Source organism: Solanum dulcamara, chromosome 2 (genome assembly GCF_947179165.1).
Source record: "Solanum dulcamara chromosome 2, daSolDulc1.2, whole genome shotgun sequence".
Lineage (NCBI taxonomy): Eukaryota > Viridiplantae > Streptophyta > Magnoliopsida > Solanales > Solanaceae > Solanum > Solanum dulcamara.
Genome location: NC_077238.1, coordinates 69,211,091 through 69,283,179, shown reverse-complemented (window position 1 = coordinate 69,283,179; position 72,089 = coordinate 69,211,091). Strand labels below are relative to the sequence as shown.

The following is a 72,089-nucleotide window of genomic DNA, read 5'->3' as shown; positions in this document are numbered from 1 at the left end:
CCCCAGTTAATTTGACACATTTTAAAAGAAAATTTTAATTAGAAATATATTTTATTTAATTACTCTTATTAATGTTGCTATATAATTTCTTATCATTATCATTTCTTCTTTGGTGAAATGGCCTCATCGAAATAGTAACTAATTTGCAACAAATGAAATGAAAATATGACGTGGTCATCATTCTAAAAACTTTAAAGATCGAACCTACTCAAATAATAACTTATATTCTGAATTCACCTCCACTACTGATATTTTGCAGGGATTGATGAAATTACAATGAATATGAAAGGTAAGACGTTAACCATTATAGGAACAGTTGATCCGGTGACCGTAGTGAGAAAATTGCGCAAATTTTGGGCAGCAGAGATAATGTTAGTAGGACCAAAAGAGGAACTAAAGAAAGAGGAGCCTAAAAAGGAAGGAGAAGAAAAGAAAGAAGAAACAAAAAAGGAAGAAGAGAAGAAGCCAATGTTACCAATAGGCATGGTAATGCCATATAGGCCTTATTATCCTCCTCCTCCTATGCACACATATTACCAAGTTCATCATAGCATTGAAGAAAATCCTAATGCATGTGTCATTCTCTAAAAAGAAAAAATTATTACGAATCAAATCTTTATTGAAGGTCACTTTGTCACTTAGCATATTTTAATGTGCTATGGTGTTAAATTGGTTGGGACAACTCTTTGGAATCATGTATGTATACAAATATCTAATTGGTCTTGGTTTATCCTATTACTAATATATATATGAACCCAAGACTAAATTTTCAAGACTATATATAATGTAGAGGAGCTTTTGTGAATAGACATTATGATCCCTTATTTGTACCTTCAAAGTCAAGTATATTATTGTGTATAGAGAGAATTCAATAAGAATTTTTCTGCACTTTTTTTTTCTTTTTTTTACTACATGTGATTTGGAAAAAGAGCTTGTGCTTGTCATGAACCTCTTTTCTTGATGTATATATACTATGGTAATTTATTGGAATTAATCATACTTTCTTAAGATTATTAATCACTATATATATGTCTCTAGGTTGAATTGTTGAGGAGTGAAAAAGTAAAATATATCAATCATTATTGTGCTGAGATGAATAGAAATTTACTAACTAAATATGACAGGGAGAAAATGGTGTTTAATTTAGCAACTTCATACTAATGGATTATCGTATTTCCAAACAAACGATTGGTAAATATGAGAGAAAAAAGTGGAGTATAGCTTATTAACAAAAGAATTTTGTAGCTATATATTTTTACCAACTAAGTATTTACCAAGAATTCAAAACTAATTTGAGGAATCAACATAAAATTTTGGGTAGTATTTTTTCACCACATAAACAATTCCTGTTGTATATTTTATATATTATAACTAGTTCCGTGACCAAATAATACCTTGATGTGTTTTTGATGCAACAGATCACTTTGGGTGGTCTACCTTTGGAAGCTAACCTAGCCACATGCCACACAAATAATCTTCCTTTAACTTATTTGTTTGTATGTTTCTGAAATAACATATAATATTATTTTAACGAGAAATAGATCGAGGATAAAAAAAATAGAAATGCATATATGCAAATTGGATTTTGTTTATTGTTTTATTATGTTAGTCTTTGTTTTTAATAATATAAAGCATTTATGTGAAATAATAAATTTGATTTGTGAAAAATCAATGTTTGTTTGGAAAACTATAACAATTGCTTATAGTTCTTGAAATGAAAAAATCTGTGGCCAACAACTAAAACAATTGCTTCAACAACTCTATGGAGAACTAAAACAATTTTTCTAGAACAGTAACAATTATTTGAAGATAAATTTTCAAAATCTATTAAAATTTATGGTCAAACGTAAGCTATTTTTTGGCTCAAAAACTACATTTTCTTAAATTTTGGGATTTTGAGTTTTTTTGCCATTTTTTTTTTTCTTAACTTAACAAATTTTGTCAAAAGATTTAGTGCTTGCAATATCTATGGTCAAACAAGTAACAAGTAAGGATATGTCTATTTAATGCAAGTTGTTGCATGCAATGCAATTCCCCTTTTCTAATTAATTCTCCTTTTGGTTTGCAAGAAATATTTCATTTTACATTTATATGGTGAGCATTGCTTGTTAAGTTAGTGGATTTTTAATGATTTTATTAAAAAAAAAATTATCGGGCTATCGATTTGATTTTAGTTTTTTAATATTGGTTATTGGATAAATGAATAACCCATTAAGACTGTAGTAATTTACTATTTCACCTCTACATAAATATTAAATATTAATATCAGTACCTTACTATTACTATCTTTGTCTTTTAGTTTTAATTCACATTATTGTCCTAGTTCTTTTATTTATTTGTATAGTTCTTATATATATACTTACTTTCTGCATCACTCAGCATCAACACAAAATATTGGGCGGCATTTGGCGACAAAGAAAATGGATCAATCACCTTTCGAGTTCCTTATAACATCACAAAATTGTGCAAAAGAGTATAATCATCTCTTATATGTTGGAGGAAAATGGTTTCTTGTTTGTGACACAATTTTTTATTGAAATGCTAATTGTGATTTAAAAAATTAAAGAAATTTGATACTTGGATAATGGGACCTAAAAACAATTCTTTGGAGTAATGATTAGGTAGGGGAAGAGGGAAAGATAATGGGAATTTAACTCACGCTTATTATCCGAAAGACTTTCAAGGAATTTTACCCTACATAGGATTCATATCATGTTTTCAATTTAATTAGTACCTGTATTATTTGTCCATTAAACGGGCAGACTTATATAATTATTTAGGAAAATTTACTTAATTACACAAATATTTCTATCATATTTATTAATTCTTCTTATAGTTTGAAATAATTATATATTGTCTCACTAATTAATAATTCATACTAGATTTTAAGTCAGATACACCTAGATATATGTATATTTTCTATCAGATACACTATAAAATATAGATACATAAGGAAAGAGACAAGCGAGAGAGTGAGAGAGGCGAACGAGAGGAGAGAAGCGAGCGAGATTGGAGGGAGGCAAGCTAGTAAGTCAGTGTATCCCAGATACATGTGAATCACAATAGATACAAGTATCTGGAATATCAGATGCATTATGAAATACAAATACATATGGAGAGAGGCGAGCGAGAGAAACAACATATTTCAGATATACGAATCTACTCGGATACATTGTATCTGAAATAAATTACAGCTAATTTTGGCACATGTATTCAAAATACATATATTTGAGAACCAAAATCTAACACAAATAATAATTTTGAAAACTTACGTACCGCTACAGGGAATTTAATTGTGTAAACCGAAAACTGAACATTGCTATCACAAGAATTGCAAAACCTTCCCTATCCGGAAACTAATCCAATGAAAGCGCAGAAAAGCCCAGAGACTGTACTGAGCCATTCGCCGGTTTTTATTTTGACGGTTGGCTTTTATGTGTATTTGTCTTTGTTTTGAATCTGAACCACGTCTCAGTATCACCTAGGAAGAGTCCATTGATTGGAATAGAAAATTTAGGAAGAATTAGGTTCGAATAAATTTTCTGGGATCCTCTTCCTTTCGAGTCTGAATTTGTAGGACTTTCTTTGTGATGGTTCATATAGGCTTGGGTCTTTCATTCGGGCCCTATTGGGTGGGCCAATGCGTAAATGCGTATGTACGTAATTAGGCCGTACAATAATGAAATTTATGTTATTTACCCAATTATTCATTCGATCAACAAAATTAGCTTTGTTATTTGTTAAATGACATTAGTATATCCTTTTTCTAAATCAATTGGGTAGATGAGGTCATCATGGTGCTGCATGTTGTCATTGTGGATTGTTATTATTTAGATATTATTCTTTATTTAAATAATTGGTCAAAATTATACTCCAAGGTCCACATCTTAGACTATATATAGTTTCTTTTCTTTTTTTGTGTGTGTGGTTTCGATAAACCACGAAAAATATTTAGTATTCTAAAAATATAGAATAACGTAGCATGGGGTCTTTATCTTTATATTTCTTTTCTTTGTCGATCGATCTTTTCAAACTATTGCTATTCTATCAGAAAATACTTGAAAATTCACTAAATATATTATCAACAAGTAAATTGGTTGTCCACTTTATAATGGTGGATAGTCCATTTACTTTTTAAGTGGGTAAATTATCTATTAATATTTTCCTCCACTTGTATATATGGCTATAAATATAACCTTACTCATCAATGTAAATATACACAAAAGAAGAAAATTTCTACGACTCTCTCTATATTAACACTTTCTTTATATTCTCTTGCTCTTCTTTCTTTATAAAATTGTCAAGTTAGTTAGTTTATAATACGTTATCAGCACGAAGCTCTAATTTTTCAGAAAATTAACTTTTATATCAGGTATATCTACTAAAGAAATTTAATTTTTAAGTTGTCTTTGTTACTTTCAAATTAATTTTCATCATGCCAAACTTGTCAAAATTGGAATTTGTGGCACTTGATATTTCTGGCAAAAATTATTTGTCACGGGTACTTGATGCTGAAATTCACTGTCACGACCCAACCCTGTAGGTCGTGACTCGTGCCCAAATTAGGCACCCAAACGTACCCTTATCCCAAATTAGCATATTAACCCAGTAAACATAGGTAGTAATTAGAAGAGATTGTTAAATAGATCACAAAAATAGATATAGGCACGAGAGCCGTTAGGCCGTCACAAAACATACAAAACCCAAAACATATATACAAAATCTACAGTATAACTCTGTCTACAGACCTCTACAGATGATAGCATAGTCATATGACGGAACAGGGCCCCATCGTACCCCTGACCAACGTATACAAATATACAGAGAAAAAGTCAGTACCAAAAGATAAGCTCCGGACAAGGGAGCAATGTCAACGACACAGCAGATGTCCTAAGCAGGCGGGTTAGCAAAACAAACGTTTGTACCTACGGGCATGTAACGCAGCCCACGAAGAAAGGGGGTTAGTGCGAAAAATGTACCGAATATATAAAGCATGAACTGTAATAAATAAAATCGTAATCTGAATAATATGTGTAGAAAACGAACTAAATGTCTAGAATATCAAAATACTTATCATAATCCTAAATCACACATGCAAAGTCATATGCCATATCCGGCCCTATTTTGTGGGACTCGGTGAATAAAACGTGGTCGCCACCCCGTCACTGACGCCACAGCACAACATAACTCCAGAGTAGAAAATATCTCTGTAACAGATCATATCATATCAGATGGTCATATGATATCATATCATGTCATCAGACATCAGCAAATGTGTACATGGCACAACATAACTCTACAAATCCATGTACATGGTGTACCTTCCCCCTCACGTCGAGACACAGCGAACAATGCAAAGAAGTACGCTTGATAATATATCCTGGCCTAGGCTCAGTGAAAGAGTAGTTACAGTATGCACGAGTAGAGTAGTGAGAAACTAAATGCAATTTAAAATATAAAATATTTATACATACTCGATATCATAGTTTCGATAACAAATCATATATAAAAGTACTTGAATAATAATAGTAGTGCAAGTCTTTCAATGTCACGATAGTCTATGTCAAAATAGTTTTCTAAAATTGTCTCCATATTCCAAAATATATTATGGGACTTAACGGAATAATTAGTCGTATAATATTCGGAAGAATAGCAAAGAGTTTCTCTCAAATTCTACCTAACATAAGCCAAACAGAATAATAAAGAAAAATTCGAAATAGTGGGGCCCACCTCGGTCAAATGAGGTGGCATATCTAATTATGCGCGTTAAATTTTATAACGTTATTTATAAGAGTTTCAAGGTAGTCGGGTCCTATTTGTGCAAATTCTAGAAGTTTAGATAATTTTTCAAAAATATTCATAAATACTTAATTCAATTCTACTGAATAGAAAAGGGTCAATTTTAGGTGTCGATTCCAAAGGGTAAAGTCATCTCCGAGGCTCGTATCCAAACCTATTACACCTAAGACATGCCAAGAGAAAAAAAGGTAAAGCTTTACATTCCTTATTGGCCTTTTACGGTTGTCCAAATTCAATTCCCGTTTCCTCCAAAATCTACAATTGATTACATTTACCAATTACTATTCATCAAAATTTAAGAATTCCATTCTAACCAATACTTGTCTACAAAAATTTCGACAGCATCTCCCCTATATATATAACAACCCCGAGATTTCAACTCGACCACAATATCAACAACCATGCCAACAACAATACCAATACCATCAATAACCAATTTTAAATGCATCACCACATAAACTAATTTCTTTTTCAAATAGTGCAATAATTTCCAATCTAATTTTGCACTTTCAAATAAATATGAATATTTTATGTTCATAAATTACTTTAAACTCATTCAAACATAGGTGAAGAATTTTCCAAGCAAGCTACCCAATATTCATAAATTCCCTATTTCACCCAAAAGCTCCATAAATACAACAAAGCTATTATAATTCATTTTCTTCTTTCAACTTCATAATCAACAACAACAATCCACACTTTAACAACTTTATTTCCATAATATTATGAAATCATACTATAAGAACATAATTTCCTACAATCCATTTCAATACCAACTTAAATCATTCAAGCTTCATTTATATTCCAAGAATCACAACAACAATTAACAAACTATACAAACTTAATTTTTTTCCATTTCATCACCTAATCCATATTTCCAACTTCAAATAAATTCATTCAACTTTCAATTCCCACATAAAAATTTTACCATAACTACTACTAAAATACTACACAAAAATTTAATTTATCTTGACTCCACAATCTTTATATACATGAATTTATACATATATGTTAGTGTGATCATTTTAACATTTTATTAAATTGCAATTTTAGCAATTGTCCATTGATGACATTTAATGTCATCTTTATTATTCTTTCTTTAGTGTATAAAAATGTCTTTCATTATCATCTTTATTTAGTGCAAGACTAAATCATTTCATTATGTATTTTTAATCTAATTATCACTAATAAGTGGTGCACTAAATTATATTATTATGTATTTTTAATCTAATTATCACTAATAAGTGGTGCACTAAATCATAATGGTGCACTAAATCATAATGGTACACTAAATGATGATAATGATGGCATTCTATTATTTTTCATCTTTGTATGATTTTCTCTCCTATAAATAGAGAGGTCTTCTTTGTTTTGAAAGAAAGATAAGAGAAGAAAAAATTGAGACAGTTAAGTTTATATAAAAAAAGAGTTCTTATTAGTTGAAGGGAGGTGTTCTTTGTGTAGAGCTTTAAACTCAACTCTTGTCCAGAGTTTGTTGAGTTACATTTTTGTGATAAGGCTGTTGTATCCTGGAGGGGACAAGTCAAGAGGACTACTGCTGGACCAGTGAAACGATTTACTGCAGTGGGCTTGAATCTTCTTAAAGAGAGCGAGATATCCGCGCCTCAGCCAAGAAGTGAAGTTAATTTCTTCATTTTATTTTTTAATTATAATTTGTAATCTTATAATTTCAACAACAATTTTAAGGAGATTCAATATGGCTATAATTGAAAAATCCACGGATATCAAGATGGGAGATCTAAACAAGCCATTTCGGTTCAATGGTAATCATTTCAAGAGATGAAACGGTAAAGTACTTTTCTACTTAAGTCTTCTCAATGTTTCATATGTGTTAACTCAAAAAAATCTTAATAAAGTTGACATCCTCTCCATAGATAATGATGAACTTATTTCTCATCAAGAGAAAGTGGAAAAGTACAATAATGATTCCTACAAGTGTCGGTATTATATTCTTAATTGTCTATCTGATAATTTTTATGATTATTATGATAGAACTTACTCTAGTGCAAATAAAATATGAAAAGCATTGCAAAGTAAATATGATACCGAAGAAGCTGGAGCGAAAAAATATGCTGCTAGTCGATTTTTTCGTTTCCAAATGATGAATGACAAATCAGTGATAGACCAAGCTCAAGATTTTATAATGATCGTTGGAGAGCTCAGGTCCGAGGAAGTCAAAATTGGAGACAACCTTATTGTTTGTGGCATAATAGACAAACTTCCACCTTCATGGAAGGAGTTTCAAAAAACTATGCGCCACAAACAAAAGGAAACCTCTTTTAAGACTTTGATCATGAAAATACGCATGGAAGAGGAGGCAAGGGGCCAAGATGTACTTTTACAAAATGAAGAGAGCAACATCACAACGAAGGTAAATTTAGTTACTTCAAAATATGCTACTCCTGAATCTAACAAAAATACCTCTTTGAAGCCTAAGAAGAAAAAGTTTAAGAAAAATAATGGTAGACTTCCCAAGAAAAATAATGGTAAAAATAGCCAAAAACAAAATCAACAAGTTTATGATAAAGGACCGTGCTTTGTCTGTGGAAAGAGTGGGCATATTGCTCGATTTTGCAGATACCGGAAACGGGGTCCTATACCTCAGGCAAACGTTACCGAAGAACCTTTTGTGGCAATGATTACAGACATAAACATGGTTGAGAATGTTGATGGATGGTGGGCTGATTCTGGTGTAAACCGTCATGTCTGTTATGACAAAGATTGGTTTAAAAAATATACTCCTTTTGGAGAGCCCAAAACCATCATGCTCGGTGATTCTCATACTACTCAAGTGCTTGGAACGGGAGATGTCGAATTGTGTTTTACCTCTGGAAGGATATTAACTTTGAAAGATGTACTTTATACTCCTTCCATGAGAAATAACTTGATGCCTAGTTTTCTTCTTAATAAAGCAGGCTTTAAACAAATTATTGAATCTGATCAATATGTAATTGTGAAAAAAGGTATTTTTGTGGAAAGGGGTATGCTTGTGATGGGATGTTTAAACTGAATGTTGAAATGAATAAAATTTCTACTTCTGTTTACATGCTTCCTTCTACTAATTTTTGACACGCTCGTTTGTGTCATATTAATGATCGTTATGTTGGAATCATGAGTAATTTAGGATTAATCCCAGTGATTAAAAAGAATTTTGAAAAGTGTGAAGCTTGTAGTAAAGCAAAAATCACTAAAAGGCCTCATTTTAAAGTTGAAAGAAAAACTGATTTATTAGAATTAGTTCACACTGATATTTGTGAACTTGGAGGAATTTTAACTCGTGGAGGAAATAGATATTTTATCACTTTCATTGATGATTTTTCTAAGTTTACATATGTTTACTTAATGAAAAATAAAAGTGATGCTTTTGAAAATTTTAAATTTTTTCTCCATGAGGTTGAAAATCAGTTTGGAAAGAAAATAAAAAGAATTAGAAGTGATAGAGGCCGTGAATATGAGCCAAATGAGTTTAATTCTTTTGTTAGATCATTGGGAATAATTCATGAAACTACTCCTCCTTATTCTCCTTCATCTAATGGTGTAGCGAAAAGGAAAAATAGAACTTTGGTTGAATTGACTAATGCCATGCTTATTGAGTCAAATGCACCTTTGAATTTTTGGGGTGAAGCTATTTTGACTGCGTGTTATGTGTTAAATCGAGTGACTCATAAAAAGACTAAACTAACACCTTTTGAGTTGTGGAAAGGTAGGTCACAAGCCAAATTTGGGATATCTAAGAATTTGGGGTTGTCTAGCCTTTGTGAGGCTAATTGATCCCAAAGTTACAAAATTGGGTAAGAAAGTTACTACTTGTGCTTTTCTTGGTTATGCTTCAAATAGTACAGCCTATAGATTTTTTAATCTTGAAGATAATATTGTAATAGAATTAGGTGATGCTATTTTTCATGAAAATAAATTTCCTTTTGATTCTAAAAATAGTGGGGGTCAAAGAATTAAACAAAATATTTTATTACTACCTAGTTCTTCTTCTTCCATTTTAAAAAATAAAAAAATTGATGATTTTGAGTTAAGAAGAAGTAAAAGAGGTAGAGTAGAAAAAGATTTTGGGCCTGATTTTTATGTTTTTAATGTTGGAGATGACCCTTTCACTTTACAAGAACCTTTATCTTCGCATGATTCTATTTTTTGGAAAGAGGCTGTAAATGATGAAATGGAATCACTAATTTCTAATAAAACTTGGAAATTAGTTGATTTACCACCAGGTTGTAAAACAATTGGTTGCAAATGCGTCTTACGAAAAAAGTTAAAGCCAGATGGATCAATCGATAAATATAAGGTTAGACTAGTTGGTAAAGAATTTAAGCAACTAGAAGGCCTAGAGTTTTTTTATACTTTTTCTCCGGTTACAAGAATTACATCCATTAGACTTTTAATTGCTATGGCTGCAATTTTTGATTTGCATATTCATCAAATGGATGTAAAAACTATTTTTTTTAAATAGAGAACTTAATGAAGAAATTTATATGGAACAACCTGAAGGTTTTGTTGAAGCAGGCCAAGAAAGCAAAGTATGTAAACTTACTAAATTCCTATATGGCTTGAAACAGGCACCAAAGCAATGGCATGAAAAGTATGATTCTTGCATGATTGAAAATGATTTTAAAACAAATAAGTGTGATAAGTGTATATATCATAAGTCTTGGAATAATACACATGTTATTATTTGTCTATATGTTGATGATTTATTGATCTTTGGCTCGAATATGAATGTTATTAATGATACTAAGAACATTCTTAGAAGCCATTTTGATATGAAAGATCTTGGTGAGGCAAATTTTATTCTGGAATAAAAATTACTAGAACATGTGATGGAATTTTCCTTGACCAGTCACATTATGTTGAGAAAATTTTAAAAAATATAATTTTCTTGATTGCAAGCATGTTTTAACTCCTTTTGATTCAAGTGTACACTTATTTTCTGTTCAAAGTAAAAATGATGTGATAAATCAAAAGGAATATGCTAGCGTAATTGGAAGTTTGAGATATGTGACTGATTGCACTAGTCCTGATATTGCATATGCAGTAGGAGTACTTAGCAGGTTTACTAGCAAGCCAGGTAATGAACATTGGCATGCTATAACAAGAGTTATGAGATATTTAATTGGAACAAAAACTTGTGGTTTGTTCTATAAAAAATATTCTGCTGTACTTGAAGGCTTTTCTGATGCAGATTGGAACACTCTAGCAGGTGATTCTTGTTCTACCACTGGTTACATTTTTACATTAGGTGGTGGTGCTGTTTGTTGGAAATCAAAAAAAAATAAACTATAATTGCTAACTCTACCATGGAGGCTGAACTAATTGCTTTAGCTTCAGCTAGTGAGGAAGCAAATTGGTTAAGAGATTTATTATTTCAAATACCTTATTTTAAAAAACCAATTCCTCCAATTTTAATTCATTGTGATAGCACTACAGCAATTGGTAGAGTTCAAAATCGTTATTACAACGGTAAATCCAGACCTATAAGGAGGAAACACAGTAATGTAAGATCGTATTTGACAAGTGGTACCATTAATGTTGATTATGTCAAATCTTGTGAAAATCTTGCAGATCCTCTTAGTAAGGCCTTAACAAGAGAAAAGGTCTGGAGCACATCGAGGGGGATGGGATTGAAGCCTATAAATCCATGAGTCATATATGAGGAAACCCAACCTGAAGACTAGAGATCCTATAACCAGGTTCAATGGAAAAAACGAAACATATGATGACTTGTTGTGAAAAAAATGCACTATTTTTTATTCCCTCTCTATGATGTGAGTGCATTGTTTTGTGTAGTGAATTGTGGAGGTTGAGTTTAAAAAACTCTTAATGAAAATCTGTAGCCCGTATGGGTGGATTGTTAAATTTACAAGAGCACTCTCGACAGATTTCACATATGTGAGTATGGAAGTAGGCCGCTTCCTATGAGAATTAGGTTTATTCTTAAAAGCACTCATAAAACCGGGATAGCACAAGGCCGTAATGTGCTGGCCTATAAAGCTCGTGACAATACCTTGATTACTATGTGTGAGCAGTAATATTTTGTCCCTTAAGCAGTCATAGTTCAAGTCTGAGACCACTACGATTCTGGAGTAAAAGTTATTATTTCACTAAGTGGAGGTTCAATGCAGAGCACACCTTCATTATGTATAGTAATCTTCCTTCAGCTGATAAACTCTCTTATACAATATTAAAATGAGTGGGGGATTGTTAGTGTGATCATTTTAACATTTTATTAAATTACAATTTTAGCAATTGTCCATTAATGACATTTAATGTCGTCTTTATTAGTCTTTCTTTAGTGTATAAAAATGTCTTTCATTATCATCTTTATTTAGTGCAAGACTAAATCATTCCATTATGTATTTTTAATCTAATTATCACTAATAAGTGGTACACTAAATCATATTATTATGTATTTTTAATCTAATTATCACTAATAAGTGGTTCACTAAATCATAATGGTGCACTAAATCATAATGGTACACTAAATGATGATAATGATGGCATTCTATTATTTTTCATCTTTGTATGATTTTCTCTCCTATAAATAGAGAGGTCTTCTTTGTTTTGAAAGAAAGATAAGAGAAGAAAAAATTGAGACAGTTAAGTTTATATAAAAAAGAGAGTTCTTATTAGTTGAAGGGAGGTGTTCTTTGTGTAGAGCTTTAAACTCAACTCTTGTCCAGAGTTTGTTGAGTTACATTTTTGTGATAAGGCTGTTGTATCCTGAAGGGGACAAGTCAAGAGAACTACTGTTGGACCAGTGAAACGATTTACTGCAGTGGGCTTGAATCTTCTTAAAGAGAGCGAGATATCCGCGCTTCAGCCAAGAAGTGAAGTTAATTTCTTCATTTTATTTTTCAATTGTAATTTGTAATCTTATAATTTCACCAACAATATATAAAACCCACTATGCAAACTTCCACATTTCCATAAATTCTACACATCTCTACATACTACAACATAAACAACCTTCATAACATAATAAAAAGAAATTAATTCTTACTTTTTTTTTCTAACTTCTTTACTCCCAAATCAATGAAACAAGCCTCCAATCTTCCAAAATAACTCCACCATGTTATAGAGGATCCTTGAATTAGTGAAAATACTAGAAGAAAATATTTTTTTGGGATGAAATTTCAAGGGGGTAAGTTTGTTCTTCTTGGCCGAAATACTCTCCTTGTCTTCCTTAGAGTTTTTCCTCTTCTATCTTCTTCCAATTCTCTTGAATCTTCTAGAAATTGGATGATATAAAGACCCCCCATGTGAAATTACAATTTTGCCCCTCACCTTTTCTAATATTTCCAAGTTGAAATCTCAATTTTGTCCTTAACCTTTTATAGTATTTCCATATGAGAAATTTCAATTTTACCCTTAACCTTTTCTAGTATTTCCACTTTGAAATTCCAATTTTACCCTTCAACTTTTTCAATATTTCCACATCCCAATTTAGTCGTAAGAATTTTGTATCCAACAAGATCAAACATAGTCTTGCCCTTCACTTGTTACCATTATCCCCCAAATATCCTAATGTGAAAAAATAAGGGTTATAATATTCACCTTACCGCTAAGGGTCTTGGTGATGCTATAATTAAAGGAAATATAGCATCAAGTCAGGATAAAGTAAATGTTATAATTTTCCTTCGTCATCATCTAGATGAAAGCCTGAAAATGGAATACTTGACAGTGAAAGATCCACTTGAATTGTGAAAAGACTTAAAAGGGAGGTATGACCACCTCAGGGCAACGGTATTGCCAAGGGCTCGTTATGAGTGGATGCACTTACGGTTTCAAGATTTTAAAACTGTAATTGAGTATAATTCTGTTGTATTTAGAATAACTTTCCAATTAAAATTATGTGGGAAAACTATAAATGATGAGGACATATTAGAAAAAACACTAACTACTTTTCATGCCTCTAATGTAATATTACAGCAGCAATACCGTGAAAAGAGTTTTAAAAAATACTCTGAATTGATCTCATGCCTTCTGGTGGCTAAGCAACATAATGCCCTTTTAATGAAAAATTATGAAGGTTGTCCCACTGAAACTGCTCCATTATCGAGGGCAAATATGGTAAAAGCACATGGCCAGTCTGAAAGAAGATAAAATAAAAATCATGGCCACAATAATATGCGTGAACGTGGCAATGACAGAAGACGATATAATAATCATCGTGGTGGTGGTCAACATAATAGGGAGAACAATATCAGTTCTCAAAATGGCCCTTCAAGAAGTAACTGTTATCGTTGTGGCATGAAAGACCACTGGAAAAATGAATGTCGAACGTGTGAGCATTTTGTAAGACTTTTTCAAAATTCTTTCAAAAGAAAGGCAAATAGAGGTGGTGCCTCTTCTTCTAATGCTCAGATAGAGTCACACTTGGCATTCGAAAATAATGTTGAGGCAAGGCATTTGCATAATGATAATATTGAAGCAAATCTGGCTTTGAGGATTGATGATTTTAATGACCTCAATGATATTACTCATTTAAAGGTTAAAGATTTTTTAAGGATCTTAATTGATGTTTAATTTCATATTTTTCAATATATTGTCATTTTTATGTACTTTGAATTATCGTGTTTTTATGTTTATGTATTTAAAAATAATAATAATAATAATAATAATTAAAAAAAATAGGGCCACATTTTTATGATAATTGTATATTGTTTATTACATTATGCTATTTTACAATGTTGTAATTAGTTACTATTGGTGTGCTATTATTTAATCTTAATATCATATTGTTACTAAAATAATAATATTCGCTTTATTTAATGTCATTATACTAATTGTTTATTCTTGTTAATGTTTTAGACATTAATATTATATAATGATTGTATTATTTTTGCCAATAAACAAATTATCTATACATGATGAATAATATTATATTAATATTTTATAATTTTATTTATTTTATATTTGTTTTTAATACTTATGTATAATATTTATTTAAGGTTAATAAGTATATCTTACCATAAACATTTTGAATTCTAAGTTCATTAAACTAATTCACTAGTAAATTATTAATATAAAATTATGTTTATTATTAACGTGTCACACCTCAATTTGTTAATTCTTATTCTAATAATTTGGTATGTTAGGTTCATATTATCAATCATTTTTCTGTGTTACAAATTCATTACAATATAATTTCATAAACTAAATTATTGTAACATTCATCATAATTGAATCATATAATTTTTTAAATTCTAAATTACCATAATTTAACTTTTAAGAAAAAAAGGAGACTTATGTTTTTCTAGCAATATTATTACTTATTTTGTTTCTTATAATGCATTTTTATTTTATGAAGATAAATAAATTTCTCAGTCTTCAATTGAATTCAAAATGAATAATGGAGATATGTGCATTTTGGATAGTGTCACAACTCATACGATATTAAAAGAAAAGAAATATTTCTGTCATTTGATTATGAAAAAGGCCTATGTCAATATAATATCTGGTAGTACAAAATTGATTGAAGGCTCTGAAAAAACATCCTTATTACTATCTGGAGGAACGATATTGATAATTGATAATGCATTGTATTGTAGTAAATCTCAAAGAAACTTGTTAAGTTTCAAGGTTATTCGTCAAAATGACTATCATATTGAGACGACAAATGAAGGAAAGGTTGAATACCTTTATATTACTACAATAAATATGGAGAAGAAAATTGTGCACGAAAAATTACCTGCACTTTCTTCTGGGTTGTACCATACAAATATTGGTACTGTTGAATCACATGCCATTGTAAACAAAAAGTTTACTGATTCTAATGATTTTATCATTTGGCATGACCGGTTGGGCCATCCCGGTTATAATATGATACGCAAAATTATTGAAAATTCACATGGACACACTTTGAAGAATCAGAAAATTCTTCAATCTAAGGAATTCTCTTGTGTTGCTTGTTCCCAAAGAAAACTAATTATCAAACCATCAGCAACTAAGGTTGGGATTGAATCCCCTGCGTTTCTGGAACGTATACAGGGTGATATATGTGGGTCAATTCATCCTTCATGTGGACCATTTAAATATTATATGGTCTTGATAGATGCATCTACAAGATGGTCGCATGTGTGCTTATTATCAACTCGCAACATGGCTTTTGCGATATTGTTAGCTCAAATTATAAGGTTAAGAGCACAATTTTCATATTTATGCAATAAAGACAATTCGTCTTGATAATGCTGGTGAATTCACATCTCAATCATTTAATGATTATTGTATGTCGGTTGAAATAAAAGTTGAGCATCCGGTCGGTCATGTCCATACTCAAAATGATCTAGTAGAATCATTGATTAAACGCCTCCAATTGATAGCTAGACCATTGTTAATGAGGACAAAACTTCATATTTCAGTATGGGGGCATGTTATTTTGCATGCGGCAGCACTTGTGAGCATAAGGCCAATAAATTATCATGAATTTTCTCCATTACAGTTGGCGTTTGAAAGGAAGCCAAATATATCCCATCTTAGAATATTTGGGTGTGCGGTATATATCCCAATTGCTCCACCGCATCGCACAAAGATGGGTCCCCAAAGAAGGTTGGGAATATATGTTGGGTATGAATCTCCTTCTATTATAAAATATTTGGAACCTATGACTGAAGATTTATTTACGGCAAGATTCGCTGATTTTCATTTTGATAAATCAGTATACCCAACATTAGGGGGAGAACATAAGCAGTTGAAAAATGAGATAGATTGGAATTCATTGTCATTATCTCATTTAGATCCTTGAACAAATCAATGTGAGCAAGAAGTTCAAAAATGATTTATTTGCAGAATATTGCAAATCAACTGCCGGATGCATTTACTAACCTTCCATGGGTTACTAAATCGCATATCCCAGCTGCTAATGCTCAAGTTCGAGTTGATGTCCCGTTAGGACAACTTGTTCAGGCAAATGAGTCTAGGCCACGCTTAAAACGTGGAAGACCAATTGGTTCCAAAGACAAAAAACCTCGAAAAAGAAAAGGAATAAATGATCAAGATGATTATAATTTGGAGGAAAATGCTCAAGAAGAGCCCAAAGACACAACAAATGGTGATACCACCAAGGAGGTCCAAGTATCTAAAAATAATAAGAATGAAGAAATTTCAATAAGTTATGTCTCAATAGGAAAACGGTGGAACCGAAATGATATTGTGGTCGATAATATTTTTGCTTATAATGTTGCCATTGAAATAATGCAACAAGATAAGGATCTTGAACCAAAATTTGTCGATGAATGCAGACAGAGAAATGATTGGCCAAGATGGAAGAATGCAATTCAAGCAGAGTTAACTTCACTTGTGCGTAAATGAAATGAAAAGGGTGAAGTAGTAAGATATAAATCACGACTTGTAGCCCAAGGTTTTTCGCAAAGACCTGGCATTGACTATATGGAAAAATATTCCCCTGTGGTGGATACAATTACCTTCAGATATCTAATGAATTTGGCAGTTCATGAAAAGCTTGAAATGCACTTAATGGACGTGGTCACTGCCTATTTATATGGCTTATTGGACCACGATATTTTTATAAAAATTCCCGAAGGGTTCAAAGTGTCTGAAGCATACAAGGATTCTCGAGACAATTGCTCAATAAAGCTTTAGAAATTCTTATACAGGCTGAAACAATGAGGGCGAATGTGGTACAACAGTCTTAGCGAATATTTGCTAAAAGAATGATATAAAAATGATCAAATTTGCCCTTATGTCTTTATGAGAAGGTCTGGATCTGAATTTGTCATAACAGCAGTATATGTTGATGATTTGAATATTATTGGAACTCCGGAAGAACTTTCAAAGGCAGTAAAATATCTGAAAAAAGAGTTTGAAATGATAAACCTTGGAAAGACAAAATTTTGTCTTGGTCTACAAATTAAATATTTTACAAATGGATATTTGTCCATCAATCAACATATACTGAAAATATTTTAAACAGGTTTTATATGGATAAAGCACATCCATTGAGTATCCCAATGGTTGTGAGATCTCTTGATATTAATAAAGATCCATTTCGACCTCATGAAAATGATGAAGAGCTTGTTAGGGCTGAAATACCATACTTTAGTGCAATTGGTGCATTAATGTATCTTGCCAACAATTCTAGATCAGATATAGCTTTCTAAGTAAACTTGTTAGCAAGATTTAGTTCTTCTCCAACACGAAGACACTGGAATGGAATTAAGCATATATTCAGATACCTTTGAGGTACCGTTGATATGGATTGTTTTACTCAAATGATTCCACATCACAATTGATCAGTTACGCAGATGCAGGATATTTATATGATCCCCATAAAGGTCGATCGCAGACAGGCTATCTATTTACATGTGGTGGTACAGCTATATCATGACGTTCAACAAAGCAAACTATGATTGCCACTTCCTCAAATCATGCAGAAATAATAGTCATTCATGAAGTAAGTCGAGAATGTGTTTGGTTAAGATTAACAACTCAAGACATTCAAGAAACATGTGGCCTTTCTTTGACAAAAAAAATGCTCCAACAATATTATATGAAGACAATGCTGCATGTATAGCTCAGCTGAATGGAGGATACATCAAATGAGACAAAACAAAACATATTTCACCAAAATTCTTTTTCACTCATGATCTTCAAAAGAAGGGTGAAATAGATGTCCAACAAATTCGTTCAAATAACAATTTAGCAGATATGTTTACCAAGGCATTGCCAACTTCAACCTTTGAGAAAATGAGATACAAAATTGGAATGCATCGTCTTCGAGATGTTAAGTGATGTTTTCATCAGGAGGAGCAAAATTCGCGTTGTACTCTTTTTTCCTTAGCCAAGGTTTTATCCCACCGAATTTTCCTGGTAAGGTTTTTAATGAGGCAGCACTCAAGGCGTATTACAAGATGTGTGTACTCTTTTTCCTTCACTAGGCTCTTTCCCATTGGGTTTTTTCTAGTAAGGTTTTAACAATGCACAACATCTATGAATGTTCAGAATAACAATGTATATTATTTTTTGTAAAGTTTTAATGAAACACATTTCACGTAGACATCCAAGGGTGAGTGTTATCAACCAAGTAAATTGGCTGTCCACTTCACAATTGTGGATAGTCCATTTACTTTTTAAGTGGGTAAATTGCTCACTAATATTTTCCTGCACTTGTATATATGGCTATAAATATAGCCTTACACTTCAATGTAAATATACACAAAAAAAAGAAAATTTCTACTACTCTCTCTATATTAATACTTTCTTTATATTCTCTTGTTCTTCTTCATTTATAAAATTGTCAAGTTAATTAGTTTATAATAAAATAATGATTGTAAAAGATTTAAAGAAAGTTTGACATGGTTTATTAGAAGCAAGCATGCATGTACAAGCATACCGTTTTGGCGTTTCTTTTATACCAATTTTGGACAAGGAGGAGTTGCTCAGATAGTAAGCACCCCTCGACCCTCACTTCCAATCTTAAGGTTGCGAAATCAAGTCACCATTTTTTCCTGGAGTACTATTTATATGCTTAAAACATTCATAAGTTTCTACAGCTACCTGTATTTGACGACCAGTTGTTTCAAAATTGACTAAACTACCATACCAATGCATGCAATTATCAGTTAGGCAAAATATACATCCAATTACAAGTGAGGTGAAATAAATCATCAGCCTCAGAACTCCAAAAAGATTAGGAATAAATTCAATAGCTCGATGTACATTCCTGTTGAGCCTAGGGTCTTTCAGAAGCAACCTCTCTATCTCCACAAAGGTAGATAGGGTTAAAGTCTACATACATCCTTCCCTCCTCAGACCCTACTTGTAGGATTACACTTGATATGTTGTTGTTGATATAACTCCATATATATACAATACAAAGACATCAAACAAAAAGCAATTTCCATAACCGTGTAAATGGATCACTTCCAGAATGCAAAAATAGGTCTATTAAACCCAGGTTTGCGACCCGATGCACTAGATGTTATATCCTCTACCATTCTAAATCCAATCTGCATTCAGATTAAAGATTGATGTATCAGTCATACCTACCCGCATCATAAAATATTTATCTTCCAAGTTTCATAAACTTAAAGATTCTCTACGACGTACCTTGTCCAAAAGTACATCTTGAAAATCTTCTGGACGGATCCTAATCTCTTGATAATTAATTCTTGTTGTCTGCATCGCGAGGAAAACATTAACATGCTTCAAAGGAAAATTTTCACCACTTTTCGAGTACTAAGGAAACGATACCAAAATAAGGTACTGGCTGTACAAATTATTATCAAAAAGGACATATCTTAAGCTAGCGACAATATGAAAGGGAATAAATACCTCAGATACAAGACGATTACTGTAGTATGAATTCCAAGGCTGAGGCTCCAAAATAAAGACACCACCCTATTACCAAAAAACACAGTCAAAAAATGTTATTCAGTAAATTATTTCCAGAACCCATTTTCATATTTATTTTTTTCTGTTTACAAGAAGATGCTTCCCCTCTAATACGTAAAACATTTACCGGTGAAAGAAGCCTCCAGACTTTCGAAAATAAAGTTATTAGTCCCTCATCACCCCAGTTTAACTGCACCCACTTTGACACGCTTAAACTGCATCAGACGAAATTCAATTGATCATGCACACATTCATGGAATTAAAACAAAATATTCTAGCACCTAATACTACAGAAACTCACAATAGTAAAGGCGAACATACTTTATATTAATTTATTACTTCAGATTATATGACCTGTGAGATAAAGAAAAGCAGAAAACCGGGTCTAATCTTCTCTGTAAGTAACCGCCGGGGGTTAATTCAAGCACTCAGTCTTTGGAAAAGCCAAAGATTGAGGGCCCTGCACCTTTCTAGTATCATCTGTTCTACTCATATGACTTTCCTATACCACTAAAAGGGGTGAACCTTTACATTATTTTGGGTGATTTTGGAAGGGAATCACAATTTCCAAGCATATCATATCTTCGCTATCATTTCAGAAAAGGATAGCAATGAAAAAGAAGGATTTCTTCATAATCTGGAACCATACAAATAAGATAACTCAAGGAAAAGAGAACTTACCAAATAATTGTATCATAAGATGTATTTCCCCCTGGATACCAATTCTGAACAAAATTTCCCTTCTTAAAAGAGACTATGTCAAACAAATTTGCCTCTTGCACATGATGAGATTCTGTACAATCAGTGCTTGCGGGCTTCTTAGGTGACTCCGCCTCACGGTTTTCAATACCAGTTACATTCTTTGATTCAGTCGATTTGGCAACCACTGCCGGCACACCTTTAGTACTCCTCACTGTTTTCCTGAGAGTCCAATTTGCATCCTGGATTCTTGCTGGAAGAGGTGAACAAAGATAATCAAAGTCAAAAACTACATTCTAGCATCTCAAATGCTAGATCCATCACATCATGTATTACTTAAGATGACTACTTGGATAACAAAATATGAAATTATCGGCAACTATGGAAATAAGTCGAAAAAGAGATCAAGACACCAAGTTTATGCAATAAGTGACAGTATGACATAGTAATCCAACCACACATTATTAAGATGGACAAAACAATCGTTTGTGCAGATTACATGTTGCAATAAGTGACAGTAATTTATGCAGATTACATGTTGCATGAAAAATTATAGCATCATAATCAGTTCCTCATTTCTCCATGCCAGAATCAACTAATGTCAACACATATATAGACAAATGAAAAGTTCATATACTTACCGTCATCAATATCGACTCCAAGGATACTTCGGCAGTTAAACTTTTGCGCTGTAATAAAAAAAGTAACTGATAGTCTGATATTAAAAAAAGATAAAGAAAAGGGAAATGCATAATATGTATTGGTAGACAATGTTTCAGGGATTATCAACCTAAAGTCCCATAAGAGAGTAAAAGTAAGGTGAAATCCTAACTCAGAACCCCATTTAAAAACAGATATCCAAATTAATCAGCTATGCAATTAAAAATAAAAATTTGTACCGATAGCAATTGTGATCACTCCACTGTTACAACCAATGTCAAGACAATCTTTGCCTTCAAACCACTCCTTCTTCATAGCTTTTAATCTTGGATCTTCCTCCAAATCCTGACCTATCTGTGCACAAGAGATACCAAAGAGTGAGAGTCCAACTAAAAGGGAAACAAAACAAAAAGAAATTCTGTGCTGCTCCTGCTCCCACGAGTGTTCCTACATGGGAGCAGTAAGATTTTCTCGAAAACACGGGAGGCAATAGAAACCTAAATTTTGCTGGAGATAACATCCTTTCAAATAATACATCCATACAAGTCTTACAGATGTTATACCATATAATAATATGAAGGAAGTGAGCAAAAAATAGATAAGATCTTCAGTCACCCACAACCAAAAAATTTACTGTGTGAGGAAAACTTGATTCATTATGCAACAAAATTCAAAAATACTATTAATGGGATTGATAGAATACTTAAAAAGGAGATTTTGGAGTCTAAAAATCAGCTAAATCTTAGAGAACAGTACAACCCACAAAGCAAAGCATTGCAAACTTCTCGTAAGGGTTCTAATCCCCATAGATAACATCCCATTCGCTCTGCTCCTACATACATTTTTTCGGATGCCGGTGACCGCTTATCAGATACAGGGTACCTCTACCGACCACCTAATACACATTCATTTCCTTATATTAGATGAAAAAATGATCCATTAGCACCTAAAATTAATGAGAAAAGCATACTCTATAGCCATAATAGTTTCTGTAGTTTCCAAAAACAGCAACTTCTTTCCGTTTTTTCTTCTGGGTTGTCATGCCCTCTTGTTGATTCCGTTTGTTCTGCTGATGGTGCTCCATTGAAAAAGATGAAAGGTATTGGTTGGGTTTAGGATTTTATTTTTAGGGAATTTTCTGTTTCTTTTTCAAGTTTTCACAGGGTTGATTGTGCTTGCTCCATCACCAATGGCAGACCAAAGGTTTTATGCACTCCATTTGGTTTGGGTTTAGGGTTTTTTTTGTCACAAAAAGGTATCTTATGTTGAGAATAGATTCACAATAGTCCATTGAATATGCATTTTACTACACAAAATGATCAAAATGGTCATTAATGTATGGATGATATTTTATTTTGGTCCATAATATATTGGCAGAATCTATCGATGGCTCTAAAGTTGGCACCAATTTTCACTTAGACGCCTCAACTAAGCTTTGTTCATTTTAGACATCTCAAGTAAGGTTATGATGTGTCATTTTGATATTTTGTGCTGACTTGGCACATTACGTGTGCTGCATCCATTTTAAGCGCGTGAAGATCACTTTTTTTTAAAAAATATATTCTTTTTTTATTCTTTTTTCTTGTTCTTCTTCTTCTCCATTTTTTAGATGTTTTCCTCCATTACTTTGGACCTTGATTTTGTAATCTCATTGTCATTGTCTAGATCTAGTTCTTATTTTCTTTCTATTGTTAATTAGTAATTGATTTTTTAAAAGTAAAGTAGAAAAAATTATATCTTTATAAAATAAATTTTTCAAAATAGTTTCTGTTGATAGTGTTTCTTGAGAAGACAATATAGGTGGGGAAGGAGTAGGGGTTGGGGTGGGTGGAGGTGGAGAAGACAACAACGACTGGGTGGGGTGGGTGAAGAAGACAACTAGGTGGGGATGGTTTTTTTTTTTTCAAAAATCACTTTTTATTAGAAGATGAATTTCTTCTTCTTCTTTTTTTTATTATTTGGGTAAAAAATGACATATGTCATCAAGTTAATGGCCACTTTTTTTTTCTACTCAAAAGTCATTATTTTAAAATTATTTTTGATATATATATCGCATGTCTTTATTTAATTGGTCACTTTGACACATCATCGACAAGTGTATTACACACACTTTAGATATTTGGGTGATTGTAAAAAAAGTGTCAAAACGACACATCGAAACCTTACTTGAGATGTCTAAAATGAACAAAGTTTAGTTGAAGTGTCAAAATGAAAATTGATGTCAACTTTAGGGGGTCACCCATGGGTTCCGCCTAATATATTTTACTTGATTGAAATAAAAATTTTAATGTATAATAAATGTGTTTATTTTGGTCCTTAATATATTTCAATGGATTGAAATGATACTTAAAGTATAACAAAAGATGTTTATTTTGTCTTTTACCCTAAATCTAACAGATTTTAAAAAAAAAAAGTTTTAAATTTAACTATAGACCCTACGTAGCTAACAAAATTCACTATTTTTTTGTTAGAGAAAGTAAAGACAATATTTTTAGATTTCATGGAGCTTTTCTTTAGAGTTAACGAAGAAAACAGCAATAGTGGATTCCGTTATCCACGTCGAGTCCACAGTTAAATTTACCACTTTTTTGGGATAAATCTATTTGGTTTAAAGTAAAGGACCGAAATGTATACCTTTTGTTATATATTAAGGACCATTTCAATCAAGCGAAATATATTATAGATCAAAATGCACATATTTGTTATACATTAAGAACCATTTTAGTCAAGTAAAATATATTAAAGACTAAAATAAAGCATTACTCATACATTAAGATCATTTTGGTCATTTACTCCATTTTACTATTTATAATAAGGATCGTTCGCAGGGGCGGAGCCACCCTCGGATAAGGGGTGTCAAGCGATACCCCTTCGTTGAAAAACTACATTGTATATATAGGTCAAATTTTGGTTTAATGAATATATATACAAGTGTTGACACCTCTTAACACAAGTTGAAACTTTAGTGTAGTGCTTAAGGGGTTACAAAAATTGTTTGAGATTGTGTGTTCTATCCTTGATAACAACATATAATATTTTACTTTATATTTTGACACCCCTTAGTAAAATTTTTGACACCCCTTAACTAATATCTTTCATTTGGTGTTATTAGTAATACATAGGATAGATTAAATATGTAAAGACAAAAATACTCTTCAAATCCTTGTAATCATTTTTTCTTTGATTTTATGTTTTATATTTGTAGTGTTGTACTAGTAAATTTATTTAAATAAATTAGGTTACAAATTTTATTTATTTGTGGGTTCATATTTACATACTATAAAAAAATTGTCATGTCAAATTTTTGAATTTTATTTATGTGTGGGTTCATATTCATAAAAAAAAAGTTTATCATGTCAATTTTTTTTGATAATTAATTTAGTTGAGTGATTTTGTTGATACAAAGGCCTAATTAAGTAATTTTATTGATACAAAACAAAGTTCAATGAACTTGTTCAATAAATTCTCAAAAATTGAGTGACCTTTAAGATATTAACTTCATATTAAAACAACTTGCAATGTTTTTGTGTAAATGTAGATGGTTTATTCGATTTTACTGTTGTTTACCGCCTTTTTAATTTTAAAAGTAGATGGTTTATCTTTATTAAACTAAAAGTTAACGTTTTGTAAGTGATCAATTTATTAAGAGGACTATTATTTACCCTCTAATAATTCAAGTATGAAAATAGCAAATATGACAACAAAATAATTCTTCTCCTAGTTAGTTAAAAGACCACAAAAAATAATATTTTCCGACAATTATCTACCTTGACCCAATTAAATAAAATAGATAATCTCATAATAATTCAAGAATATAATTAAAAAAATATTTTTTGTAAAATTTCAAACCAAACATAAAATTAGGTAAAAAGCAATGTATTAAACACCTGATAAAAAATAATCTCTATATTACTAATTTCTGCATTATTAATCTTTCAAAACAACACAGAATAGAGCACATAGGAGGTAGTCAACATGAGTGTTTTTAGAAAATCTAATTTGAATGAGGTCAATTTGATCATTTCATGTAATACTTGGTGCTAATTCTGTTTGTACAGAGTGCAAAATTACTTTTCATGGACACAAAATGACAAAAAAATCAAGAGCCTTTCACTCAATTGTCATGTATTATCCCATCTTTTGCAGAATGGGCCATGAGGATATGTTTGATGATAAGTGTAAATTTAAATATGCACTTAATAATTTTAATCTCTTAAGTTTATCATAATTTAACAATTTCAATATCTGGCAGAATATTTATCAAATGATATGTTAAATTTGATGGAATTATTATAAAGAATTCAAATATAAATATCAAGAAAATATCATCAAATCCTAAAATATGTTCACAAAAATAATAATACATAATAAAAAGATATAAATAAATTAGATAAATTACAACTCAAAAAGTTGAACTTAACTATAAAAATAAATTTAGAGTAACAAAAACTATTAAAATTGTCACTATAAAGAACAAGCGAGATACGACAGAGACACGATCAGAAAGAGGGTGAATTTTTAAAAACAAAAAATTATGAATATCAACGAACGGATCCGTCGATAATTTTTGTGCAAAATTGCGCAACTACTATAATTTTAAAATTAACGATCATCTGTCGATTGATTTCGCAAAAAATGCGCAAAAATTATGATTGTTCTTTATTTTATTTTTAATGAAAATCGAGGGAGCCCATCAATTTTTTTTATGAAAATCGTCGAACATTGATTTTTAAAGCACAAAACTGCAATTGAAGAGAATAAATAAAATGATAAAATAATTTGTCATTTATTTTATCTAGCCAATGGACTCCCTCGACTTTTGAGTTTCGAGAAACTATTTTCCAATATTATGAAGTTTGTCATATTTTTCTCGATTTTATCATATAACTTGCGGATGACTGTCAGTTTTATTTCTTGGTATTTAATATTGTTTTAATAATGTGTATCTATAAATGTGAGTTCTCGCCATTTTTCTTCGTAATTAATAACAACAATGTATCCAATGTGATATTTGAGAGAGTATGTGTATATATATAGACCTTACCTCTATATGAAAGGTAAAAAAATTATTTTCAATAAAAAACATGATAAAATATGTTATGATAAAATAATTTCATAATTAAAGTATAAGAAATAACAAATACTAATAACAAAATTATGAAACAAAAAACTACATGAATAATGTTTACATAAAAAATAAAAAATAAAAAACCTGTTGGGGTCCCTCTCAAACCCCACATTTGCTTTGCATTATACGTTCCCTAGGAGTTAAGAACCTGAGTAAAATATTTTTTAAAATCCCTACAAACTCAAAATATTAATACGTTGAAATTATTTTTATGCGGTGTCTAATTTATTTTATTAAAAAATAATATACATCATATAATTTCAAAAAATAAAGTTATTTATTTATAAAAATACTCTCCACAAATTAAATAAGATGGAAAAGGTTTCAATGGGTATCTTTAATTATGTTAATGCATGCATTAAATTTTTTACGTTATTAAACAAGATTAATTTAGTGTACCTGTTTTGAATGTGTGTACCGCGTCAATTAATAAATATGTATATAAAATAAATAAATTATTATGTATGTAATTCATATCATTAAGTACACAACTTTAAAAATAATGTGAATATTACTAAAGTAATATATTCGAGTTAACAAATAAATAGATAAAAAATAAAAAAAACAGGTTCAATTGGGACCTATGTTGGAGAACTGGTGTACAACTTATATATATTAATAGTACAAAAAATTAGTTATCATATATATTTTGCAGTTTACTGATCCATATTTGCAAATTAATATTATAGATTCAATAGGGACCTATGTTGGAGAACTAGTGTACAACTTCTACCCAACAATTTTAAAATTACTATAGAATAGGATGTAGGACTGTACAGGACAAATCGATAAATAGAACTAAATCGGAAAAAAAAAAACCGACTAGTGGTTTGGTTTGACTTGGTTTGGTGTTTGAAAAAAAAAACGACCATTATAGGGTTGGCTTGGTTTTAACTAAAAAAAGTCAAACCGAACCCAAACCAAGCCGATTATAGATATACTACTTTTAAATTATGTTATACATAAAAATATTTATTAAAATGTAATTTATAAATATTTTTTAAAATTTTTTCATAATTTTTGTTTTTTTCTTACATTTAGATTTGGACTTGAGAAACCCATCTAAATAATATACAAAAAAAAGCTCATCTTATAAAGTTATATTATAAAGTTAAAGCTTCAAACAGTATTCTACCTCCATCTTATATGTTGATATTTTGTACTAGAACTCTTTAAAAAGCACTGCTCTGTGCTTTTTATTAGATGTTATGAAAAACTCAAAAAAACTCGAAAAACCCAAAAAAACTCGAAAAACCCGAGAAAAATTAATATCGAAAAATTTGACTTTTATTGATTTGGTTTAATTTATAGATTTAATAACCCGACACAAATGGTTTGATTTGATTTGTAAAAAATCCGAATCAACTCAGTCAATGTACACCCCTAATAGAATGTATCAAAGAGGGCCTATGAAAAAGCCCAACAAGCAAATATCAAAATTAAAGGCTTGATTTTGACCAACTCTTCTAATCCACTAGGCACCATTTTGGATAGGGACACACTGAAAAACATCTTGACCTTCACTAACGAACATAACATCCATCTTGTTTGCGATGAAATCTATGTTGGTACGTGCCATTTTTGATGCTCCACAATTCATCAGCATCGTTTTTGACTGGTATATCGACCTAGAGTATGTCTATTGATAGCTGGGAGCAACTCGAAAAGGAGTTTCTCAATCGTTTATATAGCACTCGACGAACCGTCAGCATGATAGAGTTGACTGGCACTAAGCAAAGATCGTTGGAGAGCGTTGAGTTTAGATTGAAAAGATCGCCGTTTTGAAATATCTGCGGCGGAAATGTGCATTCAAGGAATGCATTGGGATCTTTAGTACATTCTACAAGGGATCAAACCACAAACTTTTGAAGAGCTTGCTACGCGAGCACATGACATGTAGTTGAGCATCGCATGTCATGGGAAGATATTTCCTTTTACTGATTTGACAAAAGAAAAGAAGGAGTTCAAGAAAGGTATGACCTCAAAGATTCAAACTAAAGAATCTATGGCGGTGAAGGCAACTTCTGTAAAGGTCACAACCAAGAAAAAATTGAAGGAAGAAGAATCTCCGAGGCAATACCCAAAAGAGGAGAAACGTCGTCCAACATTAAGGGAGCTGTGTTACACCCCGTACTTTTGTATCTTGGAAGGTTCTTAAGCTTCTTAAGTATCTTGAAAGGTTCTTAAGTTTTTGGAAGGATTCTTAAGTTTCTTAAAGCTTCTTAAAGCTTCTCAAGCTTCTTAGAAGTTACCATGGGAGTTGGATAGTCCATAACGCTATCAAACAACTCTAAGAAAGGGAGAATGTGACACCTCATGATAGGAAAGATTGGAAATAGTGTTGTAAGAATCCGGAAGAAGTTGGAGACCAAATAATGAGTCGTAGGACTCGACTTACTTACGTAAGCTACCAACTTGGAAATCTTACATACTTAAGCAACTTGAGTACATACCAAGCTTAGTAGCAAGGATTACATAGGTTCGTAAAGTAAGACGAGATTACAAACCCACGAGGAGGAAAAAAGAGTGAAACGTGGAAGCATGAGAGAGTGCTACGTGGAAGCAAGGGAGAGTGCCACGTGGTAGCAGCTGGAGCAAGGGGGTGGACCCCCACCTGCCATGTGATAGCCTATGGTAGGAGGAAGGGATGTGTTGGCCTAATGAGGGCTTGACATGTGTCACCACTTAGGGCTTGACATGTGTCACCACTTAGGGGTTGACACGTGTCACCCCCTAAAGTAGCCTATATATATTTGTGTGTGTGTTATGACTCATTCTTATGTACAATAAAGTCATTTATCTTCCAAGTTCAAGAGGCTTCTAGAGAAATAAAGAAGAGAAGAGAAATCTAGAACTAGAGAGAGAGTAGGTTCAGCCAAGGAGAAAAAAAAGGTAAGTCTCCGATTTTGTTCCGTGAATTAATTATCTAGGGTGGACCACGATGTTATGAAGGTGTTAGTAATGAAAATTTATGATTTGGAGCATCCCAAAACGTTATCAAACAGCCACGAAGTTTTAGGCACACTAAGGGAACTTCAGAGGCAAGTTTCGATGAGTTTGACGAGTTTCGGGCAAGGTAAGGGTTTCCCTTTCAAATTGGAGTTTATGACGATGTTATAAGGTATATTATATGTCTTAAATAAGGTTGTAGGTGTAAAAATTGCATAAATATGCTTGACGTTAGAAACAAATTAAATTAAAGTCGTCATAGCTAAATCGAAGTCGCGTAGGGTGTTGTGATTGTGGCCCGCGGTTGTAGCTGGTGTGGTTGTGTGTTGCAGGGCTGTAAAGGGTTCTAAAAAGAGTGTGGGTGCTTCTTTTTGCAGCCACACGACCCCCCGTTTAGTATGGTTAAAGGTTTTACTAAATAAGGATTAAAAACTCTATTTTGGTATCATAGCTTTGAGCTAGTTGTTGGAGTTGTATTGGGTAATGTTGAAGTGATTTATTTATATATATTCTGCTAGTTGTTGTTGTTGGTATGGTTGTTAACATTTTGGCCGAGTAAAATCTCGGGGATGTTGAAGTTATAGGGGAGATGTTGCCCGATTTTTGGTAACTTTGGAACTAGTAACAAACTAGTCGAGAGTATTGGATAAGGAAATGATTCCTATGGGTACTTGGTTGTAGAGTTGGAAATCGGAAAGAGAAAGGTCATTAATCTCAGTATTACTCTCATGTTATTAGGTCAAGGAGGTAACGAGGCGAGCTGGATTACAGTTAATCCACAAAAGGTATGTGAATCTTACCCTTTTCTTTTGGCATGTCTTAGCCTTAAGTTATATATATATGAAATTTGGGAGTCATTCCATTCATAAAGCGTTGAGTAGGAGTCAAGACCCTTGTTTACCTCTGGATGTTAGAACTCCTGCTATAAGTGGAGTCCTCACCTTTCAAGTCTTCTGTAGGATGATAAGTAGTACATATAAGGCTTGACTATTTCTCTCTTTGAAAGGGGCTTAAGGTAAGAGAAATGATGTCTGATATGAGTTTAGAGATAATTCCATTTAGAAGTTCCGGATGTAATTCGTGACTCGTAGTCACCTCTGAATACTAAGGGTCCTAAAATAGTTAGATTACTATTCCCGAGTAGGGTTGTTCACAGTTTTGGTTAAAACCAAAACCAAATCGAAAATTTAACCAAATCGAATAAAAAATCGATATTTGGTTTGGTTTGGTTTGGTTTTAAATTTAAAAAATCGATAATATTTGGTTTAGTTATGGTATAGTAAAAAATAATCGAATAAATAACCGAACCAAATCGATAATTATATACATAAAATTTATAATTATTTATATGTATAATATTAGATTTTCATAAATAATTAAAGATATTTTATACCTTTTAATTATTAATTTTCATAATTTAATTAAAGATAAAATTGATTATATTATGAATTCTCTAGTTAGTTTAGTTTAAATATGTAATTTTTTCATTTTAATGGACAAAGTTATTTGTATTTTGGAACCTCTGTTTGACTTGTTCTTTTAAATCTAAACTGCATTGCTAGTTTGGTCCACTTGATTTGCCATCAGCATGTCTTTCCCTCAATATGCAGCAAAGTTCGCCCTTGTGGGCCGTGGGGAAAAAAGAGCTTCATAAAAAATTGAAAAATATGGAAAAAGAATATTTGAATTATTCCGGGTAGTCATAAATCGAAAAACCAAACCAAACTGAACCAAACCGACAATAACCAAACCGGTGGTTATTATTTTACTTGGTTTGGTTATGGTTTTAGACATTTAAAACTGATTAAATTGGTTTGGTTATGATTTTAATCAATAACCGACCCAAACCGAACCATGAACACCCCTACTCTCGAGCCACCTATATGTTGAATAGTAAGTGGAAATATAAGCTTCTATTCTGAAAGTCTCTAAGAGGATAAATGTCTCTGATTGCATAAGTTGTATCTCTGATTGCATAAGCTATGTGTCTGATTGCATAAATTGTGTCTTTGATTGCATAAATTTTGTGGCATTATCTTGGTACACGCCTGTGGTTCCTGAGGCCCTAATTAATGAAATCCCTAATAACATCTAAAGGGTACCTCAGAGAATTACTGTCTTGGTCTTCAAGTGACGGCTCACTTGACTGTTTCATTGAGTCTCAGGAGATGACCTAGTTGCATATGGTTTCTCACTACTCTACTCGTGCATACGGTAACCCTTCTTTCATTGAGTCCCACAATTGGCCAGAAAGTTATCGTGCACAGCTTTATTACTCATTCACCGAGTTTCGGACCGGCTATGTATATGTATGTATGAAGTATACGATGATAAAACGCCGTATACAATGAAGTTAAAGCATACGATGACGTCGTATATGATGAAGATATTCACCGAGTCCCGAGCCAGATATATATATATGATATGATGAAAATGTGGATCGAGCCGTACGTTCATCGGTATTGTTTTAAATTATGGATTGGGCCAAACGTTCCTCGGTATATTTTACTATGTGATAATGGCATCAAGCCCCATAAAGGAGCCGGGTGAGATATGTTATGTACACTACTCTTTCACCGATTCTCTCACTAAAAGGTCGGATACTTACGTAGGCATGCATATGAAAATATAGAGATACACTTGTGACCCCGAGCCCTATAGTGGATCGAATGTACTATGATGATATATACGATAAGATTATGCCATATACGATGATATGATGCCGTATACGATGACCTGATAAAATAATATACATGATGAGAGGGGATGATGATATGGTGATATGGTAATATGATGAAATAGTTATTATACCGGGTTCCTTAGCGAGCTGGGCACAACGTATGATGATGTATATGACTACGTGTCCTAAGGTGTAGGTACATTAATTTGTTAATTGTTACACTCATCCCCTGCATCCTTATTTCAGTTATGGTCTCAGCTATGATGTGTTATGTTTTACATACCTAGTACATATATCGTACTGACCTTCCTTTCTTTGGGGAGGGGGGGCTGCGTTTCATGCCTGTAAGTACATGTACTTACTTTGGAGATCCGTCAGCTTAGGACTCCCACTCAGCTATGTCGGAAGTGCTTCACTATTTCGGAGCCTAGCTTTTGGTGCTGATCATATAATGTATATAGTTATTTATTCAGGGTACAACGGGAGCCCTGTCCCGCCATATGTCACTGTTAATATTCTTAGAGGTCTGTCGACATATGTAGGTAGGTTGTTTACGAGTTTGATTCAGTTGTGCCTATATGGCATATTATAAATGTTATTATGTTAAGGCAGTCTTGTCGGCCCTTGCATGGCATGGTGCAAATGAAAGAGGCTATAGGCAGACGAATTTGCTATCACCCTCTGGATTCTCATGTATAGTTCTTATAGTTGAGATTTATGTATACGAGGGTCCAAGTCGGACCCTAGTCACAGCCTATGGAATTGGGTCGTGACAAGCTAGAGGCAAAGGTTTACCCATTTCCTGACTCAGATATACCTATGGTTCTCGATGATTGCTAGCCAAGAAAGTTATTGATCTTCCTGAATCAAAGAGGCCCGAAGAAATCATCAAAGTTAGCGACCCTAGGTACTACAAGTTTCACCGCGTCATTGGCCACCAGATGAAAAAGTGCTTTGCCTTGAAGGAGAAAATCTTGATGCTGGTGAGTAAAGGTAAAATCATCATTGACATAGATGAAACAGCAGAAGCAAATCATGCTAGTGTAGTACCCAAGTCGGAGATGTGTTCCTAGTCACACGTTATTCTGAATACCATCATTTTGCAATTCGATAATTTCAATCCCGTTGAAGTCGATCGCTCATAGAGGGCTTTTAAAGGTGCACTAAAGGAGGAGGACAAGCCTAAAGACAATGTAGATGACTGTTGGACTCTAGTTTCTCACAAGAAATGAAGGCATCAAGCAGTCCTAAAGATACGACTTCCTAAGCCGAGAGTGGTGAAGAATAATGTGGATCAATCACAATCACCAAAAATTGTCCAATATCGTACTAGCAAGAAGATCAACAGTTCTTTTCCACAGAAAATTCGAAAGCCGATTACATTTCATGAATTCTTTCTTGGAAAGTTTCTTCAAGACAGCCAAATTAGTTCAGCACATGCGATTTCTAGCACTGACAAATCAAAGGAAAGTGAAGGTGGGCTTAATCTAATGATACAATAAGAATGACGTCCTAATGGAAAGGTCGCCCCATGTTTTGCTATAATTGCCTTCACTGATAATGACTTATTGTTAGATTCTAAGCCACATAATAGGTCTTTGATCATTTTGGGATCTATCCGTGAGCAATGTCTCAATCGCATATTAATAGATGACAGTTCGACAGTTAACATCATGCCAAAAACGATGCTGAAATGGTTGAGAATCACTATTGATGAGTTTTCCAAAAGTAACCTAACGATCCAATGTTTCAATTAGGGTGGGCAACAAGCCATATGAATGATTCGCGTAAAATTATCCATTGGTGACATGGAATCGAATACTTTGATTTATGTTATAGATGCCAAAACATCATATAACTTATTGCTAGGACATCCTTGGGTGCATGAAAATGCAGTGGTGCCATCTACTTTGCATTAGTGCATGAAGTACATGAAAAATGGAGAAATCATCAAAATTGATGCGGACATTAATCCTTTCACCGAGACTGAGTCATATTTTACAGATGAAAAATTCTACTTAGAATATTGTAAATCAAATGTGGAGAAACCCGCACTTGTGTATCCAATTGATGTTGATTCAAAGGAAGAGAATAAAGTTCAACAGGCCACTATCAAGGTGTCTAAGAAAGGAAATCAAGGAGTCTCCATTAAACTTTCTCCATCTGAGGGATATATACAAACAAAGATTGATGATAATCATCTTATTTTTCGTTACACTCCACATGAGTGTCGAAGAGAGGGGCAACCCCTACTAGATGAATGTACTCAATAAGTTCACCTTCTAAGGAAATAAATGAGTGATAATTTATTTCAAAATTTGAAAAAATGTATGACTGTCCTAGTTACACAAGTACCAGCCATCACTTTGAAGTCTTCTAAAGGCAATACACAAGTTGATAAGATAAAAGGGTATTTTAATCTAAAGGTTTTCGCACTACTTGAAAAATCAGGTTACGACTTCTCAAATCCTGCGAGATTAGGAAAGCTCAAAGATGAAGTGACTGGTGAAAAGATACATAGACTTACAAAGTCCCAAATGATGTTGAGAAAGCAAGGGCATTATGTCGCCACTCCAAAATTTAGGATTAGATTCAGCTTAGCAAAGCCTCTATGGATTTCATCTAAGAAGCAAATGGCTTCATCACACCTCACCTCAATAGAAAAGACAGAGAAAGTTGAGGACAAGAAAACACAGCAACGAACTTCAGTGTTTGACTACATAAAAAGATCGATACCTCGCTCTCTGTATTTGAAAGATTGGGATACAATGATAAAATTGAAGTTTTTAAGCATATAGAAGGAGAGGTCACCGCCTTAAAGACCTCCGTCTTTCATCGCTTGGGAACTACAAAGAATTCATTATCAAGAAAGATGGTGGAGCAGGAAAAGCAAGACTTTTGTGAAGGAAGTGACAACAAAGAGATCCGTAGTGCTGTTCCATCATGCATGAAGAGAAAGGCTGTTTTATCAATCACCATTGAGGGCTCATTGAAGGTGAAAAGAAGCACCATTGTTTTCACCAACTAATTTCGTAAGAGAACAAAAGAGAAACAAGAAGTAGACATCACAATGTCTTTTGAAGGAAGCCAGAAGGAAGATTCGAACTTTGTGCAGCATCATATCACGTAACAATAGAAGATAGTCCATGCCTTGATAATGTGAATGATGGTGTTCAAGAGGTTCCACCTAAACTCGAAGATGGCATACAATCAACTGTAGATGAACACAAGGAGTTGAATCTGGGCACTTTGGAAGATCCACATCCAACCTTCATTAGTGAACTACTTACACTTAAAAAGAAGGAGAATATGCCAAGCTATTGATCGAATACAAAGATGTGTTTGCTTGGTCATACACATAAATGTCATGCCTTATTCCTAAGGTAGCTATTTATTATTTAGGGATAAAAAATAGAGCATGTCCTGTAAAGCAGTCACAATGCATGTTTCGCCCTGAATTGGTAACGTAGATTGAAGCTGAAGTCAACAAGCTCATTGAGGCTGAATTTTATTTGAGAAATGAATTACCCATCATGGATCTCAAACATTGTAATGTTCAAGAAGAAGAATGGTCAGATACATGTTTATGTTGATTTTCGCGATTTAAACAAAACGTGTCCAAAGGATGACTTTTCATTGCCCATCATTGAACTCATGGTGGACGCTACAACTAGGCATGAAGCTATGTCATTTATGGATGGGTCATCTGGGTATAATTAAATTAGAATGTCTCCAAAAGATGAAGAATGCACTCCTTTCGGACTCCAAAAGGAATATATTATTATAAGGTAATATCTTTCGGTTTAAAAAATACTGGTGCCACCTACCAACGTGTGATGCAACACATTTTTGATGACACGCTTCATAATAGGATAGAATGTTACGTTGATGACTTAGTAGTATATACAGGGCATAGGCACAACCATCTTGAAGACCTTCGAATTATCTACGAATGGTTAAGGAAGTTTGACTTAAGATGAATCCACTCAAATGCTCATTTGGAGTTACTTCTGGAAAGTTTCTTGGCTTCATTATACGCCACCGTGGAATTGAAGTTGATCCTGCAAAGATTGATGCTATTCAGAAAATGCCTGCTCCAAAAAATTTGAGAGAGCTTCGCAGTTTACAAGGAAATTTGGCATTCATTCGAAGGTTCGTCTCCAACTTGGCATGACGATGCCAATTCTTTAATCATCTAATGAAGAAGGATGTCTCTTTTCACTGGGATTAATCATGTCAAAATGCTTTTGAGAGCATCAAAATGTACTTGTCGAATCCACTTGTTTTAGGGGTGCTAACACTTGAGAGGATGTTTATACTTTATATCGCATCATAAAGAGCAATCACTTGGGGCACTATTGGCTTAAGAGAATGAAGCAAAAAAGGAGCAAGCATTGTACTACCTGAGTCGGACTTTGATAGGAGCTGAGTTGAATTACTCACATGTTGAGAAATGTGCTTAGAATTGCTTTATGAGATAAAGAAACTAAGACACTATTTTGAGGCATATACCATTAAGCTAATTTCTTGAGCTGATCCTGTAAAGTTTGTAATGACTCGACCAGTTCTCTCTGAACGTCTAGCAAGATGGTCTATATGGTTCAATCAATATGACTTTACATACACACCTCAGAAGGCTGTAAAAGGGAAAGCACTCACCAACTTCCTTGCGTATCACCCTCTTCTAGCAGAATATGAGGTTTCAGATGAGTTCCAAGATGAAGATGCATTGTACATTGAGGAAGTATCAACATGGAAGATGTTTTTTGATGGGGCTGCACGTCGAGATGGTGCTGGGGAAGGAGTTGTGCTGATATCCCCAGAAAGGTTGATCTTGACATTTTCATTTACTCTTGGTAAAACATGCTCCAATAATGTCGCGGAATATCAAGCTTTGATTATTGGTCTTGAAATGGCATCGGACGTGAAGATCACACAATTGGATATTTATGATGACTCTACGTTAATCATCAATCAACTCTTGGGGAGTTATGAGGTAAAGAAAGAAGATCTTTTTCCATATCATCAATATGTTGTCTATTTGCTTGAAAGATTCGATCAAGTGTTCTTAAACCATGTTCCAAGAGAAGAAAACCGCATGGCTGATGCTTTGGCTAACTTGGCTACAAAAGTGGCATTGAGAGAGAAAGAATCAACAAAGGTGTGTGTGTGTCATCGATGGGTCATTCCTGGATGTCTTGATCTTCAAATCAATGAAAGCCACCATACGTCCATTAAAGTTATTGAACAAGAAGATTGGAGACAACCACTAATTGAATACCTCGAACATGAAAGATTGCCTGAAGATCCATGAAAAAAAGCAGAAATCAAGAGAAGGGCACCACTGTTCATTTTCTATGAAGGAATATTATTCCGTCGCTCATATGAAGGAATATTCCTACGGTGTATTGATAAAGAAGAAGCTCGACAAACAATGGAAGAAACACATTTTGGCACTTGCAAATCATACCAATCAGGGCCTAAATTGCATTTTCGTATCAAGAGGATGGGATACTACTAGCCAACAATGGTGATGGACTGTCTAGAGCATGCCAAAAGGTGTCAAGCATATCAATTCCATTCCAATTACACACACCAACCCCTTGAGCCACTTCATCCAACTGTGGCTTCATGGCCTTTCGATGCGTGGGGACTTGATATTATTGGGCCTCTTCCAAAGTCATCAAAAGGGCAGATGTACATCTTGGTAGCCATTGATTACTTCTCAAGGTAGGCTGGAGCTATTTTGTTAAAGGAGGTGAAGAAGGAGACTATTGTTGACTTCATCAAGTCAAATATAATCTTCAGGTATGGCATAGCAAGATACATAATTATTAATAATGGAACGTCTTTCGGCAAAAAGCTTATGAGGAGTTTGTGCGAGAAATTCAGTTTCAAGCAACGCAAATCTTCAATGTACAATGCACCTGCCAATGGCCTTATTGAAGCTTTTAACAAGACACTTGGTAACCTGTTGAAGAAAGTCGTTGCAAAGAATAAAAGAGAGTGACATGAGAAAATTGGTGAAGCTTTATGGGCATATCGAACAACCTTCAGAACTGCTACACAAACGACTTCATACTCTCTAGTATATGGTGTAGAAACGGTCCTTCCATTAGAGCAACAAATTCCATCACCGAGAATCGCAATCCAAGAAGGACTTACGGCCGAAAGCAACACTCAACTTCATCTAGCAGAGTTGTAAGCATTGGATAAGAGAAGATTAGAAGCACAACAAAAGTTGGAATGTTATCAAGCCTGACTAGCAAGAGCTTTGAACAAGAAAGTGCGGCCACGATAATTTCAAGATGGAGACTTGGTCTTAGCTATTCGAAGACCCATAATCCTCAACAGGCGCATGGGTGATAAGTTCACATCAAAATGGGATGGTCCATTCATCATGAAGGAAGCATATACAAATGGTGCATACAAAATTATTGATAAAGATGGTTTAAGAGTTGGTCCAATCAACGGCAAATTCCTGAAGCAATACTTCCCATGAAGGTCGCCTATACTCCTGGCCTGCATGAGTTTAAACTGTGTATGGCTCAAAAAATAAAAGGGGTCCGCTAGGTTGAAAACCTCGAAAAAGGAGGTCTAGGCAAAAGTTGGGACAAAAAAAAACTCATCTTTATGAACTACGTTATGACTTGATCCTCTTGAGGTACGTAGATAGCTTAGAATATTATTATAAGTTCAGTCATATGAGTTAAAAAACAAAAAAAAGTTGCACCCTTGGTTGATCATCACAATAGTTCTTTGAAGTGTAATAGTTAGCATATGAGTTAGATATCCCTTCTTCGAAATATGAATTTTCTACAACGGCCGCATAAAGCTGGAGAACCAAGCACGGCAGAATGGTGAACTGACTTCAAAATAAAATCTGTACTAATCCACAAGTCCTATGGTTGTGATTTTTACATATATTGTAGTTCTTGAAGTCTTATTTCCAACTAAAAATAATCTCATGATTATTACAATCCTACGCCGAGTTATGAATTTTCTACCACGGTCGCGTAAAGCTGAAGAGCCAAGCACGATAGAATGGTGAGCTGGATTCAAAATGAAATATGTACGAATCCACAAGTCCTATGGCTGTGATTTTTACATATATTGTAGTACTTGGAGTCTCTTTTCCAAGTAAATAATAATCTCATAATTCCGACAATCCTACACTGAGTTATGAATTTTCTACCACGGCCGCACAAATATGAAGAACCAAGCACGGTCAATTTATAAGCTGACTTTGAGGCAATATCTGTACTAATCCATAAGTCCTATGGCTGTGATTTTTAAATATATTGTATTTCTTGAAGTCTTATTTCCAAAGAAATATGAATCTCATGATTCCGACAATCCTACGCCGAGTTATGAATTTTTTTACTAAAGCTGCTCAAAGCTGCTAAATGGGCATATTTGATTTCGAATTCAACTTCAGAGGTTACTTATGATTCATCCAGAAGAAATTTTGAACTGATATTTTACTATAGATCATTGAGTTCAATTTAAAATGGGGGCAGATTCATCAGTTGTGTTCATTTAATAAAAAGAAAAAGAGAAGATATACTAATTTCAAAGTGAGACGATTCATATTAAAACAAAGAGATGATGTTATTGTTCCAAGAAAGAAATGCCATACATCATTATAAGAAATTTAAAAGGAAAAAAACATCCTAAGCAAGAATCTAAACTACGAAAAAGGTTTGAATTCTAGGATTTGTTGGCGCCTCATTTCAACGGCCTCTTCCAATTTGGATAACTTTTCCACTTCATCTTCAGACAATGGATGACTCTTCTCAATGGTTTGAATCTCGCCTTCAAAAGTGATAATCTTCTTTTGACTTTTAGATAACTGTTTCTTTTGTTCCTATATACGTGCAATGGTCTTCTTCTTCTTCGCAGACAGGGCTTTCAATTCTACGTCAACCTTTGCAAGAGTTGCTCAAAGATCCTTCATGCGTTCGTTCGCTTTTGTGCTTTCCTCCTTTGCATCGATAAGATGTTTTTGCACATCAAAGAGCAATTTTTGGTGGGATTCTTTGGTCATTTTCTAAGATGAAGATGATTTCATGATGTCATACTCCTCATATGTATCAAAAAGAGCTTTAATAGAACCCTCCATAATAGAAGTATTGATGGTATTAGTCTCTTTGACCTCTTCTAGAATCAAGTTAACACCATTTTTTTAACTTTAAGAAGTTATCTCGGGAATCAAAGGAGAATCTTGTCACCCACTCGCACAAGACACCCCACATCTTGGAAACATAATGTATTTTGAAAGTAGAAATCGTCTCTTGTGATTCAAAATTAGGGAAAGCAAGTGGCGACAAGCATGACGAAGGAACAAAAATATTTGAAGATTTGACTAGAGCAGTTGCAACTTTTGCTTTGTTTTCCAAAGCTTCTAGAGGGGAAGTAAAGATATATCGGGGCAGCTTGGGCTCGTAGTACCATCTTCATCAAAAATATCACTAAATATATTAGCAGATGCATCCTTGATATCCAACTTCAAAAAGAAAACATAAGAAAAAGAGGTTAACAAAGCCTAAAATAAACGCAGTGAAAAGAAAAAGGAAGAAAAGAGATTTTACTTAGCCTGCGAGTTCAGGCAATGACATAATGGAGCTAGGAGAATCGATAAAAAATGTCTCACTATCTATGGTGACAGTGTCCAGGTCAATGGGTTCGGCACCTTGATCTTTTACCTTCTTTCTTTTACCATTCCAGTGTTGATCTGGTTTCGGGTCAACTTTTGTCGAGCTGGTATCTCCATTAGCATCTACGACTTCATCCAAAAGAGTAATTGAAGTCTTGTTTTTGGAAAATACTTCGGTCAAAATCTGCCCAAAATCGTTCTCAGAGGAAATAGGAGGATTTTTTCTCTTGCAAATATTGTCCAGCACCACAGAGAGTGTGATATCTATTTTTGATGTCGATGAAAGTAGCTGAGCTCCATCCCCATTTCACACTGACTCACCTTTTGAAGTCGAAGACTTAGATGACCATCTTGCTTGTGACTTAACAAAAGAAGAAAAGGAAGACTTATTTTGATCTTGTGTTTGAAAGTGGTGAACTTTAGATGATTCTTGAGTGTCGATATGCTTCGAACATTTTAAGATAATTTTGTTCTTCCCAACAGGTTTTGTTCGACCACTTGACCATCACTTTGCATATCTACAGGTCGTTAAAGGCCTATCAGGATGTGGTGGTATGATAATTGTTGAGGAACTACCAATGCGAGTGCAGGAATCCCAAAGTTGTATCAATTCTTGTAGTGTGACGTTAAATTGTCGTTCAATGAAGCTACCAGGTAAGTCTTGATTGAACCCAAATTGACGGCTAAATCTATGAGGGTTGTAAGGCTCCGTAACAAGGTGATCATCACGTCTAATGGTGATATAACTAGAACAAAGGCTAATGAAATAATCATTCCAAGAGCTAGACAAGTCGTCGCTATCTGTGATAAGCAACTCTTTAGGCTGTAGCATGGCCAGGTGGTGAAGATGGCGAATATTCACATCTTGAAATAGTCATCGCGCATCTACAAGGTCAAAGTATTTAGCCATTCACTCTCCATCAATCTTACACATACGAGCAGCACTCTGATGACGATTGGCCTGATAGTAAGTGTCAAAATAACAACTAATCCATCCATAGACATACTGTATGAAAAAAATTATGTCGCTTGCACTTAAGTTTGATGAAGATGAGATCTCTTTCAAGCCTTTGTAGATACTAGCCAAGATGGGTATTGCTAGTCCGAACTTCTCCCTATGAGCCATGAAGCTTGAAACCTTGAAAACACTTGGATGGATGGTGTCAATTTTGTTAGTTGGAAAAGCGAACTTACAAAGCCAACAGGCGAGAAAGGCAGCTAAATTCATCTCTTCTCTAAGAGATCCCTCCACGCCTAACTCAATGAAAGGAGCGTTCTCTTCCTCAATTCGCGGTAAAAATGACATATCAATATAGCCTGAAGGATTATGACTTGATCTTGGTTTAGCTTGCTGCTTAGGCACTCGTGGTAGAGGCTCTGTATACCTGTCTGCCCCTTTGAACCAGAAACTCACCCAATCACGGACAGAATCTCACCCTCTAAAAGTCGATAAAATGCTGAAAATAAGTAGGCACAAGTTTTAGGCAAAAATAATTTTCCTTATTGATTTGCTTGTGTCAATTTTTGGGCTGAAGAAATGACTTCGTCATAGAAAGCTCCATGGACAGGAAGTCCTCCAATCATGCGCATATCCCATAATGAAATAGAGAGCTCACCAATGCCAACACACATAGTGTTAGTCGATGAATGCCAAAGTTTGCAAAAGGCCTGTAACACGTTATCATTGATATCATATATGAATAAAGTGGCAAAGATGGTGTCATATACCTTGATGTGCTCCAACACTTCCTTGTTACGGCTAAGAATATCCTCTGCCCATTTCCAATTGCGAGCCGTATATCGAAATTCACCGAAACCAGATTGAGGATAACTCCATGAGGTGAGACTTTTGTCAAAAATTTTGGGAAAAATAGCATCAACTTCCTTATCATGTGTAGACAATTGCAGAATAAAAGCAGTGGTGCTAACAGTAATATTAAAGTCTAGAACATCAATTACCTCCTTTGTCAACCATTGGGCTAGATGAGGGGATTTGGCAGATGATCCTTTATCAAGAGAGAAGGCACTAATCACTGAAGTGTGGACTGCCAAAGCGAGGATTTTAGCATGTGAGTCTTCCTTGTCGTTCGATATCTCAAGTTGAGGATGTGGAAATATGAGATCAAGGAAGTTCATCTTACTCGCAGAAAGGTGTAATTATATTCTCTTTGTTTGAAGACCTGCCGAAAGGATTAAGATGAAATGGATGAAATCACACAAAGCTGATGAAAAAGCTAAACTTCAGAAAATTAACTAGGATAATTTAGGAATAATCTGATCGTGGTTTTCATGTGAGATGTAGCCATTTGAGTCTAATTCTCAATTCCGCAACTTGCTCATGATTTGGATATTTCTAAGTCAAGATATGATGTTTTCCGCAAAGCTACACAAAACAAGAGATGATCAGCGAATTAGAACTCAGAGATTGTTTTCAAAAATATATCTGAGATAATTTGATCAATCTGATCATGGTTTCCATGTGAGATGTAGCCCTTTGACTCTACTTTCTGATACCGTAAACCGCTCGTGATTTCAATGTTCCTAAGTCAAGATATAATTTTTTTCATGAAGCTATGTAAAACAGAGATGGCCAGCGAATCAGAACTTGAAGTTTATTTTCAAAAAATATCTGAGTTAAATTAGGATCAATATGATCATGGTTTCTAGTGAAACATAGCCTTTTTAGTGTACTTTCCGATGCCACAAACCGTTCTTAATTTTGATGTTCCTAAGTCGAGATAGGATATTTTTCATGAAGCCACATAAAATAGAGATGACCAGTGAACCAGAATTTGAGGGTTGATTTCAAAAATATACTTTTGATAATTTAGGAATAATCTGATCGTGGTTTCCGTGCGGAATGTAGCTCTTTGAGTCTACTTTCCAGTGCCATAAACTGCTCATGATTTTGATATTCCTAAATCAAGATATGAAGTTTTTCGTGAGCTTGTGCGAAGTTGATACAACCAGCGTACAGTGAGCCGAAGTTCGTTTCTTGATAATTCTTGCGGTTTTGTTTCTTGATAACTCTTGGAGTGAACTTCAGTTCTTTTTCGTGAGCTTGGCAGCGACCTGATTATATTCTAGCTATGATTATAGATTCACGAATGGGGAAATCCAATTTGCTTTCAAAAAGAATTTATTTTCGCAAAGGACTTGGATTCCATGATACAATAGGAGTCAAAATCCTAGTTCTCTTTGAAGACATTAATATGCCGTGAATATGAAAAAGTGTTTAAATTGGTATCTTCCTGCCAAAAAGAAAAAGTTCAAAGGTGCAAACTCGGACTCAAAGACCTATTTCTATATGCTCTCCTCCAATCTTAAAGGAAGAGGCGATCATTAGGCTTGTTTGTCATCACTTTAAAGCAAACTTTAGGTCAAGTGTGCATGAAATGCATGAACAAGTTTTTTCAAAACATTTTGCAAGACAATATTGGATGTGCTCATCAACAGTACTTCAAGACCCGTCATCGACTTTGACAAGTCTTGAAATAGGGGGCATCTGTAGACACATAAATTTTATTGAATTTAAATCATATTAAATTTGGATTAAATTCATACTTTTGGGATTGAAATAATTAATTTGGGCTTCACAAATGCATAAGTCAATTTTATTAACTTCAAGTCCAAAGTCCATTTCATCTTGAGACCCAAGCTCATGCCACGTGTCAAGATGACTTGGCATTCCAGTCAAGTTAAAGAGTTACAAGAGGATGCCACGTGTTCAAATGATGTGGCAATCCTGGTTAAAGTCCAACAACTAATCAAAAAGCAACCTTATCATATAGTATTTTTGATAAGCTTGAAGATTTATAGGAACCAATCAGAAGAAGGCAAAAGAGTTCATCCATATTTGGAGTGCCTCCCTCCTACCACTATAAATAAGATGGTTACATAATTTTCTGGGGACATTCTCCAAGTACTGGAGAAAAGCTACAACACCAATACATAGTTCTTCGAAGGAGTGGTCAACGGAGTTCTTCTTGGAGATCGATTTGAAACGACGAAGCACTTTTTGACGTTCCCGGAGATCAAACACATCTCAAGGAAGTCTACATCCTCCTGCATTCGAGAAATATGCTACTGCCGACCCTCGAATTACGGAAACATATTAGAAGAGAAGAATCAAGAGAACAATGGAATTTTACTAACAAAGATTCATCAATAAAATTACTTTTTCTTTTATTTATTTTGATTGTAGTTAATTTTCAGCACTACGAAAATTTATTGCAAACACATATCATGAGTTAGGTCAAATTCAGTAATCTTGGTTCAAACGTTATATTCATCTTAATTCTTTTTCTTGAATATATATATATATATACTAATTTAAAATGCAATAACTTAAAATAATCAAGATTTCAAATTTATAAACTTCTAATTTTGACTCTGCTTGCACATGCTTGAAACTTTTCTACTACTTGAGTAATTGTAGTGTTAATTAACAATGATGTTCATTGTTCCAACAAAATGATCTACTTTTTTTAAAGATGTCGAGTATCACATTCCCTCACCCAATTATTCAAGATCCTTCTCTTACGAAAGAGAAAAAAATTCGACTAACCTATTAGACATGCATGTCATTCTGTGGAATATTGAATTATAGATGTGTTTCCATTTTTCTATGTTATATTCCTTAGAACTTGACATAGCATTTTTCGTATTTAAGTTTTTCATGTTTCAAAAAAAATGTATTGATGACTTCCCTTCCATTAATTATAGTGGAATTTTCTTGATGATGTAAGTGTCTATTGGGACAGATATATTTGCCAAATCTTGTACCCATCTTTTTCCTCGGTTAATTAGTAGTAAACTTTACCTAAATCACATACTGAAAAGGCAGTTTTTGGGTGTAAAACAATTAATGTTGTTGGGTTAATTATGGGAAGTAACGTAATTCAAGTTATGATTGATTGTTTCAATCAATTACCATACTAATTAAGGCAAAGAATTCTTTAAAAAAAGAAACAGATCTTGACTATGAAAGAAAACTCAAAAACAGAGCACATCAATGGATGTCTTGTTGAAGCACGAGAGCTGCCTATAATTGACCTTTTGGAGCAAACGAGAATGTTATTTGGTGCTTGGAACTGCAAAAATAGGGAAATAACAGCTTATACAAAACATATTTTGGGTAGAAAATTCGAAGATATCCTAGTATCAAACACAATGAAGTGTTCGAGAATGAAGGTACACACCAGTTATTTTTTTTAAGTAATTTTGTCTGCACAACAGAGGATCGCAGCAGTTATCTCACCACACACCAAAAAAAGGCTAGTTAACTAAATAAAAGAGATCACAGTTAAATTGGAAAAGTTATCTACTTGATACATAGTTGCTTGATACATAGCTATAGGACACATCAGTTTTGTATTTTCTGTTATCGGTATTACCTGATACATCAGTTCTAATACATCATTTCTGTATTTGATACATCATTGCTGATACATATCTGTGATAATTATTTAATGCAGATTGTTGCTTCATCAGAATATCTTTATTCTGTTTATGAGTCAGGTATAGGATACATTGTGTGTCTTGAAAGAAAAACATGCAATTGTGGCAGGTTTCAATTAGACGAGATACCATGTCCACACGCAATTGTAGTGTTGAAGAGCAAGAACATTATATACATGCACCCATACTGTTCTGATTACTACAAGTCAGAGGCATTGGGAATTACTTATGAATTTTCAATGATTCCAATGCCAGATAAGAAAGATTGTTCTATTCTAAAAGAACTTTTAGAAGAATTCGTCTTGCCACCAAGATACAAAAGGATGCCAGGAAGACCAAAGAAAGGAAGAAAAAAGTACTCTAGTGAGAAGATAAGAACGAGCACAAATTCTTGTAGTCGTTGTGGCCATGAAGGCCATAACAGAAAGACTTGTAATTTCATTCTCAAAGAGAAATAATGTTTTGTTATGCCAGGATACATTTTATTTGGATCATGTATTTACATTTACATAGTTTTTTTACATTGTGGGTTGTATTTGATACATATATCAATTAACCAGAATAGTAATTGAATATCAATAATTTATATATGGATGATTGGTAATTATGTTCATTGTAAGTTACTTGGTATTGATAGTGATTTCGAATCTGATACATATGAATAGCAGATACATAAACATTCGACGTATTAAGGTTGATACTTTAAAGGTTGTTGTATTAGTTTGTCAACTGGATTATGGTTGATACATAACATGTTGTATTGATATAGGTTGTAGATGTATCAGAAGTTGTAAAGATTGATGCATGAGATTCTGATACATAAATATAGATGTATTAGAATCATTAAATCTTGATACATTACAATCTGATACATAAACAATATGTATCAGAAGCTGTAAAGATTGATGCATGAATTATGATACATAAATGTAGATGTATCAGAATCATTAAATCTTGATACATTACAATCTGATACATTAACAATATGTATCAGAAGCTGTAAAGATTGATGTATGAAATTCTGATACATAAATGTAGATGTATCAGAATTATTAAATCTTGATACATTACAATCTGATACATAAACAATATGTATCAGAAGCTGTAAATATTGATGCATGAGATTTTGATACAAAAATGTAGATGTATCAGAATCATTAAATCTTGATATATTAACATGTGATACATGAAGTAGATGTATCGGAAGCATTCAAGTTTAATAAATCAAAATATGATACATAAATATTAGAAAAACTTAAAAGTCTGCTAAATTGTTGAATAGCCAAAAAAAATATTTACTATTGGTGCAAAAATATAATTGTACATTCTATTACTATAAAATTAAAAAAAAAACTATTCGACGTCCATCGGTTTTCCTTGACCAGGATGTATGAAATCTCTCTTAGTTTTTTTTGGATCATCGTTGTCGCTAACATAACCATCCTTGGCCTTCTAGACATTACAGACATGCACCCATACTGTGCAATTCCTCTCTGTTTTTTTGCTCGACCTCAAGAAGTAAGAGGCATTTGATGATTTGCCCTTGAAAATTGCACTGTGGCATATCTAGATAGTGACCAAGTATGGTTTGTCAAAATAATTGTATAGCTTCATCACTTATTTATGATTTGAAATCATCAATAAAATTAGTCGTATATGCAGTGCCGAATCTTAGGGAGTGTGAGGGAATCTTCTTGATGACGTACTTCATTCCCTGCATTGACATGGAAACTGATTAAATACAACTTAATTTTTATATTTAAACATGATGTATCAGAAGCATTATATCTTGATACATAAACAAGATGTATCAGGAGCATTAACATTTGATACATAAGAATCCGATAAAAAAAGATGTATAAAAAAAAAGATAAGAATCTGATACATAGAATAGATGTATCAGGAATCAGTAAAACTTTAGAAAAAGGACATTTAAAAAAATTATATAAACAGGATGTATCAGATTCTCATTAAGCTTGATACTTGAGAATCTGATATATAAATAACATGTATCAGAAGCAGTAAATCCTGATATATGAGCATTTGATACAAAAAGACAATGTATCATGAAATAGATAAGAATCTGATACATAAAGTATATGTATCAGGAATTAGTAAAACTTTATAAAAATGACATTTAAAAAAAATATAAACAGGATGTATCACATTCTCATGCAAGCTTGATACATATGAATATGATACATAAAATTCTATGTATCAGGAGTAGTAAAAAACCACATTAAAAAAAGGGCGTGTTGAAACTCCTTCAATCTTCTTGTTGGCTTCTTTGGGTGAATGTTGAACTTGAGATTTTAATTTCAATTTCTCACGGAGCTTATCCATCACTGATGGATCGTTACGATGTTTGGATCTAACCTCGTCCGGTGAATCAAGATTTTCTTGATTTTTATTTAACTGAGTGAGACCAACACTAAAAGATGGAGCAGATTCCATGTGAATCAGTGAACAATGTGAGAAAAAAAATTACAGAAGAAAACAGAGGAAATCGAAGAAGGTGAGAATGAAGTGAGACACCATTAAAGGAAAAACTTGAATATACCTTACTTGGATTCTTGAAATTGAGTAATAGATGGACTGAAATTGAAAATAAGAAACTGCCATCAATGAGGCTAAAGAATAGGCGTAAATTTAGGTAACTGATATAAGGTAAAAGTGATGTATCAGTGAAATAGGGAGAGAGTTAAAAAAATAGGGATTTTTGATATTTTTCCAACTAGTTGGGAGTATTAGTAAATATGGTAATATAATATGTGTAAATGGGTAATTCTCCCTAATTAGTACCTTAGTTAAAATGGGCTTGCCCCGTGAGATCGGTCCAATCTAACCCTTGAATTAAATAGGATTGGGCTAAATTTTGTCAGCCCATTTAGGAACGAAACTTTTTAGCTCAATTTCATTTGGTCGGCCAGCCTCATAGCCTCAATCCACGAGCCTCAAAGGCTAGCCTGTGGGTCGTGAATTTTAAAAATATTTGTTATATATATTTTAAGTAGTATTTTATTTTGCCAAATCTTCAACAACTAGGCAATTGCAGTTAGTATAACTATGAATCTTTGACCTATTTTACTCTTGTGTTTATGCCTAATTTTTCATTTTTCCTTTTTTGTCTAGTTTATGAAAAAAAATGATCATATAATGTATGTTGTTCTAATGAATCCTATGGATGTTGATTGTTGTATCTTGACTATTCTGTTGTTTTGTAAGTATTCCACTAAAGTGTATACAACTCGTGGATATGTGAATTTTTGATGTATTAGTGTTGTGTTCATCAATGTTCGATAGTCTTTTTAAGAGGCCAATGTTGTTCATCTTTTGATTGAAGGGACAATTCGTCCCAATCCGTAGCCCGCCTAGGGTTGGATTCTACTATTTTATAGGTCCTTTAGTTAAAAAGGTCAGCCCGTCCTAACCAATTTAACTCGCTAGTCCTTTAGGGTTGGGTTGGGTTCGCCAGCCCATTCTAACAGCTCTAGTTGTATCCCTTTAACTATTTATTCCTTCAATTATCTTTCAATATCTAAGACTAAATATCAATTAATATGAGTATTGTGATAAAATACCCAGATCAATCATTATTTTCTAAAGAGCGTGCAAAATCTAAATAGGACAAATAAAAGTAAATAAAGAGAGTGTATATTACACCTTTAATTAAGATACTAATTGTTTACTTGTGATCATAACTCAATTTTAAAGATTTCTCGGAATGATAAGCAATGAGAGGCCGCCTAACAGAGAAAAGTCAGGATAACGAGGCTTACTTATCAAACGGGCAATAGAAGGAATCAACAAGTGCTTGGTAAATCAATAACCCAGTGAATAATTCTATTTTCCATCATTCTTTTAGTAGAAAGAGAAAAAGAAGAAGAAGAAGAAAAGGGTACCTATTTTCCATCATTCATTTTCCATCTACATTCATTCATACAAAATTCTCAAAGGAGAAATAGCTATCTAGTATGAATGTAGATGTAGTGTACTACTTTTTCCTCCATGTCCTCTTACATTAGCAGCCATAAGAACAAAAGTACCACTAGTTTAATTTAGTGAATAAACATATGTCTCCGGAGTTTAATTAATTTGTAATAACAAATATGTTCACAATTAACTCCCCATACAATTCAGATAGAAAAAAAAAAAACTACATACCTAAGCAAACAAGATAGTATAACTAGTCAATACAATATTTAATACTCCATGTTGTTAGACTTTAGCAAGTCTTTTTCTACCAAATTCTAATTTAATATTTGTCAGCTGGGGGCAATCTCTAGTTTGGTGACCTGCTTAAGTCCCAGCCTCACCTTTTTTTTTTATTTGGCCAAATTTTCATATTATTTTTTTTAAAAAAATGAAATAATTATTTTGGAATAACAGTTTTTGTTTGAGTTAATAATTTGAAAAGTGGTCTTGTCAATATTAAACCAGTACCTTGTGTTTAGCTAAGGTTCCAAAACTAGTTCTGGATTGAATTATTTTTTTAGTTTTTAGAATGCCATTATTCTATGATGATCTGGCAAAGTATTCTTAGGTGGATGAAAGAAGGGGATGAGATACTGTATATTTTAATTGGATCGTGGAATTCGTTTAAAAGAGATAAACTTACAGAAAATTATATAGAGAAGTTGCAACTCTTGAAAACTACTGCTACGTTTTATAAGTGGAGGGAGCGTATGCAATTGTTCAGACTATTGGTAGTTAGTTTTACTCAATAGAGAGATGTATCTCTCAAATCCTTCAAAACAAACATATTTTTCTTTTTCACGTCCTTAACAAAATATTAACTAAAAAAATAATTAGATTAAATTAAATTACCTTTATTTATTTTTTCAATTTTAATTTAATACTATTTTTTCTTCCACTTTGTTTAATACTACTTTTTCTTCCACTTTTAATTTTTATGATAGAAATATTTAAAATTAATTATTTTTAATAAACATGAAAAATAAAATAGATCGGGAGAAACAATTAATATTGACCTCTGCGTAAACTTGAGCTAAAAAGACCAACATGGATTGTGGTGCAGTGGTAAGATTGTTTCATCCTTAACCAGCGATTTCAGGTTCGAGCTCTGAAAATAGAAAAAAAATCATATTGGGAGTGCTACCTCCAAATGGGCCCTGCAATGCGCAATTTAAATTTAGTTGGATCTCTATGGATTCCGAACACTGGATAGAAAATCAAAAAAAAAAACTCAAGCTAAAAAGGGTAAGAGCAAGAAATTAACTGAAATAAGAACTTTCTAGTACATTGCAATCAAAATATAAAAAATCATAAAAGGATAAGAGCAAGAAATTAACTGAAATAAGAACCTTCTAATAAATTATTATGGCAATATCTTATACGTGCTGCATTCAGCTACCTCGAAATAATTAATTCATCGTAGATGTGATAGGTAAAAATATTTTATGAATTGAGATATTTTTATTATAATTTTTTAATTTTTTATATGATTCTATTATTTTAATATAAATAATAAGAGAATATAATTTTAAAATTAGTTAATATCTTAAATTAAATATAAAATAAAATTAATTCTAAATTTTATTCCAAAAATATTATATTTATTCTATTTACCATGAATATTTTAATTCCACAAGAAAAATATAGGCCGGTGAGTGCAATTATTATTACTATAACAGTAATGAAGGTTGAATTCACGATTCTCCAATGGAATTGGAAATGCCCACACTGTGTTAGGACCGGAGTAATTAAGTTTCATGCGAAAACTCGCAAAGCAAACTTCGAAAGATCATGAGTAAAAAGATAAACGAGAAATATATTAAAAAAGAAACAAATATTTAATGTGGTTCGGTCAACCGACCTATATCCACAAGAGGAGATGAGCAATCTACTATAAATATGAGACTATAAAATATCGAGAGAAATAACCTCACACAATTCACTCAAAATACAAAGAAGTTTCCAAAAGTGTTAACGTAATACTTGTGTCTCACAAATTCTCCTCATACACAAAACTCTCAAAGCCCCTAAGGCTACATTGTGAATGCTACCATGAAAGAAGGAATGAGTCTCTATTTATAGAGTCAAAAACATTTTTCTACTAAAAAAAGGACTAGTCAAATATAAAGACTTTATATTTTTCTTTTTAAAAAATAAATAAATTATACAAAAAAAATTAAGGCAAACACCCAACACGATGGACTAAATAGTCAAAGAACAGCACAGAAAACTGGGAAAAAAACAAAATATTTATCCACAGCAAGATACAGCTGTAAAATGTTAAAGGTACTTCCTCATTTCTTGGAAATAAATTCAAATACCAAACAAAATATCACACGGCAACTTCCTTATTAGTTTCAATTTTTTACGTAATTTGGATGTCGTATTACTCACATTATGAAATGGATCTTGACCTAATTGTACGTTAAAATTAGCTTATGAGAAAGAGAATTATTTAGATTCATATGAGGAGATCAATTAATCTCATTCTATTCAATAAGAGGCCTCATTTGTCTTATTATGTCAATTTTGATCTCATCGGATCAAGTTTGATCTTCCTTCTCAAAGTCTGGGGTGAGATTCAATAGCTTATGCACACTCATGACTGGACATTTGCAGCGTAAATAATATTTTCTCCATCCCATTTTATGTGACATTCTTTTTGTAGTCTCTCTAAAAAAAGAATTGCACCTTATTATAATTAGAAACAATTTAACTTTAAAATTTTTATTTTACCATTAATTAAATATTTATAGCCACACAAATATATAAAGATTTTTTAGACCACAAGTTTTAAAAGTCTTCTTTTTTTAATATCGTGTCAAGTCAAAGGGTGCCAAATAAAATGGTACGAGAGAGTATATGATGGGGGACTAACATCAGGTAAACAATAAATTGAGATGAGTCTGATTTCGATACTATATAAAGAAGAGAGAACTATTGAAAACACTCATAAACTCGGCGCTAATTATTAGTTTCATCATCGAACTAATGACAATCTTAAAAACACTCAATTACTTGACTAACTGAACTTAAATGCACCACGATCTTGCAACATGATACACTCCTAATAAATTGTCGCCAAGTTTAGGAGTATTTTCAATATTTCGAGTTTGAGATCACTTACTATGTCATGTGGCAGATCAGAGGTGTATGTAAATTTAGTTAATCAAATAGAAGGGTGTTTATGCATGTACAATTTGTTATATTCCCCCTCTTTTTCCATAGTAAATAGAGTAGCATATCTAATTAGTTCTTTCAAAGACTCAATTTTAACATTCATAGCAGCTAGTGCAACAAGAACCACCGAAAAGTAATCACCAAAGGATCCAGGAGGAAGAAAGGAACATTCTTTATAAATAAAGTAGTGTCAATTTTTTCTTTAGAAAAGTCATGATTTATTGAATGTTGATCGATTCCTTTCCATTTGAATTCCTTTAAACAAGCTCGTATGATAGACTGCACCTCACAAACCTGCATATGAAAGATACTCAATTAAATTATCATCATTACAATAATATATTCAGTGTGGTTTCACAAATACGGTCACATTAAAATTGAAAAAATCTTAACAAAAATGATCACCTTGTTGTGGAGTCCATTTCATACCTTTTTCTCTTCAACAAAAATTGTAGGCCATTCTTTTCCCTTTTGTCAATTTTGTCAACAAAGGCTGCAGATTTTCTTTGCAATTAATTAAGCAAAGAAAGTGGCAAGATTGGTGGTAAAAAATGCGGAAGAAGAGTTCCTTCACCCCTATAAAAGAAGCTCTTCAGTTTCTCATTTTATAACACCAATTTATAGAGAGATAAAATATTTTGAGAGTTGTGAGGATTTCATAAACTATACAAAAATAATCCGTGAAGAAAAAAATAGAGTGTGGGCGATATTTTTGTAAGGTGGTAAATCAAAAGAGTATTATTCCTTTTGAGTGTGTGGTGGTCTTTTTTGAGTGTTGTACTCGATACTACCCAGTGTAAAATTTCTTACTATAATGATGTCAGTTATTTTTCTTGGCCCGTAGTTTTCCCCTTATTTAAAAGGGTTTTCACATAAAATTCTTGGTGTCATTATTTTCTCATTTTATTTCATTATTTTGACCATATATAATTTTGTGTTAATCTGCATTTTTTCAACAAACTGATATCAGAGCAAGATTTTATTTGAGTATACTCTATGGTTGCAGCATAGTTTGAACTTCCACATCAGAAAAGATTTACTTTGATTTGCTATAGTTATATTTTTGGGGGGAAAATGATGGAAGTCAATACTAGTAGAATAGTTACTTTGAATGGTGTTAATTATGTCATTTGAAAGGGAAAAAATGAAAGATCTGTTTTATGTCAAGAATTTTTATCAACCAGTCTTTACCACTATAAAACCTAAAAATAAAATAGATGAAGAGTGGAATATGTTGCACAAACAAGTGTGAATTTATTAGGCAATGGGTTGACGATAATGTGTTGAACCATATTTTTGGAGAAACACATGCTTGTACCCTATGGAAGCATCTTGAAAGCTTGTATGCTCGGAAGACTGGGAACAAAAAAAATGTTCTTAATAAAGTAGATGTTAAGTTTAAAATATCATGATGGTTCTCCGATGACAAATCACCTAAATAATTTTCAGGGAATCATGAACCAGTTATCTGCTGTGGGCATTAAATTTGATAAAAAAAATTTAAGGTTTGCTTCTACTTGGTTCCCTACCAGACTCTTGGAAAATATTTAGAACTTCATTGTCAAATTCTGCTCCGGATGGTGTGATCTCTTTGAATTCCGCCAAGAATAGCGTCTTGAACGAAGAAATGAGAAGAAAATTTCAAGGTTCTTCTTTTTCTTCATTGGATGTCCTAGTAACTAGTTCTAGGGGGAGAAATAAAAATCATCAACAAAAACAACCCAGTGAAATCCCACATCGTGGGATCTGGAGAGGGTAGAGTGTACGCAGACCTGACTCCTACCAATGTAGGACGGCTGTTTCCGAAAGACCCTCGGCTCAATAAAAGCATAGAAAAAGGTCAGACAAGAATATTAGAGTAAATAAGTAGATGACGAAAATGGTCCAAACAATAGTATAATCAAAGCACAAAAACAGTAGATATTATTATTGGATAATAACATAAATACCATAAATAACATACATCAGAGTACAAGGAATCATAGTGCGTTAATACGCCTACGAATAGGGGAGAATAAAACCACTATGTACTAGCCTTCTACCCTAATGTGTGTCCTCCACACCCTCCTATCTAGGGTCATGTCCTTGGTAAGTCGTAAATGCGCCATGTCCTGTCTGATCACCTCTCCCCAATATTTCTTCGGCCTACCCCTACCTCTTCTGAAACCATCCATGGCCAGCCTCTCACATCTCCGCACTGGTGCATCTGGGACTCTCCTCTTCACATGTCCAAACCCTCTCAGTCGCGTTTCCCGCATCTTGTCTTCCACCGAGGCCACTCCTACCTTTTCTCGAATAGCCTCATTTCTAATCTTGTCACTCCTGGTATGCCCACACATCCATCTTAACATTCTCATCTCGGCAACCTTCATCTTTTGCACGTGGTAGACCTTAACTGGCCAACACTCCGCCCCATACAACATAGTTGGTCTAACGACCACTTTGTAGAACTTGCCCTTAAGTTGTGGTGGCACCTTCTTGTCACATAACACACCGGAGGCGAGCCTCCATTTCATCCATCCTGCCCCAATACGGTGTGTAACATCCTCGTCGATCTCTCCGCTGTCTTGCATGATAGAATCAAGGTACTTAAAACTACTTCTCTTTTGGATGGATTGGTCCCCGAGCCTAACTTCCGCGCCAACCTCTTAAGGTGTCTCACTGAACTTGCACTCTAGGTACTCTGTCTTGGTCCTACTCAGCTTAAACCCCTTAGACTTCAAGGTGCGTCTCCAATCTTCCAGCTTAGCGTTAACTCCGCTACGAGTCTCATCGATGAGGACTATGTCATCCGCAAAAAGCATACACCATGGCACCTCACCTTGAATTTGTCACGTCAATCCATCCATCACCAAGGCAAATAGGAACGGGCTAAGAGCTGATCCTTGGTGCAACCCCATCATAACTGGGAAGTGTTCTGAGTCCCCTCCTATTGTCCTTACCCTGGTTTTGGCACCCTCGTACATGTCCTTGATCACCCTTATGTACGCTACAGGTACACCTTTAGCCTCCAAACATCTCCATAGTATCTCTCGTGGGACTTTATCGTAAGCCTTTTCCAAGTCGATGAACACCATATGCAAGTCTCTTTTCCTCTCCCTATATTGCTCCATTAGTCTCCTCATAAGGTGGATGACTTCTGTAGTTGAGCGTCCTGGCATAAATCCGAACTGGTTCTCTGAAATAGACACGCCTCTCCTCACCCTCATCTCTACCACTCTTTCCCACACTTTCATAGTATGGCTTAGAAGCTTAATACCTCTATAGTTGTCACAGCTCTGGCTATCCCCTTTATTTTTGTAAAGCGGGATCATGATGCTCGATCTCCATTCTACGGGCATCGTTGTCGTCATAAAGATGACATTAAATAACCTAGTTAGCCATTCCAAACCTACCGAGCCCGCACTTTTCCAAAATTCTCCAGGGATCTCGTCAGGTCCGGTCGCTCTTCCCCAGCGCATCCTACGAACAGCATCCTTAACCTCATCGACTGTAATACTCCTACAACCCCCAAAATCGTGACTCCTTCCTGTATGTTCCAAATCTCCCAACATAATTTCTCTGTCCCCTTTGTCATTCAAAAGTTTATGAAAGTATGACTGTCATCTTTGTTTGATAAGGGTCTCCTCTACCAATACTTTTCCGTCTTCGTCTTTAATGCACTTCACTTGATCCACATCGTGTGCCCTTCTCTCCCGGCCCCTGGCTAGCCTGAATAATTTTCTGTCCCCACCTTTCTCTTCCAGTTCAGCATAAAGACGTTCAAAAGCTGCCATTTTTGTCGTTGCAACCGCCGACTTCGCCTCCTTCCTCGCTATCTTATACAGTTCTCCATTCGTCCACTTCTCCACCTCATCTTTGCTCTCCATCAACTTAGCATACGCCACCTTCTTTGCTTCCACTTTCCCTTGCACTTCTCCATTCCACCACTAGTCCCCTCGATGCCGACTACGACTGCCTGTCGAGACTCCTAGCACTTCCTTTGCTACAACCCTAATATAACTAGCTGTCCTATCCCACATATCGTTCGCATCCCCACTACTATCCCAGGCCCCCATATCCTTCAATTTCTCTCCCATCTCAAGGGCACTAACCATTGTCAAACTCCCCCATCTAATCCTAGGTCGTTCTTCCCCGACCCTCCTCATCCTTGTCATCTTTATCCCTAAATCCATCACTAAGAGCTTATGTCGGGTTGTAAGGTTGTCGATCGGGATGACCTTACAATCTTTGAACAAACCCTTATCATCCTTCCTGAGGAGTAAAAAATCTATCTGAGTTTTAGCCACTGAACTACGGAAGGTTACCAAGTGGTCCTCCTTCTTTGGGAAACTTGAGTTGGCTATCACCAATCCGAAAGCTCTTGCAAAATCCAACAATGCAGTTCCTCCTCCATTTCTGTCCCCGAAACCAAAGCCCCCATGCACATCATCATACCCTCCCGAAATAGATCCGATGTGCCCATTGAAATCCCCTCCCACGATAAGCTTCTCAGTAGGTGGTATGCCTCCCACTAACTCGTCCAACTGCTCCCAAAAGCACCTCTTATCCTCCTCGCATAAGCCCACTTGCGGCGCATAAGCACTAATAACGTTCAACGTGATCCCTTCAACGACCATTTTAATCGACATCATCCTATCATTGACTCTCCTAACCTCCACCATCTGATCCCTTAAATCACTGTCTATTAAAATGCCTACCCCATTTCTATACTTTAATTTACCAGAAAACCAAAGCTTATACCCGTCTACCTCCTTAGCTTTAGAGCCGACACATTTTGTCTCCTGGACACAAGCTATATTAATCTTCCTCTTCTTTAGAATCTTAACCGGTTCTATGGATTTACCCGTTAACGTCCCAATGTTCCAAGAACCTATTCTCAATCTAGACGTTCCTTTAACCCACTTACCTTTCCTTACCCTCGTCCCCGTCCATGAGAGAGAACATGACCCTAGTCTACCATCACTATCCAAAGCCACGAAAATGCGTATGAACTAATAAATTATTCGAGGGTTTAAAATCGGCAAAATGTAACTACCAGTATATGAACAAAGGATAGAATATAAAGATATAAAAACCGAAGGTACCAACTCCGGTAGAAATGAACCTGGTTGCCGCCGGAAAATACTGCTCACGTCGGAATACTGTTCACGTCGGCTTACTTAGTTGTGTTGCAACGGTTGTTCGTCACCGGAAATACAGATTTGTACACCTGGAAAAAAAATACTTTGCCAGAAAAACTGAAGCTTCGCCGGAAAAACTTGAGATCTGGATGGATCTGTCTAGATCTGTCTCTAAGAAGCTTTACTGAACCCCAAGTAAGTTATTAGCAGCCACCTTTCAGTAAGGAGCAAAGATACCAATGGCACTAAAATCCTTGAAATAAGCAAATCTCAGAAAAATCTTGAAGAGAAACAACAAATAGAAGCCCACTTTCAATTATTACTAACAAAACATAGATCGATAACCAGATTTTCGCGTCAATATCATAAAATCTGAAAGGAAAATACAATACCTTCTGAATATAATTATATTCTTATTATATATATAACTATTGTCGCCGTTGTTACAGCAACAGATGAACAAAAACAAGGGGCGGTGAGGCACCGTATTCAGTAAAATCAGTTATAGAAAGTGCAAAATCAGAGCTCTGTTAATGAGAAACGGAAATTTCAGAGAAAAAAATAATAAGCAAATATCCGAACGCAATTTGTGTTAACAAGGCTTGGCAAAGAAATGTAATCACCTCTTACTAATAAATATGGGGAGAAATAAAAATCATGGTTATCAAAATAGAGAACATAGCAGAAGCAAATCTAGAGGCAGACTTAGGGATATTGAGTGTTATTATTATGGCACAAAAGGGCACACAAAGAGATACTGCCGAAAATTAAAGAGGGTAAACAAAGAAAAAGAGAAAACTAAAGAAGATGGCAATGAAAATTGCCTAGCCACCGTCTCCACCGAAGATCTTGTTACAGTCATTAATGTAGATCTGATAAATATTGCTTGTGATGAGTCAAGCTAGGTTGTGGGCACTAGTGTCGTATCTCATGTGACATCAAAGAAAGAATTTTTCTTTTCCTATACTCCTGGTGACTTTAGAACCTTGAGTATGGGCAATGAGACTGTATCTAGGGTAGTTGGTATTGGTACAATCTGTTTGGAAATTAGTATTGAAACTAAACTAGTTTTGAACAATGTAAAACATGCACCTGATGTTCGTCTGCACCTAATTTCTGTTAGTGTTTAGATGATGAAGGATATGTTAGTACCAATGGCAGTGGAAAATGGAAACTTATTAAGGGTTCCTTAGTTGTGGCTAGTGGTAACAAACGTCGTGGTCTATACTGGACTACAGCTTCTACTTGTGTTAATATGGTGAATGCAATTGAGAGGGACAACTCCTCAACCTTATGGCACAAGACGCTGAGCCACATTAGTGAGAAATGGCTTAATGTTCTAGCCAAGAAGAAATTATTGTCAGATTTCCAAAGTGCTAAATTAGAAATGTGTGAGCACTGCTTGGATGGAAAATAAAATAGAGTTTTCTTTAAGTCTAACCCTCCTTCAAGAAAGACAGAGTTGCTTGAGTTGGTGCACTCTGATTTATACGGTCCAACGAAGACAGGGGCTATGATTGGTGCACTCTACTTTGTCACTTTCATTGATGACTTCTCAAGAAAGCTTTGGGTCTATGTCTTGAAGACTAAAGACCATGTCTTGGGTGTCTTTTAGCAGTTTCAGGCTTCAGTTGAAAGAAAAATTGAAAAAAACTTAAATGTATTCGTACTGATAATGGTGGTGAACACAGCAAGCATTAAGGTATTAGACATCAGAAGACTCCTCCTAAGACTCCCCATCTTAATGGGCTGGATGAAAGGATGAACAAGACCTGGATGGAAAGAGTTAGATGTTTGTTTTTTGAAGCAAAGTTGTCAAACTCCTTTTGGGGTGAGGCCTTATTGACTACTGCACATGTTATTAACTTATCTCCTATTGTTGCTTTGCAAAGTGATGTTCCAAAAAAAGTTTGGTATGAAAAGGATGTTTCGTATGACCATTTGAGAATATTTAGTTGCAAAGATTTTGTACATGTGCCAAAAGATGAGAGGTCAAAATTAGATGCCAAGACAAGGCAGTGCATCTTTGTTGGATATGGCTTTTATGAATTTGGTTATAGGCTATATGATCCAATTGAGAAGAAGCTTGTGAGAAGCCGATGTATTGTCTTCATGAAAAATCAAACCATTGAAGATATTGACAAAACAGAGAAGCTAAAATCTTCAAGTTCAGATGGAGTAGTCCATCTTGAGCAATTTCCTAATACAAGTGTGGATGACGTTGGTAGGCTTGATGATCATTGTGATGTGCAGAATCAAGTCTCATATCAACATGTTGATGCTTATGATAACAATGATGTTGTTATTGATAATGCTCATTCTCATGAAGTTGTGGAAGAAGCAAATAATCCTCTTAGGAGGTCCACAAGACAATGTATTCCCTCATCTCGCTATTCACCTAATGAGTATGTGCTACACACTAACGGGGGTGAACCTAGATATTTTAAGGAGGCCATGAAAGATGAGCATAAGGATTAATGGATTGAAGTCATACAAGATGAGATAGAATCTTTGCATGAGAATCACACTTATGAGTTGGTGAAATTGCCTAAGGGCATGAGAGCTTTCAAGAACAAGTGAGTGTTCAAAGTTAAAGTTGAAGAATACAGCTTGAAGCCCACATACAAAGATAGATTGGTTGTTAAAGGATTTAGTCAAAGAAAGGGTATTGACTTTGACGAATTATTTTCTCCTGTTGTGAAAATGTCCTCCATTCGTACAGTTCTTGGTTTGACTGCTACTCTTAATTTAGAAATTGAGCAGATGGATATGAAGATGGCTTTTCTTCACGGTAACCTAGAAGAGGAGATTTATATGGAACAACCTAAGGGCTTCAAAGTAAATTGTAAAGAAAATTATGTGTGCAAACTCAAAAAGAGTCTTTACGGGCTATAGCAAGCTCCTAGACAATGGTACAAGAAGTTTGAATCTGTTATGGGGGAACAAGACTACAAGAAGACTTCTTCAGATCATTGTGTGTTTGTACAAAAATTTTCTGAAGATGATTTTATCATCCTCCTGCTATATATGGATGATTGTTGATTATGGGCAGGAATACTTCCAAGATTGACGATCTGAAAAAAGAGTCATGTAAGTTTTTTGCTATGAAAGACTTGGATCATGCCAAGCAAATTTTGGGTATGAGAATTACTCGTTTTACGGATGAAAGAAAGATTTATCTATCACAAGAGAAGTACATTGAACATGTATTGAAATACTTCAACATGAAGAATGATAAGCCTGTTAGCACACCTCTTATTAGTCATATGAAGTTGAGCAAAAAGATGTGTCTTACAGCTCGGGAGGAAAAAAGAGAGCATGGCCAAGGTCCATATTCCTCCGTCATGAAGTCTAATGTATGCAATGGTATGTACTAGACCTAATATTGCTCACGCTGTTGGTGTTATCAGGAGATTTCTCGACAATCCAGGAAAATAACATTGGGAAGTCGTGAAGTGGATACTCAAGTATCTAAGAGGAAGCTTAGACAAATGTTTGTGTTTTGGAGGATCAAATCCAATCTTGAAGGGCTATACATATGCTGATATGGCTGGTGACCTTGATAATAGAAAATCCACCACTGGATATTTGTTTACTTTTTTAGGGAGAGCTATATCAGGACAGTCGAAGTTGCAAAAGTGTGTTGCACTGTCTACAACCAAAGCTGAGTATATTGCGGTTACTGAAGCTGAAAGCAGATGATATGGCTCAAGAAATTTCTTCAAGAGCTTGGCTTGCATCAAAAGGAGTATGTCGTCTATTGTGACAGTCAAAGTGCAATACACTTAAGAAAGAACTCTATGTATCATGCAAGGACAAAATACATAGATGTGATATATCACTGGATTTGAGAAAAGATAGAAAACAAATCTAAGTAGGTTGAAAAGATCTCTACAAATGATAATCCTGCAGATATGCTGATCAAAGTGGTAATAAGGAACAAGTTCGAATTGTGCAAAGAACTTGTTGGAATGAGCTCTCTCTGAGAAGATGAAGATACCTCCTTCTAGTGTATGGGACTGGAGGAAGAGATTTGTGGGGTCCATTCCATACCTTTTTCTCTTCAACAAAAACTAGAGGCCATTCTTTTTCCTTTTGTCAATTTTATCAATAAAGGCTGCAGACTTTCTTTGCAAATTGTAAATGATTAGTCAAAGAAAGTGGCAAGATTGGTGGTAGAAAATGCGGAAGAAGAGTTCCTTCACCTCTATAAAAGGAGCTCTTCAGTTTCTCATTTTATAACACCAATTCACAAAGAGAAAAATATTTAGAGAGCTATGAGGATTCCATAGACTATAGGAAAATAGTCTGTGAAGAAAAATAGAGTATGAGCGATATTTTTGTAAGGTGGTAAACCAAAAGAGTGTTATTCCTTTTGGGTGTGTGGTAGCCTTTTTTTGAGTGTTATACTCGATACTACCCAGTGTAAAATTTCTTACTATAGTGATATCAGTTGCTCCTCTTGGCCCGTGGTTTTTTCCCTTATTTAAAAGGGTTTCCACGTAAAATTCTTGGTGACATTATTTTTCTATTTTATTTCATTATTTTGACTATATATATTTTTGTGTTAGTCCGCATTTTCCCAACACTTGTCATCCTAATTCCTAATAACTATAAGTCCACCATCCATACTAGTACTGTATTGGTACTGTAGGGTGGCAAAATCAAACCCAATCCGTTCAACCCATTAAATCTGCTTAAGTTTGGGCGGATTACTAACCTGACCATTTATTAGCTAAACTTATTTCAATCCATTAAGAATTGAATTGATATACAACCCAAATTGATTCATGAGAAATTTTGTTAAAATATTTTTTAAAAGAATTTTTTTTTTAATTTGATATGTTGTATATAGCCATAATAAAGAAAAAAAAATAACTTTATTAGATACTAAAATATTTTAAAAGAATAAATACAATAATTAAATTTAGTAAAAATTGGGTTGGATTGGGTTGGGTGTTGACCCGTTTTATAATCCATTACTTGACCCGTTTTGATCTAGCCCATTTTGACCCAACCAAATTTCAATTGGTGGATTGGGTCTTAATACATTTGTAGTCTTGACCCATTATGACCCGTTCAAATTTGACTCAACCTGTCCAATTGTCACCCATGTAGTACTCCTCATTTTAATTTGCATGACATAATTAAATTAGAGATGGAGTTTAAGAAAATAAAAAAAATGAAACTTATAATATAATTAAATTTGTCTTAATATTTGAGACTGACTATATATAAATTTTTTGAATTTTATGGCTTTAAATATATTATATTATTTATGTGTCTATAAAAACTTCTCATTAAAAATAAATTAAATTAAAAATATATTATTTTTAACTATAAAATTGTATTACGTGTAATATAAAATAGAACATAAGGTATTATTTACTCTAACAAATTCTTAGATATTATTCTCAACCTTCCACCCAATATTTCCAAAAGTCGTGGAATTGGAATTTGTTTCTTAATGGGGGAATCTTCATCCCCAATATTCAAAAGAGTTTATCCAAAATATAGAAATAGTGGCTTGTTTAGTTTTTAGTACATTTCTCATTTGGAATAAGAAATTTAATGTAATTTAAAAGCTTGTAATACTAATAGATCATTATTAAATTACAATTAACCACTATACAGTGGCGGAGCTATTCTTCCACCTATGTAGGGATTCATCATAACTCAGTAATTTTAACGTATATCTTATATTTATATATTTTTAAAAATTACTTAATATATATAAATAATTTATTGAGAATCTATTAATTTTTTTAAATTTAAAGTTCTAACTCTATTTCTACCCGTATATTGAGACTAGAGCTATCAAAATGAGTTTGGTCCGTAAGTCCGGTTCAATCCAACCCTTGAATTAATTGGGGTTGGGTTAAATCTTTTCAGCCATTTAGAAACGAGACTTTTTATCTCAGCCTCATTTGGCCCGCCAGCCTCATAGGCACAACCCTCTAGCTTCAAGGGTCAGCCCGTGGATCGTGAATTTTAAAAATATTTATTATATATATATATATATATATATATATATATATATATTTAATAGTATTTTATTTTGTCAAATCTTCAGCAACGAAACAATGAAAGTTATAATAACTATGAATCTTTGACCTCTTTTACTTTTTGTATTTATGCCTAATTTTTCTTTTCTCCAAAAAATGATCATGTAATATATATTGTTCTGATGAATCCTATAAATATTGATAGTTGTATCTTGCCTATTATGTTGTTTTGTAAGTATTCCACTAAAGCGTGTGCACCTCAGGGACATGTGAATTTTTGACATATTGATATTGTGTTCATCAATGTTCGATAGTGTTTCTAAGAGGTCAATGTTGTCCATCTTTTGATTGAAGAGTCAACCTGTCTCAACCCATAGCTCGCTTAGGGCTAGATTAAGCTTGCTATTTTATACGCTTTTTAGTTAAAAAGTTCAGTCCGTCCTAACCCATTTGACTCGTTAGTCTTTTAAGATTGGATTGAACCAACCCATTTTGATAGCTCTAATTAAGACAAAGAAAAAATATATACCTAATTAAGTACAATTAGCTAAAATTGTAGAATTAACAATGAAATTGTATTTCTCTTAGCCAATAAAGGGCTGCAAAAGTCATGCATGCATACAATAATGGGAAAGCTCGACCTACATTAGTTTAGGATATTTGCCTAAACAAAGGCTAGAGCAAGCAGCCCATGATACACGTTCATAAAAATGAAAAATTAAGGCACCAATAACTAGAAATAAAGCAGAAATTAAAATAGTACAAAAAAAGGAACCATTTGTTTTCCATTCACACGTGGAGCTACTCCAAATATTAGTAGTTTTATTTCAAAACGCAAACATTTATGTTTTGCGTATTCTCTACCCTTCTTAGATTTTATTTATGGTATTATTATTTATTGAGAAAATAATACAATTAAATTTATAATGAGATTAAAGACACGCGTTTTGATTTAACTCATTAAATATGTTCTTAAATGGATTCGGTGATGTCTATAGTAAGACTTGAGAGCTAAGACTTAATAAAATATCGAAAGTTTAAAGCACAAAAATATTAATGTATTGTTCAAAATCCAATTCATTACAATTTCGTTAAAAAAATATTATTTATAGATAACAAGGTAATGCATCAACCAATAAAAAAGCTCCATTTGAGCCATAAAGTACTATACCCATTGGTCAATGAATGTATTCCATGTGGAAATACTGTTAGCAGTAGTGTCAGAGCCATAAAGTACAATGTCCATTGTCCAATGAATGGAAATACCGTTAGCAGTATCAGCTAATATTCCTTTGATGTTGGCAGGATAATGTACAATCATATATAACATATTTGTCCTTTTTTCCTTTTGCCATGTCATCTGAACACAAGTCCTTCTCTATTTTTAAATCACGAGTTTTCATTTTTTTTCCCGATGATAATTATATTGTGATCTAGGTAACAAGTCAAGATTGTGTATATCGAACAAATCTCCAAACCAACTATCCCATCAAATAGCCTTCGCGAATATCCTTTATTCATCACACACTACATGTTCACCCCTCGTCCTGCCACATGAACAAGCTATTCTTTTACTTAATACAATTATACTAGGTATATTATTATTGTTTAAGCAACTACTATTAATTTGAATGAGATAAAAAGAAAAGAAAAACGTAGATTTTGGTTAAAGACTAAAAAAATATCATCCCTCCATTTTATTGTATATGTCTTAATTCGACTAAATATAAAATTGTAACAAGTAAAGAAACTTTTTAAATGTTGACCATAAACAAATGGGTATATTATATCAAATGTCCTTCAAATCATATGGTATAAATGGTAGGTGAGATGTTGGAATTAAAGAGTTACTCTCTTTATTTCAATTTATGTGGTTTGATTCGGAATATGAGAGAGGGTCAAACTAACTAATGTGTAGAATATTAAATTTTCTTAAAATAATATATAGGAACTTCATAAAAAATAAAATTATAAGTCACTAAAGAGTCAATTTTTATTTTTTTTTAAAAAAAGAATCAAAAAGAAAGAAAAGACTAAGACACATAAATTAAAATAGAACAAGTCATATTTAGTGCTCTTTCTTGTCTTGGATTTTTATTGTTTTTGATACTATAATTCCAAAATTTATTGATTTGACTAATAAAATTAAATCAATGTCATATAAAGTCGTTCTCCATGTTTAAAATTCAAATTCGAAATCTCTTCAAAAAGAATAATGAAATTCCATCGATTCCACCGTACCAAGTTTTCTATTTGTTCCCCATGCTTTAGTAGCCAAAATTCCACACTAGATTAATTTCCAATACATTACATTAGTTGCCAACATTTTGCATTTCATTAATTCCTCTTATCTATAAATACCCCTCAACATTCCTTCATTCTCTTCCCAAAAACTAGCTAGCTAGCACTTTTGTCCATCAAATTTTCATAAAATTAGTAAAGAATATAATGGGTTTGGAGACGGTCGAGATTTCAAATTACAAGTCATCAGTAGTTTTGTCTAAGTTGGCTAGTAACAAACAACATGGCGAAAACTCGTCATATTTTGATGGGTGGAAAGCATACGAGAATGATCCTTTCCACCTCGTGAATAACCCGAATGGGGTTATTCAAATGGGTCTCGCGGAAAATCAGCTTTCAGTTGACTTGATTGAAGATTGGATTAAGAGAAACCCAAAAGCTTCAATTTGTACAAATGAAGGAATTGAATGTTTCAAGAGAATTGCCAACTTCCAAGATTATCATGGCTTGCCTGAATTCACAAATGTAAGTTTTGCTCTTTATTTTATACCTATTATTACTCTCTCCGTTTTAAAATAAATGTTATTTTACCAATAAAAAAATAATTATTTCAAAATAAATGTTATTTTTGGAATTTAAGACAAAGTTTGTAAGTTTTTTTCAATTGTATCCTTGTACTAAAGAACTACTTCTTTTAAATAGTGTTCAATTATCAAAAAAAATATTTAATAAATAGATGCTATTTAGTATAGTATACCGTTTGTTTATTATTTTTCTTAAAAAGCGTAAAATAAGCTTAAGTAACACTTATTTTGAGATAGATAACTTACTATATATATATATATGAATAGTAGGTACATTGTAGTGATGAAAGTCTCTCTGAGTTTGTACCAGAAAAAAGAAAGTTTATGAGCAATTTTATTACACCCTCCATCCTTTTTAGTTGTATGTATATTAAAAATATTTGTTTTAAAATAATTGTCAATTTAAATAATTAAGAGAGAATTAATTATATTTTTTAAAATTTGTCCTTAGCATTAATTATTCTAGAATTAAGAGGCACATAATATATAATAATTAATAAGAAATATATTAGTCAAACAACACTTCTAATTAAAAAAAAATTAAGAAATTATGTCAAATCTTATCATGACAACTAAAAAGAAACGGAGGGAGTACTGTACATTTACTTGGAATAAATGAAGTTCTTGACTTGTACCTCAAACACATATATACTCCTTCTATCTATTTCACTTTGTCTGATTCTATATTCTTATTAGTCTATTTCATAAAATAAAATAAAAATAGCACATGCTATACTCATAAATTACTAGAAATAAAGATTTTTTTCACGATAATAAAAAATTTATGTTATAAAATATGATTTTTCTTTTTATGTATTTTCCACCAAATCAGCTTATTGGGGAAAATAAATGGTAGAAAGCAAATTATCTCATTGAAATATTGAAAAACTTTCTAATTTTTTCATATTAAAATATTAGTATTGTTTTCTTATAGATTCAATCAAAATAGTCATTTAACATGTTCCAATAGAAAAATAATAATGATATTTCCTAATGTTTGTGCAGGCAATTGCAAAATTTATGGGAAAAACAAGAGGGGGTAAGGTTAAGTTTGATCCAAAACGAATAGTAATGGCTGGTGGAGCCACTGGAGCTAATGAGACTCTCCTATTTTGTTTGGCTGATCATGGAGATGCCTTTTTAGTCCCCTCACCCTATTACCCAGGGTATGTATAAATATTTTTTAATTTACTAAATTGAACTAAGTATTTTTAATCTGATTGAACAAGTAACTTGAATGGCTCACATTGGCATGTATTTAAGTCTTTCATTTGTATTAAGTGCAGATTCAATAGGGACCTAAGGTGGAGAACTGGTGTACAACTTGTGCCCATTTCATGCAAGAGTTCCAACAATTTTAAAATTACTATAGAAGGTATCAAAGAATCCTATGAAAAAGCCCAACAAGCAAATGTCAAAATCAAAGGCTTGATTTTGACTAACCCTTGTAATCCATTAGGCACCACTTTAGACAAGGGCACACTTAAAAACATCTTGACCTTCACTAACGGACATAACATCCACCTTGTTTGCGATGAAATCTACGCTGGCACGGTCTTTGATGCTCCACAATTCGTCAGCATCGCGGAAATTATCAACAACGACGATGAAATTTGTATAAATAAAGATTTGGTACATATTGTAACTAGTCTTTCTAAGGACTTGGGTTTTCCAGGATTTCGAGTGGGAATTGTGTATTCGTTCAATGATGATGTTGTTCATTGTGCTAGAAAAATGTCGAGTTTCAGTCTTGTATCGACTCAGACACAACATTTGCTAGCTTCAATGTTGTCTGACGATGAATTCGTCGAAGAATTTCTGATTGAAAGCGCGAAAAGATTAAGGAAAAGGCACGAAAAATTCACAAACGGACTTAAGGAAGTCGGAATAAAGTGCTTAGAAAGCAATGCAGGGGTTTATTGCTGGATGGATTTGCGGTTGTTGTTGAAAGAAGAAACACTTGATGCCGAGATGTCACTTTGGAAACTAATCATAAACGACGTTAAGCTCAACGTCTCAGCTGGATCTTCGTTTAATTGCCACGAGGTAGGGTGGTTTAGAATTTGTTTTGCAAATATCGATGATCAAACTGTGGAGATCGCACTCTCAAGGATTCGGATGTTTATGGATGCTAATGAAAATGGAATCGTGAAGAACAAGCAACAATCGAAGAAGAACAACAATCTGCGACTTAACTTCTCCAACGGAAAGTACGATGACAATGTAATGAGTTTGAATATGATGTCTCCGACACTTGTTCGAGCCAGGAATTAAAAGAAAATTATTCTAGTAATAAATAAAGTTAGTACATGTATATATTCTGCACGTGCCCAATTTGTGTTCGCCCATTTTTAAGATATGCATGTCCAAACATAACCTTATTTTTTATCACTCAAATTTAAGAAATTGTGAAGTTGAAGGAAAACAATTTCATCCAAAAAATAGTTACAAATGCAATACAAAACACTCTTAACTGATTCTAACAGCCCATAAAAGGCCATTATTTCCTATGGAAAATAATCTTAAACAAGCTCTAAGAATGAGAATAATCAATACAACTTGTGTGTCAAAACCCTGTTGCATACATACTGGCAAAAGAATCTCATGAATGTCAATCGACAACCTATTATAGACAAAGAAATTGAATGTCTAGGCACCCGTTTCACCCAAAAAAGGATGCATATTTTTGTTCATACACATCCAATCCATCATCAATCCTTTCACAACATTTACCAAAGAGTCGAGGCCTCGTCTTTAACATGTCTCCATGTTAGAGTGCAAAAAGTGCAATCTGGACCAGGCATCAGAAGAGAACAGTTTGTGTTGTGGTGGTCAATTGCATTAGGTAGGAGATCCAGACCTATTTTACGAATAAAATGTGGCAACACTATAAAGTCGACTACATACAGCATGGTCCGCCAAAAACCCCTTCCTGCCAATGCAAAACCATTCAGGATATAACACAAGCAAACAATACACCATGTATCACCTTCCCCAAGTAAGCAACTAGAAAAATGAAGTGCACGTTTCACTGTCTTCGAAACCACAGGGACACACTTTCAATATGTGTTGATTGAGTAACATAACTAATCAATCAAATGTAAGTACAACTAGATTGCTAAAATGAAACCCCTAAACACTGTACAAGGAATGGGTTCTCTACATCTTTGATGGATACTCTCTTTACAGGAGGAAATCTACAAGCACTGTGACTACAGGCATTCACCGACCCTTATGAAGAAGCTATCTCTTTGCAAGAATCTTTGAGACTGGGAACTACTTGATTTGGTGTGGCACATGTATCTCTTGAATGATGGCAAACTCTCACTATTGTCATGCTGCAAAAGTACAGAAATAAGCTTCCACCTTTAGCATTAGTCTTTCTAAAACAATTTCATAAAGAAATAGTTAACCACGTAGATATATAAGATTCTTCACTCTAGCTATTTTTATTGAGCCCAGGATCTATCAAAAATAGTCTTTCTACCTTCACAAGGTAGGTAGGGGTAGGGTCTGCAATTTTGCATACACACTACCCTCTCCAAACCCTAATTATGGGACTATACTAGGTATGTTGTTGTAGATATATAATATACTTCAAACACTCCTTGAATAAAAGAGTTGCATAAATACTACTACTATCACTTAAAGAGTTTCTTGCATTTGTGGTCCTTTAATTTGTAGCTTAGCATAAAATACACAAGCATTCTGGAGTGGCGGGATCGCGTTTAAATCATTTCCCAAAATCATATTTTCATATTTCTGTTTCTTTACCACTTCAGCTGAGGTGTACCACCCAGTGGCCCCAATGGAAGTACTCAGGAACAATCAAATGGCTGTGAGCTATTTAAGGAAACTTCATCCACGAGAGAAAATGATCCAAATGGACCTTAATGCAAAGGGGTAGACTTATTGTGGTCCATGTGTTCTACTTAAGACAAACGATCCTTAATACTTGCCGAAAATGGACACTTTTAATCCAAAACCCTAAAACTAATCAACCCCCAAACTTTCATGTTAAAAGTTAACAGTTTTCTCATTTCCTGTGGAAATCACTGGAAAGTGGAAAACTTCAAGAATTTCACAAGTTTCCTCAAAAATACCTAAATCCTTCATGGAATGGATAGTTCTCTGCAAATCCCACCACAGAATAACACTGCAGCTTAACTGAAAATCACCGAATTCCATACAAATTGAGATAAAATCTGCAATTGTTTTCTGGGAATCCCATTCTTTAGACAATTAGTTTACCTTGGCATGCATAGTTCTAAACTGAATCAAGCGATTAGAACTTTTTCTACTATCAAATTGTGACAAAGAAAGTGGTGAAGGTATTTCAAGAGAGACGGAGGATAAAGTTTCAAAAGGTGTTTGGCTACATCTACAAGGCCAACAATGAAGGACAGATGTGAGTAAAAAGTTGTTACTGTAAAATGTGAAGGTGGGCTGCTTACAAAGGACAGACTGTTTAGACTTGGTATATCAAATGTGAAAAGTTCTGATGGCTTGACTCTAAGGGATATATCATGAAGTAGAAAGGCAAAAACTGAAACTCCCTCTGTCTATAATTT

General features: G+C 33.7%; 5 protein-coding genes across 7 annotated transcripts in view; 3 read left to right on the top strand and 2 right to left on the bottom strand.

The window, feature by feature from the left end:
* LOC129876560 (heavy metal-associated isoprenylated plant protein 39-like) overlaps nucleotides 1-888 on the top strand; it is a 2,941-nt gene extending 2,053 nt beyond the window's left edge. For all 3 annotated transcript variants that reach the window (XM_055952030.1, XM_055952022.1, XM_055952040.1), the window contains exon 3: nucleotides 260-888. In XM_055952030.1, the coding sequence (XP_055808005.1) occupies nucleotides 260-588 (329 nt within the window). In that variant the 3' untranslated portion in view covers nucleotides 589-888. The remainder of the gene's footprint in view (nucleotides 1-259) is intronic.
* An 18,539-nt stretch (nucleotides 889-19,427) lies between these two features.
* On the bottom strand, nucleotides 19,428-22,842 carry LOC129880652 (probable RNA methyltransferase At5g51130). The gene is made up of 8 exons (XM_055954779.1): nucleotides 22,508-22,842; nucleotides 21,777-21,891; nucleotides 21,519-21,566; nucleotides 20,860-21,130; nucleotides 20,306-20,393; nucleotides 20,119-20,184; nucleotides 19,894-19,962; nucleotides 19,428-19,793 (listed from the first exon to the last, which is right to left on the bottom strand). Exons 1-8 carry the CDS (start codon nucleotides 22,619-22,621, stop codon nucleotides 19,704-19,706), a joined length of 861 nt encoding a protein of 286 aa, XP_055810754.1. The 5' UTR covers nucleotides 22,622-22,842; the 3' UTR covers nucleotides 19,428-19,703.
* Nucleotides 22,843-37,821: 14,979 nt separating this feature from the next.
* Nucleotides 37,822-38,304, top strand: LOC129872563 (uncharacterized). Its single transcript, XM_055947524.1, has 2 exons — nucleotides 37,822-38,024; nucleotides 38,103-38,304. Exons 1-2 carry the CDS (start codon nucleotides 37,822-37,824, stop codon nucleotides 38,302-38,304), a joined length of 405 nt encoding a protein of 134 aa, XP_055803499.1.
* A 28,837-nt stretch (nucleotides 38,305-67,141) lies between these two features.
* On the top strand, nucleotides 67,142-69,824 carry LOC129876549 (1-aminocyclopropane-1-carboxylate synthase 4-like). Its single transcript, XM_055952012.1, has 3 exons — nucleotides 67,142-67,459; nucleotides 68,524-68,684; nucleotides 68,805-69,824. The coding sequence occupies exons 1-3, from the start codon at nucleotides 67,142-67,144 to the stop codon at nucleotides 69,790-69,792; spliced, it is 1,467 nt and encodes a 488-aa protein (XP_055807987.1). The 3' UTR covers nucleotides 69,793-69,824.
* Nucleotides 69,825-70,121: 297 nt separating this feature from the next.
* LOC129880651 (uncharacterized) overlaps nucleotides 70,122-72,089 on the bottom strand; it is a 10,586-nt gene continuing 8,618 nt past the window's right edge. The window contains exon 9 of the mRNA XM_055954778.1: nucleotides 70,122-70,856. The gene's annotated coding sequence lies outside the window, so the exon portion shown is untranslated. The remainder of the gene's footprint in view (nucleotides 70,857-72,089) is intronic.

Coding starts and splice junctions, on each gene's coding strand:
- LOC129880652 (XM_055954779.1), bottom strand. CDS start 22,621: ATGGAGCACCATCAGCAGAACAAACGGAATCAACAAGAGGGCATGACA. Junction 20,394..20,859: donor TCTTATGATACAATTATTTG/GTAAGTTCTCTT, acceptor CGTCTGATGCAG/TTTAAGCGTGTCAAAGTGGG. Junction 20,185..20,305: donor TCTGGAGGCTTCTTTCACCG/GTAAATGTTTTA, acceptor TTTTGGTAATAG/GGTGGTGTCTTTATTTTGGA.
- LOC129872563 (XM_055947524.1), top strand. CDS start 37,822: ATGGTGATGGACTGTCTAGAGCATGCCAAAAGGTGTCAAGCATATCAA. Junction 38,025..38,102: donor GCCATTGATTACTTCTCAAG/GTAGGCTGGAGC, acceptor TATAATCTTCAG/GTATGGCATAGCAAGATACA.
- LOC129876549 (XM_055952012.1), top strand. CDS start 67,142: ATGGGTTTGGAGACGGTCGAGATTTCAAATTACAAGTCATCAGTAGTT. Junction 67,460..68,523: donor GCTTGCCTGAATTCACAAAT/GTAAGTTTTGCT, acceptor ATGTTTGTGCAG/GCAATTGCAAAATTTATGGG. Junction 68,685..68,804: donor CCCTCACCCTATTACCCAGG/GTATGTATAAAT, acceptor TATTAAGTGCAG/ATTCAATAGGGACCTAAGGT.